The sequence below is a fragment of the Benincasa hispida genome, chromosome 12 (assembly GCF_027475165.1).
Source record: "Benincasa hispida cultivar pf3 chromosome 12, pf3_genome.v1.1, whole genome shotgun sequence".
Classification (NCBI taxonomy): domain Eukaryota; kingdom Viridiplantae; phylum Streptophyta; class Magnoliopsida; order Cucurbitales; family Cucurbitaceae; genus Benincasa; species Benincasa hispida.
In genome coordinates this window covers 57345241-57417329 of record NC_143489.1, presented here as the reverse complement: position 1 = coordinate 57417329, position 72089 = coordinate 57345241, and the positions used below count along the sequence as shown (strand labels likewise).

General features: G+C 33.1%; 3 protein-coding genes, 1 long non-coding RNA gene and 1 pseudogene across 6 annotated transcripts; 3 read left to right on the top strand and 2 right to left on the bottom strand.

The window, feature by feature from the left end:
- Window positions 1–18747: 18747 nt before the first annotated feature.
- On the bottom strand, window positions 18748–20686 carry LOC120067962 (uncharacterized). Its single transcript, XR_005479056.2, has 2 exons — window positions 20225–20686; window positions 18748–19100 (listed from the first exon to the last, which is right to left on the bottom strand). It is a non-coding gene; the product is annotated as an uncharacterized LOC120067962 (long non-coding RNA).
- Window positions 20687–31252: 10566 nt separating this feature from the next.
- On the top strand, window positions 31253–33502 carry LOC120067751 (CASP-like protein 5B3). Of its 2 annotated transcripts, none has more exons than XM_039019314.2 (3): window positions 31253–31856; window positions 32664–32796; window positions 32887–33502. In XM_039019314.2, the coding sequence occupies exons 1-3, from the start codon at window positions 31726–31728 to the stop codon at window positions 33079–33081; spliced, it is 459 nt and encodes a 152-aa protein (XP_038875242.1). In that variant the 5' UTR covers window positions 31253–31725; the 3' UTR covers window positions 33082–33502. The 2 variants fall into 2 exon arrangements, with proteins under 2 accessions (XP_038875242.1, XP_038875243.1); XM_039019315.2 differs by having other exon boundaries at window positions 31266–31452.
- Window positions 33503–34188: 686 nt separating this feature from the next.
- Window positions 34189–38115, top strand: LOC120092791 (WAT1-related protein At5g07050-like). Its single transcript, XM_039050997.2, has 7 exons — window positions 34189–35436; window positions 35630–35692; window positions 35774–35890; window positions 36021–36255; window positions 36479–36637; window positions 36777–36928; window positions 37705–38115. The coding sequence occupies exons 1-7, from the start codon at window positions 35231–35233 to the stop codon at window positions 37790–37792; spliced, it is 1020 nt and encodes a 339-aa protein (XP_038906925.1). The 5' UTR covers window positions 34189–35230; the 3' UTR covers window positions 37793–38115.
- Window positions 38116–38260: 145 nt separating this feature from the next.
- LOC120092792 (uncharacterized) lies at window positions 38261–44714 on the top strand. The gene is made up of 11 exons (XM_090307919.1): window positions 38261–38710; window positions 38869–39004; window positions 39066–39139; window positions 41445–41458; window positions 41565–41639; window positions 41765–41872; window positions 42525–42620; window positions 42724–42919; window positions 43077–43444; window positions 43648–44261; window positions 44343–44714. Exons 1-8 carry the CDS (start codon window positions 38467–38469, stop codon window positions 42790–42792), a joined length of 816 nt encoding a protein of 271 aa, XP_090164045.1. The 5' UTR covers window positions 38261–38466; the 3' UTR covers window positions 42793–42919; window positions 43077–43444; window positions 43648–44261; window positions 44343–44714.
- Window positions 44715–63162: 18448 nt separating this feature from the next.
- Window positions 63163–64406, bottom strand: LOC120068014 (RING-H2 finger protein ATL16 pseudogene; annotated as a pseudogene). The gene has a single exon (XR_016525062.1). The product of XR_016525062.1 is annotated as an RING-H2 finger protein ATL16 pseudogene (transcript).
- Between the last annotated feature and the right edge of the window lie 7683 nt (window positions 64407–72089).

Sequence of the window (72089 nt, the reverse complement as noted above, 5' to 3'; positions counted from 1 at the left end):
GATCTTTCTTCAGAACAAAACTCGCTCTCACACGAACGAACTCCTTGCACTCACGCTAGAATGTCAGGCAATCGTTCAGCACCTTTAGTCGTCTACCACGAATGGCTTCGCATGAACACCAGAAAATAGGAACGACACCACCACTCGGAGCCCTCAGTATTCTTGGAGTGAGAATCCAAAGGGTGGGCCTTATTCTAATTTGGTAGAGGTGCAGAGGAAAGGCAATCGTGTACTAAAGATCAAGCAAGTGGGAGAAGTGAAAGACTATCGTATAATCGGGTGGTTGATCATTTAGGCGAGGTACACGATCATGTAGTAAAAGCTAGGCGATCGTCTATACGATCGTTTAGTTCATCTCAGGCGCTAAGCAATCGTCTAGGAAACGATAAGCGGACGTTTAGGAAAGCGCACACGGGTTTTTGATCGTTTAGTAAACGCGATGCGCTATCGTATAGGCTCTCAAATACTATGCAATCAATTGCAAACACACCTTGAGCGCTTATGCGTCTCTCTTATAAAATGAAAATCATTTTCATTTTATTCTTTACTTATTAAAACTAAATTGAACGTCCCACTAACGCATGAATTCAGAGAAAACGTCGGGCAATTATCTCATAACCGTCTATTTAATAAAATAATAAATATAATCATATTATATGCATAACCTACAGTTTGATATCATATATCAACCATAGTGTTTTCTCCTCTACTTGATTTAAATCATATTTATATCCAATTTCCTCTAAATTAATGTATCTCATAAATTTAGTTAATTATATCATATATAATCGAACTCCCTCTTGCCAATTTGAACATTTCAAACTGATCCAAAAACTGATTCTTAACTTGTATCCAAGCTACCAAGGGGACCTTATGGACCTATGGCTCGAAGCTCCAACGTGAATAGCTGACTAAACTTTTTAGCCACGAAATCCACCATCCGTTAACTGCCAGACATTTCACTAAAGACCGATAGCTGAACACTTCTTACCACATATATATTTCTGTGTTCATCGGATATAATCAATCATGGGTACAATAACCCTTTACAGATACTCGTAAGTACAGTTGGGCCAATTTACCATTTTGCCCTTGTAGTTATATCTCACTCCTTAAGTACCATTGATCCCTCTAATGATCAATACAACATAGTCCAACTATGTGTGAACACCTCTCAAGCCAAGAGAAGGTGTGTGGCACCACATCGTTCAAGCCCTAGAATCAGCCCTTAAGGAAGCTATCTATCTACTTACCCATGCTTCAGGGAAGAAGTGAATTCTATCTTGTGTAGTTGGGTTCCCAGCTCCCAAATCAAACGAATCCCCAAAGTGGTAGATTTGAGTCGGTAGCCTAGCCACTCGTACCCATGCAAATCAAAGGACCACCCTCAATGGCAGGAGTTCCTAACTCACTCAGGATTGAGGCCATGTTACTTATGGTCATCCTAATGAAGTGAAGTCTCTGTCATGAACAGTGTTATATAACGAGATGTTAACACTTCGTGGTCAGGTCTTATACGAACTCTTTGTATAGGACGCCCCCGCTTGCATGTCCCCTACAAGAATGATCAGGATCAGACCATTTGTGACAAGTCACAACACTTGTAACTATTCCACAAAGCGGGCTGCATCTGTAGCGTTACCAGGATAAGGTTTCCCTCATATAACTATATACTACAGACCATTTTAGTTATCACCTAAGACATGATCCACTTGTTGTTGGGGTTGATGGCCTAAAGTCTCGTGTTCTATAGTTTGTTAACAGTATATACGAACACCGATGATTGTTAATATATGATATTTACTTCACATCTTGTTGTTTTGCTCGGTTAATTATTTTATTTGCTTTACCATAAACCAATAAACACAAAATCCCTGGTTATCTGTATATGACTCAATCATGTATGTGGTGACATACAAGTGGATCATGTCTTAAGTGATAACGAAAATGGTCTATAGTAAATGGATAAAGGAGGGAAATCTTACCCTGGTAACGCTACGGATGCAGCTCGCTTTGTGGAATGGTCACAAGTGTTGTGACTTTTCACAGATGGTCTGATCCTGATAATTCGTGTTGGGGACATGCGAGCGGGGGCGTCCTATACAAAGAGTTTGTATAAGAACCTAACCACGAAGTGTTAATGTCTCGTTATATATAACACCGTTCATGACAAAGACTTCACTTCATTAGGATGACCATAGGTAACATGACCTCAATCCTGAGTGAGTTAGGAACTCTTGCTATTGAGGGCAGTCCTTTGATTTGTATGGGTGCGAGTGGCGAGGTCGCCGATTCAAACCTACCATTTTGGGGATTTGTCTGATTTGGGAGCTGGGAACTCAGCTACACAAGATGGAATTCACTCCTTCCCCGAGGAAGGGGTAAGTAGATAGATGGCGCCCTTAAGGGTTGATTCCAGGGCTTGAACAATGTGGCGCCACACACCTTCTCCTGGCCCAAGTGGTGTTCATACATAGTTGAACTATGTTGTATTGTTCATTGGAGGAATCAGTGGTACTTAAGAAGTGAGGTGTAACTACAGGGGCAAAACGGTAAATTGGTCCAGCTGTACTTACGAACATCTGTGAAGAGTCATCGTACTCATGATTGGTTATATCCGATGGACAAAGAAATATATCTGTGGTAAGAAGAGTTCAGTTGTTGGTCTTTAATGGAATCACTGACAGTTAACGGATGGTGGATCTCGTGACTAAAGAGTTTAGTCAACTATTCACGTACCGTTGGAGCTTCGAGCCACAGGTCCATTAGGTCATCTGGGTAGCTTGGATAATATCGAGAACCAATGTTTGGGTTAATTTCAAATGTTCATATTGACAAGAGGAAGTTTAATTATGTATGATGTAATTGGACTAGTTAATTATATATGATATAATTGGCTAAATGTATGAGATACATTAATTTGGAGGAAATTAGATATAAATATGATTTATATCAAGTAGAGGAGAAAATACTATAGTAGATATGTGATATCAAACTATAGGATATAAATATAATATGATTATATTAATTAATTAGTTATATGATAATTAATTAATTGTCCACGTTCGAACGTGGGAAGTGGGTTGCGATGGTTATGGTAACCAGTGGGTTAAAGAAATGAAAGTCGTTTTTTATTCCTCACAATCATGCATTTGTTTTCACCCACGCCCAAAAGAATTTGTGAAAGCAATCGCGAGAGCCTATACGATAGAAGCTCGTTCGTCTAAACAATCGTCTACTTCACATTTTCTCTAAACGATCACATACGTCTTTCTTAAACGATCGTTCAGTTTTTCCTAAACGATCGTGTAACTTTACTGTATGATAAGCATTTTCGCTATACGATAGCAGAGTTCATTTCCCACTTGCTTATCGTCTACACGACGCCTTCTCCTCCATCCTCTACCAAACTCACCAAAGCCCACTCTTTGGGTTTTTTACGCCGAGAATACTCGGGTTTCTCTTGTGGTGGTGTCGTCCCCGCTGCATTGTTCGTGTACATTCTGATCTTGCTGTTGTAGTCGACATACTCGCCAGATGCTGGTAGATCGGTGGGAGGTTTTCCGCTGCTTTGGGTTCAGAAGTGCGAAAAGAGTCTTCAACTAGTATGAACTCTTTTGCCTTGTGTTTTATTGTATTCTGAGCATGCCGATAATGAATTTTATATGCATAACCGTATGTTTGGAATGTATGTTGTTTGTGTTTCGGTCATTATGAAATCGGAGCGATCTAAGCTCACTCATGGAACTCTCGGTATGAGATACTTCACTTGTATGTCACCACATACATGCTTAAGTTACATAAAGACAACAAAGGATTTTAGTTTATTGGTTTCTGGTAAAGCAAATAAAACATCCAAATGTGCAAAGTCAAGAAGTGAAGTAACTATCATATATTATACATCACAAGTGTTCGTACAAACTATTTACAAACTACAGGACACGAGACTTTAGAGCATCATCCCCAACAATCTCCCACTTATCCTAAAGTGACTGAGGAGTGTACAAAAACTAGTACAAAGCAATAAACTAAGGCATAAAAGCCCAATACAAAAAAATCTCCCACTTGCCCTAGTCCAGCTGTGAGCGGTCCTGTAGACCCATGCTCTGAAGGTGACCCTCAAACATTGTAGCCGTGAGAGCCTTCGTAAACGGGTTAGCAACGTTGTGCTCTGAAGCGATCTTCGTGACGATTACTCCCCTTGATGCACTATCTCACAGATCAGGTGATACTTCCGCTCTATGTATTTATTGCACCTTTGACTCCTAGACTCTTTAGAGTTTGCCACAACACCACTATTGTCACAATAGAGGGTGATGGGCCTAGATATCTAGAATAACTTCCAGTTCCATCAAGAACTTCCTGAGCCAGACGGCCTCCTTAGTAGCTTCGCAAGCCGCTACGTACTCCGCCTCTTTAGTGGACTCGGTGATGTATCCCTACTTAGTGCTTCGCCACACTACAGATCCTCCGTTAAGAGTAAAAATTGACCCTGAAGTGGACCTGCGAGAGTCCTTATCAGTATAAGTCAGAATCCGTGTATCCAGTAAGGATCAAATCCCTAGATCCATACACGAGCATGTAGTCCGTCGTTCTCCGAAGATACTTGAGGATGTTCTGTACTGTGGTCCAGTGACCCTGGCTTAGGTTAGACTGATACCTACTGACTATCCTCACAACATAGCAGATGTCTGGTCCTAATGATTGCTATGTACATCAAACTGCCAACAGAATATGCATATGGGACCCGTCTCATTTCCTCAACCTCTTGAGGCGTCTTAGGACACATGTCCTTAGACAAATTGACTCCATGCCTGAACAGCAGTAGGCCCCTTTTGGAGTCCTGTATCGAGTACTTGAGCAACATCTTGTCAATGTACGATGCTTGAGACAGTACAAACTGAGCCTCTCCCAAATCTTTCATTTGGAATTAGGTCACTAGCCAGTTTTTAACTGCAGTCAGTAGACCTACACCATTCCTAATGAGTAGTATATTGTCTACATACAACACTAAGAAAACTACTGAATCGTTGACAATCTTCTTGTATACATAAGGTTCATCAAAATTTTAGTAAAAGCCATACGATTTGATCGCAGTATCAAATTGAATGTTCCAACATTGAGACATCTATTTTAGCCCATAAATTGACCGATTAAGTTTGTAAACTTTTTTCTCTTGACATTGAGCAATGAATCCCTTGGGTTGCACCATGTAAATGGTCTCCTCAAGACTTCCATTCAGAAAGGCCATCTTGATATCCATTTGCCAAATCTTATAATTATAATATGTTGCATCAACAGGAGGATGCGGATGGACTTTAACATGGCAACAGGTGAGAAAGTCTCCTCATAGTCGACTCCTTCTACCTGGGTATAACCCTTTACCACAAGTCAGGCCTTTAAGGTTTACACTTTCCCATCAGCACCCCATTTGCACTTGTAGATCCATTTACAACCTATATGTCTTACCCATCAGGCTAATCTACAATATCCCATACTGAATTGAAGTACATCTACTCCATCTTGAGATCCATGGCTTTGAGCCATTCATCCCAATCTATATCCTCCATTGCCTTCTGATAAGACAACGGATCCTCAACGTCGCCATTTGCTACCATAGCAAGGATTTCTATGAAACCAAGATAGTGAATGGGCGGGTTCGCAACACACCCACTGCGTCGAGGTTCCCTCAACTTTTGAGGTGGAATCGACCTACTAAATGAACTATCATCAACAACTCTTGCTGATGAAGCAGGCCCTTCAACAACTTTTGTTAAAGTTTCAATAGTTTCGTTGGAAAGCTCACGTAACACGACTTTATTACGTGGATTGTGCTCCCTAATATGATCCTCCTCCAGGAAAGTAGCGTTCGTGGAAACAAACACCCGATTTTTTGATGGATCATAAAAATAACCCCCTCGTGTATCTTTGGGGTAGCCTACAAAGAGGAATAACTTCAACCGTGGTTCCAATTTCTTGGGATTTTCCTCAAGCACATATGCTGGGAAACCCCAAATGCGAAAGTGATGTAAACTAGCTTTACGCCCATTCCATAACTTCAGAGTGTTCTTGCTACACTATTCGAAGGAACACAGTTGAGTATGTAAGTTGCAGTCTCCATTGCGAAACCCCAAAACGAGTCTGGTAAGAAAGTGTAACTCATCATCGAACGAACTATGTCTAACAAGGTTTTATTTCTCTTCTCCGCTACACCATTCTGCTGAGGTGTACTTGGTGCTAAGAGTTGGGAAATGATTCCATGTTCTATCAAATAGTCCTAGAATCCATAATAAAAAAACTCTTCACCCTTATCTGATCAAAGTGTTTTAATTCGTCTATCTAAGGCATTTTCAACTTCAGCCTTGAACTCTTTGAACTTTTCAAAGGATTCAGATTTCTGTTGCATTAGATAAATATACCCATACCTAGAGTAATCATTAGTGAAAATTATAAAATACTTATAGCCACATCGAGCTCGCACATTCATAAAATCACAAAGGTCAGAATTTACTAACTCAAGAGGCTCTTTCTCTCAATAACCTTTTCCAGTAAAAAGGTATTTTAGTCATCTTACCCTCAAGGAAAGATTCGCACACCGGTAAAAAATTTTCTTCTAAGTTACTTAGAAGGCCATTCTTCACTAATCTCTCAATCCTATTGAGATTGATGTGCCCTAATCGAAGCTGCCAAAGTTGGGCATTTTCTTTTGGAGAAATTCATTGATGTTTAGATTGAGTTACGACTATGTTATGGAGGGAACTTAAGGCTAACGGACTTAGCACATACAAGTTACTTTCCAGATTAGCTGTACAAATTTCAACACCATCTTTATGAATAAACATTTTATCCACATTAAAAGAAAGCATATATTTACATTGTAACAGATACTTTACAGAAATAAGGTTCCTTTTTAGTTCAGGAACTACATAAACTTCTTTTAAAACTAGAAACCTATTCTATAAAGATAATTAGATGCCTCCCACTCCTACAGTTGAGACGACGTGCCCGGTGCCTACTCGTATCGTCATCTCACCAGCTTCCAGCTGCCGCCAGGATCTAATCCCCTAAAAAGAAGAACAAACGTGATTAGTGGTGCCTGAATCAATTATCCAGGCAGAATCATCATTCTCCACTAAACATGTTTCTAGCACAAGTAAATAATATTTACCTTTGTCTACCTTGGCCTTAGCCTTCCTTTCCTTTAGCCAGTAACGATAATTCCTCTTCTAGTATCCATCCTGATTGTAGTGGAAACATTTTCCTTTTTCAACCGACGGTGGACGCCTCTTTAGGGCGACAAGTGGCAGGTTAGCAAGAGCTTTCCCTTTCCCCTTACCACCCTTCTTCTTCTTCCCCTTTGCAAAGTTAGAAGTAGAAGGTGCAGACTTCATTCTTGAGGTCAAACCTTGATGGAACGTCCTAGAAGATGAAGTAACATTTGCCTCACCCCTTTCCTCTCTTTACCTTTCAGTAAAGATTGGTATGTCTACAACTCATTGAGGAGAGTTGTAAGGGTGTATTCCACTTTGTTAAGAATCGCATTGCTAACAAAGTGGAGGAAGCTCTCCGATAATGAATGCAGGATGATGCTAACCTGACTGCCCTCATCGATTTTATACCCATTCATCTCTGTCACATTGAAGTGGACAATCATGTTAAGCACAGGTTTACGAACAATGCCTTCCTTAATTCTAGAGTTGAAGTTGTATTTTAGAGCCTCATACTTGAGCTGTGGTTGTCTGAACATTTCCCGTAGGGACTCCATGATCTCACGCGCTGAGACCATGGGCTTATGCTTCTTAGCCAACACGTCACTAAGACTGGCCAAGATATAGGCTTGGGCCTTTTCGGTTGCCCGTGTCCATCGCTCGTACGCCTCTCGAACATTTCGAGCGACATTGGAAGCTGGAATAGGATGACAGACCTCGATAAGGGCAAACATCAAATCCTCGATGATGAGTATCGTCGTGATCATATGTTTCCAACTTGAATAGTTGTCGCCAGTAAGTTTTTCGGCACTAAGCAAAGCGATTGTGGCTATAGCCATTTTTAAAACATTGTTGAAAAAACGAACAAACTTTTATAAGAATTTGCTAAACCATATTTTAACCAATTGGTTTTTACAAAATAGTTTCCAAGTACCCTAAGTGATTAAGACTTCTATTGTGCAATGATGCCCCAACGAGGCAGGACAAACATCACCGGTGGGGTGATCAGATGCCCCTTCACTGGAATGAGACATTCTCAACCATCAGGCAGAACCAATTCTTGGAACTGAATCTAATAACCACCATTTATTTGGTCCAGAACTATTAACCCTTAACAATTTCGCGTAAGTGTGACCCTTCATTTTTTGTGCCAGAGTCCCGCCCTAATGAGCCCACCATAAGGAAGAAGCAAATTAGGACAAGAGACTCAGTAACCTTATCCTCTTACAGGAGATCAAATAAAGAAACGCGCAAAACTGCCATCCTATAGGGGGACACTCCTAGAGTGCCTCGAGGCGATGCACAAAAACTTTATTCAATCCAACGAAGGAGACCGTGGGATATGCTGTCACACTTCTCGCTCCCACATACTATGAACATTCTCTCCATCCACCTTGATATCGACCTACCCAAACGCCATCCTTTAGGGAACACTCCCAGGGTGCCATGAGGCCGAAGGTAGATCTCTCAGTCACCCTTTGACGAAAGGAACATAAGATCCGGTTTAAATGAAGCATCATATGGCCCAAGCACCTCCCACTGAATGTTCTACCTTGGGGTTCATTAACCTAGACAATCTGGCTTCTAATTTTAGTTTATGTCTTTTATTAAGTACGCTCATAAACAACTTTTATCTATGAAAAAGAAAAAACAAGTTCAAGTAGTCACATTTAAACACTTTAATAGATTGTCATTAACTTGCATGCATGCATCAAATCTATCTAATTCACCTTTCTAGGTAGGTTCCCAGGTAGGGGTATTACGTTTCCGTCAACTTAAATACCCAAGCCTAGACAGAACCCGCCTTAGACAAAAGGTCCCTTATAGATAGATGTGCTACACTTTAACCTTTTATTAGTCAATTTAATCCTATTAAACTGATTAAAAGGTTAAAGCCTAAGGGTTGCTAATCATATTAGAACTGTGATCTTAGGTCTATGTCATCCAAATTTTAAACATTTTAAAATCATGAATTAAACCTAAGTGAGCATGCATATTTTTCTTATTGCTTTTAGTTCTAATTTCTCTTTAACCTTTAAAAAGAAACAACTAGAACACATTGTCACACAACAAGGTATTTATAACGCTTATGAAATAACCTATATGTCATGCTTGATGCAATGTCCAGTCACTACTATGCATAACTTTTATATACATGTAATAACCAAGCAAACATGCTTTTCATTCACCCTTATACTATAACAATTATAATATAAAGATGATGCATGTCAATGCTTTTAATGCATGCATAAATATAACTCTTATATTATATGATGCATGAGCATGCTCTTATGTAATTTAAATCATGCTTCTCTAAATCATAACATTTATAATAAAGAGCTGATGCATAACCAATGCATAACCTAAGGTGGGATTTTTTATATGTGCATACCATATGACATATAAAATAAACCATACATCTCATGTATTAAATAACACAGATTAATGGACCGGGATGAATCAACACAAAACCAGAATGAAAAATTCTATCACATTTTTCCATCAAGCAAACTGGTTCACAAGCTAATTAGGTCTTGAACGGCCAGGCGAAGCTCCATCATTTAGTAAATGCCTCCAGGTAAACGATCATGTAGCGTACACTAGACGATAGCGCTAAAGATAAACGGTCGCTTAGACGACAATGCGACTATAAAGCCTGATCGTCTAGATGATCGCTTAACTCACGAAAGGTAAACGATTTACCACTCAATTTACTTCGCGATCGTATAATTAGTAACTAAGCGATGAGGCTTGCTAAGCTATACGATCGTCTAGTGCGCGCGCGCATTAAACGACCCCGAGCATTTGATACTCAGCAATCATCTATCTCATCATCTATACAACTCGACCAACGTTTGGTCATCTTCTTCCTCAAAGAAAAACAACCCTTGCTCCAAACTTCTCCACGAACAACTCAAAACTCAAACTAACTTTGAAATTACAGACTCGATAGAAATTAATTATGCCCAAAAACGCAAGGGCCTTTACAATTAACGTGAAATGTAAAAGAATTTAACAAACTGAGGTTTCATCCCAGAAGCTCCATTAATCAACACATTCACAAACGATTTAACAATTAAAACAGAGAGTAAACATGTTTCACCCACCGAGAATGTAAATGCAATTCATTGCATCAATGAATTTGGAATATCAGAAACCTGGCTCTGATACCAATTGAAAGAACTCTTATACAAGAGTACCTATGAGTGGAAACGGATCTTTCCAATTCATTGTGACATAATTTTCACATATAAATTCACACATACAGATATGCATTAACAAGGCTAAATTACTGGCATACTTAAAGGATAAAATACAAGAAAACGAGGACTTACCAGTTGAAGTCTTTCTTTAGAATAAAACTCACTCTCACACGAACAAACTCCTTGCGCTCACGCTAGAATGTCAGGCAATCGTTCAACACCTCTAGTCGTCTACCACGAATGACTTTGCACGGACACCAAGAAACGAGGACGACACCACCACTCGGAGCCCTCAGTATTCTCGGAGTGAGAATCCAAAGGGTGGGCTTTGTTCGAATTTTATAAAGGTGTGAAGGAAAGGAAATCGTGTACTAAAGATCAAGCAGGTGGGAGAAGTGAAAGACTATCATATAGTTGGGTGCTTGATCGTTTAGGCAAGGTACGCGATCGTGTAGTAAAAGCTAGGCGATCGTCTATACAATCATTTACTTCATCTCAGGTGCTAAGCGATCATTTAGGAAATGGTAAGCGATCGTTTAGGAAAGTGCACATGGGTGTTCGATCGTTTAGTAAATGTGATGCGCTATCGTATAGGCTCTCAAATACGATGCGATCGATTGCAAACACACCGTGAGCAATTATGCGTCTCTCTTGCAAAATGAAAACCATTTTAATTTTATTCTTCAATTACTAAAACTGAATTGAACTTCCCACTAACGCATGAACTCGGAGAAAACACCAGGCAATTATCTTATAACCATTCAATTAATAAAATTATAAATATAATCATGTTATATTCATAACTTATAATTTGATATCATATATCAACCATAGTGTTTTCTCCTCTATTTGATATAAATCATATTTATATCCAATTTCTTCCAAATTAATGTATCTCATCCATTTAGTTAATCATATATAATTAACTAGTTCAATTATATCATATATAATCGAACTCCCTCTTGTCAATTTGAATATTTCAAACTAACCCAAAAACTTATTCTCAACTTGTATCCAAGCTACTAAGGGGACCTTATGAACCTATGGCTCGAAGCTCCAACGGTATGTGAAAAGCTGACTAAACTTTTTAGCCTTGAGATCCACCATCCTTAACTGTCAGGCATTTCACTAAAGACCGACAGTTGAACTATTCCTACCACAAATATATTTCTGCTATCGGATATAACCAATCATAAGTACGATAACCCTTCACAAATGCTCGTAAGTACAGCTGGGCCAATTTACCGTTTTGCCTTGTAGTTACATCTCACTCCTTAAGTACCACTGATCCCTCTAACGAACAATACAATATAGTCTAAATATGTATGAACACCTCTCAAGCCAAGAGAAGGTGTGTGGCGTCACATCGTTCAAGCCCTGGAATCAGCCCTTAAGGGAGTTATCTATCTACTTATCCTTGCTTCGGAGAAGAAGTGAATTCCATCTTGAGTAGCTGAGTTCCCAGCTCCTAAATCAAACGAATCCTCAAAGTGATAGGTTTGAGTCAGTGGCCTGGCCACTCACACCCATGCAAATCAAAGGACCGCCCTCAATGGTAGGAGTTCCCACTCACTCAGGATTAAGGTCATGTTACCTATGGTCATCCTAGTGAAGTGAAGTCTCTGTCATGAACGGTGTTATATAACAAGACGTTAACACTTCGTGGTCACGTCTTATACAAACCTTTTGCATAGAACACCCTCGCTCGCACGTCCTCTACACGAATGATAGGATCAGACCATTTGTGACAAGTCACAACACTTGTAACTATTCCACAAAGCGAGCTGCATCTGTAGCGTTACCAGGATAAGGTTTCCCTCCTATATCCATATACTACAAACCATTTTGGTTATCACTTAAGACATGATCCACTTGTATGTCACCACATACATGCTTAAGTCACATAAAGACAACCATAGATTTTAGTTCATTGGTTTATGGTAAAACAAATAAAACATCCAATGTGCAAAGTCAAGAAGTGAAGTAAATATCATATATTATACATCACAAACGTTTGTACAAACTGTTTACAAACTACAGGACCCGAGACTTTAGGGCATCATCCCCAACAAATCGGTCCATTTATGGACTAAAATAGGCATCTCGATCTTGGAACATAAGGTTTGATATGATTAAATTTATTTAATTATATATGATATAATTGACATAATGTACTTAATACATTATAGTTTAATTGGATGAATAAATATTTGAATGTGATTCAAATATATTTTCTATGAATGAGATTCATAGTTGTTAAATTTAATATAAATATGATTTATATTAAATACCATAAAATAGAGAAATGAACTATAGTTTTCATTGTATATGATGCAATATTAAAACTATTGGTTATAAATATAATATGATAAGTCTGTTATCATATTTATTTTATTATTTATTATTTTGAATAATAATCCCTTTTTTCTCTCTAACCATTTTAGTGGGTGGTTAAGTAGTTTTTTTTTATGGAAAATGGGATAAAAGAAATGATTTTCTATTTTTTCCAAGTTAGTCCATTTTCGACAGAGATAGAGTCTATAGGATAGACATTTTTTACTACATGATTGAGAAGCTTTCTATACGATAGTGTCTTCCTTAATCTTCTTCCTCCTCCAAACTCAAAATCTCTCCTTAACAAAATAGTCAGAGCCCACAACTCCTTGACTCTCACCCCGAGTATACCGAAGGTTCCAAGTGGTTGTGTCTCATTTTGGTTCATGTATTTCTTCAAGAGAGTCTTCAAGTTTCTTGTTGTGTTCGAGTTCGTGATAGTTCTAGGGGTTTACGTGAAGAAACATTCTTTAAAGGTATAATCACTTGAACCCTATTTCTTGTTTAAAAGCTGCTGTAATTTTAATTAGAATGCATAAACTATATGTTCAATCCTTCTTCTGTATCTTTGAATTGGGTGTCTTTCTATATTGAAGGGGGTTCTAGTTTGTGGAAATATATGGTGAAGAGAAATATTGTTGATGAAAAGGAACTGTCAGAGCGTACTCAGGAATCTCTTGATCTCATGGAATTGTTGCTTGATGCCGGGTTAGAAAAATAGTGTTGAATTTGGGAGCTTTTTATCCCAACTTGTTCGAGAGTTTATTGTCAATCTGACCTTTAATTGTGATTATCCAGCCAGTTTTGATTTCCAGAAAGTTCATATCAAACGTCATTGATTTGTTATATCTCCTACCCTATCAATCCATTTCTGCATAGGAATGTGCCTGAAAATGTGATAGATTATCATCCATCTCTAAGGAACTTAGCGTTTGAATAACTGAAGGTGCCCGTTCCTTGTGGCTATTTCTCATAAGTTAGGTTTTTCTATATCTCTTTCTACTTTGATCTATTAAGTTGGGATACAGGCTCAGTTCAACTATGGGGATTTGTTCTAAATCAGATAAATCGACACATTGGGTCAAAATCTCTTCGTTTGCCTATTTGTTACCTTCAGTTTATATTTGCCTCTCCTCCTAGTCTTTTCACTATTTCATCCTTAACTCCTGCACCGCCACCATTAATTAAATCTTCATTTGACAGTCATATTCTTCAACTATTCTCAAATGTGTCTTGTGACATTGATAACATGGTACATAAACTTCAGAAACGAAAAGATGGGACTGATAAAGTGCTGCAAGTGATGCAGACTGTTTTGTCCAAATCTGGTGGGGGTTCTTCTTCCCAGAGGAAAGTTTGATTTTATTAAGCTAAAAAGAGGGAGATATGGAGTTGGAGATCTGTTTGTTTTTGGCTCTTGGATTTTATGGTCTTGGTGTTGGTTGTTTGGTTGATTATTTATTTTTTGTTTTGTTTAGCTGAATGAATGACTTAGTTTATTTTCTTTCTGTTGTAAAGACTTCTACACATTCGGTTGTTACTTTTGTTGTCTATACTCTATTTTTATTTTGATGATTGCTTATTAAATATGTTGCCTTAAAAAATTATTAGCCAAATGGGAGGTTTGTTGGAGATTTGCTGATTGTCTCTATATTTTCTAAGGTGGTTTTTTATGGTTTTGTAGTTGTCACAAATGAAGTCTTAACACCTGCCTCAAACATGACTAATTCTTATAGAATATTTTATTTTCCTAGTATGTAATTTATATGTAGAATAATTTTGTTTTCGAATCTAGAAATTTGCAGCATATGTATTATATTTGATATTTTCCTTTTTATGGCGCAATCTTATTCTGACAAAAAGGAATTTTCCCAAAAAATCTCTCCTTAATTAGCCATGTTTTTCAAAGGAGAATAATGATTGTCATTTAAGGCTGTCACATTTGTTCATCGTGAGAGAGTGTTGTTATGCTTGCTGGCAAATTTGTGCAACATGGTGTTTTGGTCTTCACTCACTTTATATCACTATGCGTATCCATTGGTTGAATCATTCAAGAACTTGAAGATATCTTTTGTCCTAGGGGGAGTCAAAGACATCGTTGAAGAGAAGGAATTTTCTATCTTAGGGGAGCCTAAGACTTCATTCTCGACAAGGATTTCTCCATCTTAGGGAGGACCTAAGATCCGTCAGTAAAGGGAGTTCATTAAGTTACAAGAAAGATAATCAAATTGAGAGAACTCTCACACACCGTCAGAAGTTGAAGTGTTCAACACTATTATTATCGCACTTAAAGGGAGCCTAAGTGCAATTGAGAGTGAGTCTCAATCTAGGGGAGCTTAGGTGACTTGTAAGTTGGACGTTACGTGAGTCACTGTAGTAGTCGATGTATTACAAATTAGTACTATGTCGTAACTTCTTAACTCTGTACTATTAGTGGATTATCTTTCCTGGGCACATTGCCCCCCAAATGTAAGTGGTTTATCACCGAACTGGAATACTAACTCTTGTGTACCTTTATTTGTTTTCTTGTTGTTATGGTGCTTGTTAGTGTGTTCTCTTTAACGTTCGTAATTCGAGTGACGAGTGAACCTATCACTTTTTTAATTTGAAACCAAAGTCATAAACTCCTTATATAGTGTTTGAAGCTCATCTTTTTCTTGAAACTTTTGGATGTGGGATATCTATTTTTCTATTATTTTTCCAAAAATTCAACGGAATCTACAATAGATAAATTGAAAGGAAAGAAACCTAAATTTTAAAAATAAAAAATAAAAAATGAAATCATTATCAAAAGGGACTTCAACTATCAATGTTAATGCCAAAATCCGGATAGGAAAAACTGATTGACCAAATGTGTATAAGTGATAAAAATGATAATAGATATGGTCTAAGTGCAAGCATACAATGTCGATAAAGTAATAAATCTTGAAGTATTCCAAGAATCGAATCCCATGAGACTATTGATTCAATTCATTTTTTTCTAAGAAAGAGTTTTTCAATGCAAACCACGAGGTAAAGTATGAATAAGCAATGTTAAGGTTGAATGGTGATAAAAGTAATAAACAAAAGTGTTCAATAGGAATAGAGTTATGTTACAACCAAAAGGCAGTGTGCCTTAGGCAATGTAGCCATCATACCGGGATAGTGACTTAGCATGAAAAAAAAACTTCTCCTATTCGGTCTTGTATCAAGTTCCTTTAGAAGCTCTAAGCAGCTAATATCTATATATCTATGGTTCGCTGGATGTTAGATTAATTTACATGCAATTTCTTTATCCTATGTTGTCCCTTATTTCTAAGGAAATGTGACAGTCTTATTTCTAGACTCTTAGTCTCATATCCCTTTATGACATTAGCCTATATCTTAACCTTCTCAACATTAAGACTCCACTAGATTGCTAAATTAAGTTATCAATTTAACTTAACAATATTTATTCATAAACTTAACAAAGAAAATGCAAAAGTCGAAGAGGTATGAAACATAAGCGTTAGGATATCCACATAACTGAACCACTTAAAGAATTTAGCTCATGATTAATAAAATAATGGACTTCATTAAATCAGAAACCATAGCTACAAGATGGTATTCATCGAGTAGATAAAGAAAAAAAGAAAATTAAAATAAATTAAATTTGGAAATACAACTCAAAGACCCCTTGAGCAAATCCCTACTATTCTAGTCTTTCCCTAGGGTGATTCTCCTTTTTCAAGGACAAATCTTCTCTCACCACATGTTTTCACTGTGTGAGAATGACCTGGAGTGGTCCTCCCTCAGAGGAACTTTCGTTCTTGAGGTTACCGACTTGGAAGATGAGAAATCTTCCATGCACTACAAGAATTTTCACCTTTTCCCACGCAAAAAACATCAGGCAAAGTACTAAAATGTCGGGATAGGTTAAGCCAACGCATTTTTTCGCGTCAACATAATCGTCGTTGTATCCATGTCGGGAGAAGTGCCTCCCAACAAAAACTATTTTTGTCGGCATAAATACCATTTGTGCCAATGCAATATATTGTGTCGGCATATATGTTTTCTCGACGAAATACACTTTGCATCGGCAAAAGCATATTTTTAAACAACAAAAATTTTCAGTTCAATAGAAAAATTTTTGCCAACGTTTATTTGTGTCGGTATAAGTTGTTTAGAATTTTATATATAATTTGTTACAATTAAATAACTACATTTTTATTTCCTTAATTCCTAATTATGCACAAACAAAAATTAATCTTCAAACAAATCAATTGTAGAAAAATATAATAAAAGTAAGCTTATATATTAAAAATAAGACTATTATTCAATACACAAAGTATAAAATTCTACAAACAAAAACTGTGTATATAATTAAATTTGAACATTTCTAACTTATTATAAATCCCCTACACAAAAAAAGTTTAATCTTCCTAAGCCACAATACCCTAAGCCAAAATAAGTGAGATCCCAAACCAAAATAAGTAACCATCTCAAATCTTCTCGCAATCTCCAAAAAATGATCTTTAAGAATTTACATGAACAATCTGAAATAGGAAGAACAAATAAAAATCAATAAAGAAAAATGCACAAAAAGCATACAAATACTTAAACAAAATGTTTAAAATGGTTATGAGGAATGATCCCCCTCCAAAGCTATAAACATGTCGTCAATGTTCATAATTAACACATGGACACCACAAACAACCATTTTACTATCTAAAAAGTGACTAAAATGGTTATAACTAAGACGTGAACCCCCCCCCCCCCCCCCCCCGCTACAAGCGTGTCGTAAATCCACTTAAACAAATACATAAATGCCCTTTAAACTTAAACAACTATCGAGTCCCTACAAATAAGCCAAGAACAAAGTTCCTTTAAAGTGCACAATTAGGCTTCAAGATAACCTAAAAAACAATTAGAACATATACGTCCCTCCTTTCCCCCGCTAGGAACATGTCCTAGTTCCACCTAAATGCCATTTAAACCTACAAAGTAGCAACAATTGCACCCCTCCCCCCTAAATCCACCTAAATTTCTTTCAAGACTAAACCTATTATTCGATAGTCTTAAAAGCATATAACTTAATTCTCGGATCTCTACAAATAAGCGAAGAACAAAGTTTCTTTAAAGTGCACATTTAGGCTTCAAGATAACCTAAAAAACAATTAGAACATATACGTCCCTCCTTTCCCCCGCTAGGAACATGTCCTAGTTCCACCTAAACGCCATTTAAACCTACAAAGTAGCAACAATTACACCCCTCCCCCCTAAATGCACCTAAATTTCTTTCAAGACTAAACCTATTATTCAATAGTCTTAAAAGCATATAACTTAATTCTCGGATCTCTACAAATAAGCCAAGAACAAAGTTTCTTTAAAGTGCACATTTAGGCTTCAAGATAATCTAAAAAACAATTAGAACATATACGTCCCCCCCTCCTCCCCCTATAAACATATCGTAGTTCCACCTAACCGCCATTTAAACCTACAAAGTAGCAACAATTACATAAAAAGCGTTGAACTGAATGCCTCCCCCCTAAATTTCACCTAAATTTCTCTCAAGACTAAACCTGTTATTTGATAGACTTAAAAACATTTAACTCAATTGTCAGATCCCTACAAATAAGCTAAGAAAAAAGTTCATTTAAATTGTCGCTACTTTGTAAGTTTAAATGGCGTTTAAGTGGATCTAGGATACATTCGTAGTAGGGGGAAGGGGGACGTATATGTTCTAATTGTTTTTTAGATTATCTTGAAGCAATTCAAAATTTCTTTCAAAACTAAACCCATCATTTGATAGTCCTAAAAGCATATAACTCAACTCTCGGATCCCTACAAATAAGCCAAGAATAAATTTCCTTTAAACTGCACATTTAGGCTTCAAGATAATCTAAAAAACAATTAGAACGTACGTATACATCTCCCAAGCTACGAATGTGTCCTAGTTCCACCTAAACACCATTTAAACCTACAAAATACCAACAAATACATAGAAAGCATCAAATTGAACCCCTCCCCTCAAGCTACGAACGTAATTCAATAGTCTTAAATGCTCTTTAAACCTACAAAGTGATAATAAATACACTAAAACACACATATTTAAAGTGGCTACCATAATTGCAAGATAGCCACAAAACAAACAAATGAAGTTCCTAAATCCACTAAAACGCTCATATTTGAAGTGGCTACCATAACTGCAGGATAGCCACACAACAACCAAATAAAGTTCCTAAATCCACTAACCATAACTAAAAGTTTTCATAAGTTACATAGTTATTCGAAGGTCCATCTCCTTGCTTTTGTTGCACAACAAACTGTCTTGTGATTTTAGTCATAGTCTCAATGGTGTTGCTAAACTTTGTAGGAAAGACGCTTACTGATTTTCCTGTAACAAGATCAAATATACTACATCAATTAGAGGTTACAACAATATTTAGATGTTCAACCTAAGACATACTACTATCACCTAATGTGATGGTCATGCCTTCCTTTATGGAGGAACTCGTGGGCAAAGTGTTAGCTTCCCTAACTAGTTCATCTACTAGACGATCTTAACATTACCCTACCATAATTCTACAACCACACAAAACATGAATAAGTTCCTAGATGTTTTTAAGTGTTATTTAACACCAAAAAAAAAAAAAAAACTGCAGAAGTTCCTAAAAAGTAACATTTTGACTCTCTCAACACAACCTAAAAAGTTCCTTTAAAGTGTCGAATTGACACTTTTACTCTCGACACAACCTAAAAAGTTCCCAAACCCATACTAAAAAGCTCTTAAAAAGTGTCCAAATAGCCCTTTGACTCTTCAAGTAAAGCTTTTTAGGGAAATATCCTATAAGAACAACGAACACAATAATGTACCTTTCCAAAAAGAATTGCATCAAGGTTTCTCTATATTCATTACTATATGTTTATCTTTAATTAGAAAATATTAGGGAAATATGAAAAGTATTATTAACATACTAGGAGGGAATGTTTGTCATTAGGAGGTACTAGTAAAAATGTTGTATAGTAAAGAATGATGATTTCAAATAACTTGAGCTCCAATAAATAACTATTTTATTAATTTACTACATTCATGTATGTTGGGAGATTCTAATGAAAGGAAAATAGAAAAAAAAAATAAGTTCGATGCAACTTGTCTTGTGGGAAGATTCTAAGTGTCAGTCAAGCAAAACTTGAACAATTCACACAAAACCTATAACTATAATCAAGGGGAAAAGGAACAAAAAATTTGTTTTATGAGGGAAAAAATATTCCCTAACTTCTTTCCCCCAAAAAAAAAGACAAAAATATCACCCAATCTCTGATTCATATTAACACAAAGAACAAATGGATAAACTCATAGTGAAATCAAGGCTTTGAAACACAAATTCACCCCCAAAAAATAATAATAATAAATATATTGTTCCATTTAATTTAACAAAAGAACCAAATGGTGAAAAATATAATGCAAAACCTCTTGAAATCCATGACTGTAGCGAAACATATGAAACTATGGTAAACCTTATGAAGAAGCACAAAGAGTTTACGGAAGAGGAAAGGGGAGGTGACGCCAACAGGGAGGAGTGGGGGTGGGAACTACGATCGTTGGGTGAAGATTCGAATGGTGGGGTGGAACAGAAATGTGGAGAATAGTGTGAATCATTCGGCGGCATCAGAACTAGTGTGTGGCGACGTTGGATCTAGCGTGTAGTGGCGTCAAAGGTAGCATGCAACGGCTCAAAGGTAGCATGCAGCAGCATCGAAGGTAGCATGCGGCGGCGTCGAAGGTAGCATGCAGTGGTCGTTGGAGCTAAAGCAAATGGGGTTGGGCATTAGACATTGGAGCTCGACGCAGCTACCAGTGGTGAAAGGAAAGGGAAAGTGGGGAAGGAAAAGTAAAGGGAGGGGGGAAATTGAAAAAAGGAAAAATGGAAAAAAAGGAAGAAGGGGGGAAAAGGAAAAGTGGGGGAAAAAGGAAAGTGTAGAAAAGGGAGAAAGGTTTTCTTTTTTTAAATGACTTTGGCCTACACGTATTTTCGTTGGGATAAGTCCGAATTTTTGTCGACCTATATCTTTAAAAAAAACGTACGCATTGCTATATTTTGGCCGATGAATTAAAATTTCATGAGGAGAAATACATATATGCCAAGGAAAATGTATTCGTCAGGAAAAAAAAAAGTATCGAAACAGGTAAAAATTCTTGTAGACAGAAAATGAGAGTAAATTGTGATGGAGTTGTGGATGGAGAGTTGTTCCTTGAAAAGAGAATCTTTCCATTGTTTTATAGGCCCAAATTGGTTGATGGATGGCCCAAAATTATGCTTTGGATATTTACCCAACATTTTAGACATTGAATAACAACTGTGACCAAGAAAATAGCAACTAGAATGACTGGGCACAAATCTGCAAAATTTCGGGTTTCCTGATGCAATCGCATCTTCGAGCGCATCAAGACAGATTTATGCAAAAATGGTAAAAAAAAAAATTCAGTAAAAGCTTATAAAATCAGTCTAAATCACTCTAAATCAACTTTAGACACTTTAAAGACATGTATTTGCTCATTTTTATCTAATATAGGGTATTTCAGGGTCAAAATATCACATAAAGTTCTACTTTTACTATAGAAAAGTACCAAAATATATAGTAAAAATATGCACTTTTTGACATCAATTAGAAACAAACTTGACCTTCACGTGAGAGCAAATGTAAATTTGTAATTTATAGAAGAAAATACCTACAAACCGAAGAAAAAAAGGGCTCTAATGGCAGAGTCAGTCTGAGAACCCTATAACGAAGAAAAAGTAAGAAGTTGAAGATCAAGCTTATGATCTATATTATCCCAAATTAAAATACCTCATGTGGAGTTATAATGATGTATTTATATGGAGAATGAGATGGTGTTTAGCTTTTTCTCTTAGGGCAAGGATCATATGAATCTTTCTTTATCCTTTATAAGTTAAGCTTAGATCTAATTAGATCAATGATTAGCTGGCACTTTGACCTATTTGAACCCAAGTCCACTTTATCTTTTATCTTCTCTTATCTTTTTCTAATTTTTGGTCTACTTTGTGAAGTCCAAATTCACCCATAACATTAGCCCTCACTCCCTTGGTGGGATTTTAAGGATAAATTTTCCAGATTTGGGCTTTATAGGTTCTAACTTGGGAGTATTCTCTCCTTTCAAGCACCTCTTTAAAATTTCTCCTAGCTCTCGCTTTTTGCTTGGCAGTTTGCCTAGGTTCTCTAATAGTTTCAGCCCTTCATATTGTGCATCTCAAAGTTTTAGGCGGCAAAATATCAAAAAACAATGATTTTTCATTTTCAATCCATCTAGAAAGTTTTTAAGTTTTCTTGTCGACAGGATTTGTTATTCCAATGGAATAACTCATCAAACTCATTGATCAATTTAGGGCTTTACTTGATTTAAGGGCTCTAGGATTGGTGGTCCTTAGATTATCTGAGGAATGACCCATCATGTCCATCATACTATTTTTTAGCTTTCTTTGGTTCAAAGGCTCTAGTATTTGTAATTCGTAGATTATCTAGGCAATGATCCATCTAGCCCATTAAAGCTGAATTTAGGCCCTCCTTGGTTCAAAAGCTCCAAATTTTGTAATCCCTAGAATATCCGAGGAATGACGTATTAAGCCCATAAGGTTGCTTTTGGACTTTCCTTGATTCTAAGGCTCCAAGGTTTATAATCCCTAGAGATTATCCATGGAGTGACCCACTAATTGGGATGATTTTGGGTTTTCTTTTGTTCAAAGGCTCTGGGGTTTGTAATCCTTGGATTATCCATAGAATGACTCATCAAGTCTATCCGATTGATTTTGGGCTTTCCTTGGTTTTAATTGATTTTTTACTTTCCTATGAAGCAAATTTCATGTAGAAATGGGTTTGTCTCATTCTCAGAGTCATAAGCTAACATAGGTATTAACTTTTGAACATCTTGTTGTCTCAAACAGAGGTTGGAGAATCACAAAGTCGGCTTTATAGGGAAATGTGCCCACCTCGACCACAGAGTCATAGACCAAGAAGATCCTCAGTCTCACGAGGCTTAATTAGTTTTTAGTCTTGTGACATTTTTCTACATAGTTTGCCTTTATCCTAGTCTACAAAGGAAGCGCGCCGTTATCTTGATCAAGATTACTTCTTCCTTCATAAAACTTACATTTATCGTCGTGAAAATCCAGATCATGCTCATCATTCTTTTAATGAATTAACAAGACTAGGAGAGCTTGCATGACCTAATTTTCAGTATGCTTTCTCGTAGTTTCTTTCAATTTTCTTATACTCTATTATCTTTGTAAGTCTTTTAGGACTTTTTATTTTTTCTTTTTTTGCAATGAAATTGTATTATTCATTGTCCTAATTGACAGTTTAACTCATCTTTCACAAATGCTTTAATTGGATCATCTTATGATAAAGTGGGCTTAAATCAAACCGAAAAATAATACGTTGATGAGTTCTAGGTTAAATCACCATAGGGAAAAGCACCATGGCACCATGAGGTTGGCCTCAACCCTAAACTCTAAGGCCGACCCATGTCATTCGAGTGCTAAAGCTTCTTATCGCTTTCTATTTAAACTTTTCCCAAACCTCTATAAAGCATCTATCAATTTTTTTTGTTCAATTCCTTTTTATATGAGAGGCATCTAAACCATTTTGAATTTTAAACAACCTAAAATGAAAGAAGAAAGGAAAAAACTAAACATTCATAGAGAATAAAGTGGCCTCAACTTTGGCCAATGTGGAATGGAAGAAATTTTTTGGGCTATAGACAATCAATACAGGGCCACAGAAAACCCTTTTAAAAAGAAATTAATAATTTCTTCCAATGTTCTCTTAGCCTCACATTTTCAATTTCATTAACCTCAACATTCATCGTTTTCGTTAGGTAATTGTATTATCTTTCTCTTCCCCCACCCAAGATAGGATTTGCTAAAAATTCATACGTGAGTAGACAATAATGAAAAATTTATTTGTTATCAATGAAGGGATCGAATCCTGTGAAAAAGCGTGTGAACGCCAGTGCCACTGAATTTTACCATCAGAAATTCAAGAAAAAATAGAGAAACATGTATATTTATATATAGTATAGGATAAACATACAAATTAACTAGTACTAAGCACGCTTTACAGTAATGTGCAGACAGATAAGAAAAGCTTGCCCTTGAAGATTATCTTCAATGCTTTTCCTCTTCTCGGCAAGAACTCCCTCCACGAACAAAATCAAAGGGACATTACCAATAGTGTCTTCTTTGCTATTCTCCGATAAGGAAAGGATGGTGAGATCCGAGAATTATGAAAGAATTAAGGGGAAGAATACTACAGAGAATATTTCTTCATTCCTCAAAGTTTCTTAAGAGCGTTTGAGAGAATTATTTGTTATATAAAAAACGCGTGATTCTTCTGCTATTGTCTTCATCCAAAGAGTGAGAGATTTAAATTGAAGGAGGAGTTATAACTCCTCTTCACACGTTTGATAACTGCCGAAGAGGAGTTATGTTATTATTTATTTAATTTAATATTAAATCCAATTTAATATAAAATTAAATAAATAATGATTAATTAAATGACAATTAATAAATTAAAATATCACATATTTAATTAAATTTGAATCATATTCAAATATGTTCCTCTCTCTTAACCTATAATTTTAATATGAATCTCATTCATATTAACCTATAGTTTTAATATGAATATGATATATTAAATAATATTTGAATCTTATTCAACATAATTAATATTTGAATCTTATTCAAATAGATATCTCCATTCAAAATCAATCTTATAATGTAATGTATCAATATACATTATATTAATTTGTATCTTATACAATTAATTCTTTTATTTAATTTGAATATTTCAAATCCTTTAAAAAAATATTTCTTGTTTTACCCTTAGTGAGTTAGATCTAATGGACCTACAAATTAGAAGCTCTAATGATTCGAGATAAACTAATTAAACTTTTTAATTATATTAATCAACATTTAATAATTGTTGGTCACTCTATTAAAGACCCATAGAGATATATTTTTGTGTCCATTGATATGACCAATTATCAATAAGTCGACCCTTCACAAATTGTTCGTAATTACAATTGGGTCAAATTATCATTTTACCCTTGTAATTACCTCTTACTCTTTAAGTACCATTGATTCCTCTAATGAACAATTAGTTTATAACCCAACTATAAACTAAATCCCTCTCGAACCAATGAAAGAGTGAAGTCTCATTGTTAAGGACCCAGAATCATCTTTGAGGGAGTAATTCATCTACTTACCCTAAAATGGGAAGAAGTGAACTCCATCTTGTGTAGCTATGTTTCCAATTCCCTACTTGGACAAGTCCTTAAAATGATCGGCTTATTGAGTCGGTGACTCGGGCCACTCTCATCCATACAAATCAAAGGACTCCCCTCATAGACATGAGCCAATAACTCAACCAGGATTGAGATCGAGTTACCTATGGTCATCCTATGAAATGTTAATCTCTTCAATCAGCGATGTTATAAAGAGAGATTAATCATTTCGTGGTCCGATATTATACAAATTATATGTAAGGATATCCCCACTCACATGTCTCCATATGAAGATTTGGATCACATCGTTTGTAATACTTACAACTCTTGTAACTTTTACAAAGTGGGTCATATCATAGTGTCACCAGAATAAGGTACCCAACCTTATCCATATACTACAAACATTTTAGGTTATTACTTGAACATGATTTACCTGTATGTCTATCACATATTGTTTGAGTTACATATAGTGATCTTGGATCTTAATTTATTGGATTGAGTTATGTACAAATAAAATAACTATTTATTTTATTAATTAAACAATTCGCTTATACAAGATTACAAACGATGAGATCCACGAGATTTATGGCACTAATCCGAACAATCAAATATACCTTCATAAAAAATGAGAATTTACTAAAGAAACCTTAAACAATTAAACTCCCTAATTACAAAAATCCCAAAAACATAAAGAAAATTCCAAGTCAGCCTCGATCTCCGAGACGAGCTTGTTCATTTTCAATCAAAGCCTCTTGGTCAATCCCAACTGTTTCATGAACCCTCAGCATCCACCACTTTCTCTAGGAAATTGTATTACCCTTCTTTCCCCCCACCCAAGGTGGGATTTGCTAAAAATTCATACTTGAGTTGACAATAATGATATTTTATTGGTTCAAATATACTTCTTGTTGGCTCTTTTTCTTTGAATCATCTGCGATTTCAATCTACTGTATCCAGATTGGTGATCTTTTGGCTCGGATCCTTTGCTTCATCAACGTCTTCAATAAGAGGACCTTTTTCCTTTTCCTGGTATGGTCTCTCTTTCAATGCTTCTTTTGATGCTTTAGAAGCTTTTCATGCGTCTCCAAAAGTTCCATGATCTGAGCCAGTTTCTAATCCAATGTCTCCACCTTTTTTTAGTGGCAAGTATTTTCTTGTTGGTCCTTAATCTCAAATTAATTCGTTTTAATTTATTAATATTGATTAATTAATTAATTAATATTTTGTTGATAAGAAATTTCCTTCTATTTATTAACAATTTAAGTGTTTTTAAGTATCCATTGTGTGGAGCTTGGAACAACAATTCCAACACAATTTGAATCACTCAAATCGGAGTTCAAACGAATAAAATATGACTGAAACAAGCTTAATGAAAAAATCCTGAGCTGATGACGTGGTAAATTTTTTTACCAAAGTGGACCCATTGAAATGTGTCACTTGGGCTTTTGAGTTTCTATTAGTTTTTACAACAAATGATTTTTTAAAAATATATATTATTATATTATTTTATGTTTGTGTCTAACAGCTCGGCTAGTTGGACACATGGTGTAGCCAAGGCTAAAATGTATATTATTTTATGTTTGTGTGCAACGATTAATTGATTTTTTAAAAAAATTATCATTGATTTTTTTTCAAGATCTAAAGGTTCAAATTAATTTGATTTTTACATTTTCTTTTTCTTTCTAAACTTTCATCTTCTCTAATTTACTAGAACAATTTTCATTGTTTTCAATCCTCTATAAAACACAAAGGCTCCATTATTGCTCTCTCCAAGGTTCAACTTTCTTCTTTTCATTTTATTCTTAAGAGAGATATATTGTATCGTGATGATTGATTTGTTGAGTGCTACAAATTTATAGATATACTCCTTAAGAGAGTTCTTGTCATCATGTACTTCATTTTCAAATTCATTGTAAAGGTTGCTCTTGATCTCGAAAAAAGAGTTGTTGTAATGGTATAATCTTCAACCGTGAAAAAAATCGGGTTTGTTCTTGCACTGAAAAAAAGAACATTATAGCAGTTCAACTCTAAGTCGTGAAAAGAGTCAAGTTTGAGGGACATGCTCAAAAGGAGCTTGGGAAGTAGATGTAGGTCAGTTGTACTGAACCACTAAAATTACGATATCAATTTCTCTATCACTCTCTTAATTTGTTTTGCAATTAATTTGTCATTATATTTTATTACATTAAATTAATTGTAAATTTTGTTTTTTAAATTAATTGCTCATACTGATTTATTTTTATTGGTAATTTTAAAATTTCTATATTCATTACTAATCTTTTTATTATAGTTAAATAGGGTATTTTAAAGTGTGATTCTTAATTTCTTGTTTAACTCAGTGAAATTATTTGCATGAAACTTTTGTTTAATCTACTTGCTGACAAAAAGTATATTAATTTATTTAATTGGACCCACATTAGGAAATTTTTTTATTAATTTAAATAAACCATATTTACCCATTCTCTAGGGTTACCATACTGATCTTATACCAAGATTATATTTGATTGGGTCAATAAATAACTGACATTCAGACTTATTTGAGTCCAAATCCACTTTATTTTGTATTTATCTTTTTTTATCTTTTCCTAATTTTTGACATATCATTAGATCTAAATTTATTCATAACAATCAAGATTAATATCTATATCAATGTGTTCATTCTTTTCGTGAGGCACATGAGTGAGAATTTATCCTAAAATTGAAAGAACAACTAAAGTCGTGCAAAACCCATTGTAAAACATACCTACGTTATATAGGGAAAAAACGTAAGATTTTTAACAAAGATAGATTTTTTAAGGAGAAAAGTAGTTCTTTTAAATTTAAAAAAAAAAATAAAAAGATTAAAATGTCCTCTACTTTTAAATTTATTCAATTTTAGTCTCTATATTTTTAAATATCTAATTTTAGTCTAAATCTTAAATTTACTCATTGAAAGTTTTTTTATAATATTAGTTCAATAATAATAATAATTTTCATGTAGAAAAAGAATATAAGACATGTATATATTTTCAAAATTCTTAGTATAAATGCTAATACATCTATACTATATAATCGAAATATTTATAAATATAGTAAAATTTCATTGTCTATCAATGATAGATATCAATAAACTACTATCATCTATCTTTGATAGACACTAATAGATGTATAATAGTGTCTATCAGTATCTACCACTGATAAACAACTATAATGACAAACTGTTATTTTACTATATTTCTAAATATTTTCAACCGTTTTTCCATTTTCTATATTAAAAGGGATTATAAAGAGAGAGAACTTTTAACTTCCTTTTGATCCTCAAATATTTCAATTATGCCTATTTTACATTCACAATCACATCCGTTCATGCATTGTACATATCTTTCATGCATTATCTTTGTCTGTATTCCCTATTTAATCGAAATATTTATAAATATAGTAAAATTTCATTGTCTATCAATGATAGATATCAATAAACTACTATCATCTATCTTTGATAGACACTAATAGATGTATAATAGTGTCTATCAGTATCTACCACTGATAAACAACTATAATGACAAACTGTTATTTTACTATATTTCTAAATATTTTCAACCGTTTTTCCATTTTCTATATTAAAAGGGATTATAAAGAGAGAGAACTTTTAACTTCCTTTTGATCCTCAAATATTTCAATTATGCCTATTTTACATTCACAATCACATCCGTTCATGCATTGTACATATCTTTCATGCATTATCTTTGTCTGTATTCCCTATTTAATTTTACATTCCTTTTTTACCATTAAACCTTTCATTAATTCCTATTTTGTTCTCATACCATTTCATATTTTATTTGTAGCCCTACTCTTTTTTTGTGTTTTTCTATGAAACCTCTTTTGTTTTTTTGTTTTTTTGTTTTTTTTTTTTTTTGTTTTTTTTTTTTTTTTTTTTTTTTTTTTTTTGCTTTTTTATTATTAGAATATTAGTGAATTAAAGATATACACACGTATATTCTTTAACTAATTCAAATTCCTTCCCACAATAACTATACTCATATTTCTTGCATTCCTTCACATAATAAATACTTTTTTTTTATGTCCTTTCTCCTAAACTTTATTTTAGCATAGAGCTCAAAATCTCCTAAGAGAATGAAAATTAAAAGCCCTAGTTCTTCTTAAGAGAAATGTGATCGAGGAAGATATAATTCCTTTTTGTGTTATTTTTTTAAATTTTAATAAAATATAATTATTTACTAATTACTTATTTGAAATTATGAAATGCATATATAATTGAAAAAACTATTTGTAGTTTTCATCCAAAAACTAGTAGATACTTATTTAATAATATCTTAGTAACATTCAGGAGCCGTTTGTTTCACAGACATCCTAGATTTCCATAAAGTGTGCATCTAGATTACTGTGTTTGTTTTGCAATATTGTAAGATGCCCATAGATCTAAAGATTTTCGGGCATCCTGGAGGACATCTAGAGAGTTTTGGATGTCCTAATGAAATATGAGTTTTCCATACTCCCAAGTTGAGGGCATCCCCATTTTCCCTTTTTGTCCTTCCTTTTTATTTTATTTTATATATATATATATATATAATCTTCATTTCAACTATATAATAAAAATAGATATTATCAACCATATATATCATATATATTCAATTATATTGTAATTCTTATTATTTTTTAATATATTTTAATAAATATTTATTTTATTAAAAAAATAAATTATGATATATTATTTTGTTGAGAAAAATAACATATAAAAATAATATAAATTGTATTAATTTTAAAAGAAATTCAAATTAATAAAAACAAATATGTTATATAAATTCAAATTATAACAAATTAATTATAAATTAATAAATAGTCGTAAGGACATTCTTGAAACATTATGTAAATTTAAGATATTTCTGAAATTCTACTAAACAAACACAGTTATCAAAATATTTCTAGTATATAAAAAATATTCCTACAAAACAAACATGGTAATCTAAAGATTAATTCCGGACATCTAACATTCCGATTATCTACCTCCCTAAAAAAAGTGCCCCTCAATTTTTTTTTAACAAAAACAAGATTTTTATCTAAATAATTATATATTATTTTTATTTAAATTTATATTTAATTCAAAGTATATTTATGTTATAATTTTTGTTTTAAAGATTTTTAACCACATGCAATGCTGGCGGTAAGAAAAACAAGAATTTATATCTAAATAGATATTTTATTCTTATTTAAATCTAAATTTAGTTCAAAGTATATTTTTTAAAAAAAATTAACCACATAACGGTCCTCTAACTAGTAATAAAAAGTTATTGAAAAATTCAACAATAAATTAGGAAAGTAGATTACTAAAATTAGACATAGAGACTAGAGAGTCGCTGCCCCCTATTGGAGATTTCTCCCGATAAAAGTTTACCATCTTAGTTTTTTCTTTTTTTCTTTTTTTCTTTTTTTACCAATTTTTGTTTAATTCCAATCAAATATATTCTTTTTAACAATTTCTTGTTTTTTATTTCTTTAAATAAAGTATTTCAATGACAAACTCGAATTCTATCCAAATTAACACAAAATTCATCAGCCACAAAATAATCTATCTAAATAGTCGAACCTCGAGAGAGCTTTAATACTATTCAAAATGCAATATTGGTCATAAAATCATCTATTTCCAACTAGTCTATATTGCTTTATGTAGAAAATTTAAATTAAATTAATCATAACTAACCACATCACACAACCATTGTATAAAAAAATAATAATAAAAAAAAAAAAAAAGGAGGAACATGGCTACTGCTAATCGAGTTGAAAGGTTTTTGGTGTTTAATATATATATATATATAATTGACCGGGGCAGGAGAATCAGGACAGAGAAAGGGACAAGGATTACCATGGGAAAAAAATGTTCGTCGCTACCTCCTCATTCTCCATGCTTTGTTAAATGTACATTTGAAAGTATATTAACTAAAATCGAACAAGTCTCCAATTATATAGATCAAAATATTTAAAAAGAAAAAGAAAAAGTAATTACTTACAATTGAAAATTAATCAAACATGTTTAATACAGTAAGATTTCATATACATATAAGAAATAGCAAAATTAGACATCATTTAATTATTCTTAACACATCCCAAATGAATCGTGAAGACAAAAATAGTAAAAATGATGAATAAAAAAAGTAAAGTTGAAGTAAGAAAACCCACTGTTTAGTGTTGAGTGCTTCACCCACAAGTGGCTTCAGTTTCACAAGGACCAAAGTTGTCTTCTTTTAACAATTATTTTAAAGAATTCCGTTCAATTTGTTCTTTCACTGCCAATTTTACTACACCCCACCAAAAATACAGGGGATATGGTGGGCCAATCAACGCGTGCCGCCGAAGATGGCCATTTAGAGATTTTCATTTCTCATTTTTACTTTCTTTCTACTTTTGTTTCTTTCCATTTCGACTCTTCAATGATCAATGGCACCCAGGTTTGGTAATTGCTTCAAAACCCACATACCAGAAACCACCACCAACCACATTACTCTGTTTTTTTTGTGTTGATTGAAGGATTTCTAGCCTGTCATTCTGTTGATCCGTTTGGATTTTGCAGATTAGGTTTTCTGGGTTTTGATTTGGGGAATGGTGGGGATTTGAGGGCATTCCGTTGATTGTGGATGGAGAATTGGAGGAGAAGGAAATGGGGTTTGTTGTTGCATTTAGGATCTGTGATTAATGATTGTGTTTTGATTTGGGGTAAAGGGGAAATATGTTGGATTTTCCTGGAACTCCAGGGACATTAACTGGGTTTGTGTTGAGGATTTTGCAATGTGTTTTTGCTGCTGGGTCTATTGCTTCCATGGCTACTTCTGTTGGCTTCTATAACTTCACAGCTTTTTGGTATTTATTCATCCTCACCCTTTTCTTCTTTTAGCATGATTAGTATTGACTGCATTTCAAATCGAATATTCCTCAAGGGTTCTTTTAGTATTGAACGACTGGTGATTCTTTGATTGAATTAGAAATTTTGGGAATGCCGCTGCTCAGTCTAATCATATTTGTGATATGTGCCTCTTAGTGGTGGTTTGGCTGCTTTTGGTTATGGCTTTTCATTGCTGCTTTGCAAGTTTGAAAATAGCTATAATTTGAATAGGGCACTCAATTTGAACTTGGATTTTATGAAACCTTTGAATAATTGTACAGGGTATTTGAGGTTTTGGGTTATTTTCTATTGTAGGAGTTCCAAGAGCTGTTTTTCTGAAAGCGCACTTGCATTCTTGAGCTTAGCATTTGCTTCGTCTGTTATTCATTTTTATTCATTTGATATCGGAAGATTTTGTTGTTACAAGTTCAATTTAGTTTCTTTCTAAATAACCTTTTTCATGTTTTACATTAGATCATATACATTCCTTGAGAACATCAGTGAATATAATTGTGTAGAAGAAACTGCGATGTACCCTCTGATACCATACGAACATACTCGTCTGGCTCGTTCGAAATCAAGATAAAACATACATTTGCCCGTCATACATACAACTCTGTGCCTTTGCTGTATTTTTCTCTCTACTACTACTCTCGGTTGCTTGGAATGTTATCATTGCTTTTTGGATATAATAAAATCTCTATCATACAGTGAACTTATCAAACTTTGAGATGATATACGACAGGAATTGAACTCCTAGTTTATGATTTACTCATGATTTGCAGCTATGTGATCGCATCAATGGGTTTGCAAGTGACTTGGAGTTTTATGCTAGCATTGTTAGATGCATATGCATTGGTAAGAAAGAAGATGCTTCACAATCCTATTCTGGTCAGCCTCTTTGTCGTTGGGGATTGGGTGAGAAATGAGAATTCTGAGTTGCTTAAGATTGTGTCTTGTGATTATTATAAAGGAAGTTCATCCATTTATCAATTTATTGGTTTACAGGTGACAGCAACATTGTCTCTCGCTGCAGCTTCTGCCTCCGGTGGGGTAGCGGTATTGTTCTTCAGCGACTTAGGACACTGCAATTTTGGGGACGAATGCCGAAAATTCCAAATCTCTGTTGTTTTGGCCTTTCTAAGCTGGATAACCATAGCCGTTTCAGCTCTGATTATGCTCTGGATATTGGTTGCAGTTTGAACACATATTCATACCGCGAAAACTTCACGTAATTTTCTTACATCTTTCTAGTCTTCGTTCATTTTTTTGACAAAGAAAGGGAATCAAGATATATGGTAGAATGATGCCAAGGAGCAGTTTGTTGAAAAAGAATTGGTTTTTTCCCCTTCAATCTGATGGAACTTTAGAGAGATGCCAGTATAAATGCAGGGGTTTGGCCTTGTGCAGATTCTTGATAGAATCTCTCTTCCTTTTGGGCAATTTGGTCCTCGTTATTCGTATTCATATATGTTAATTATCGTTAAGCTATATTCACGTTTTTGTTGAGCATTTGATTGATTATTTTCTCCACTCACATCAATCCGAATTGCCAAGTGGCAATTTCTGAGTGGATGCATATTCTATCTACTTTGAGAATAAGAGGTCTTTGTTTTTCACAGCAGCTCGATTCCAAATTATGGTTTAAACTTAGAGGTTGTTTGGTACACGGAAATAGGTAAAGGTACGTAGTATCCTTTTTTGGTATAAGGTTTTACATCATGGTATTCAAAAAACCCAATAACCCGAAAAATCGGATCAATCCAACCTAACTTGTATGGTTCGGGTTGAGTTGGGTTCAAATAAATGAAAACTTTATGGGTTGAGTTGGTTCATGGGTTCACAAAAAATAACCGAGTCAACCCGAACTAACCAAAACTTATTATTTTTATTAAAGAGTGTTTTTTTTTACTTTGGATACAATTATATATACTTAATACTTATGTTAATTTTACTTAATTTCATGATTTTCTTAGATTATTTATATCCACCAATTATTTAAAATAATCTTTTAATACTATGGAAATATAATTAAATTTGATTTGTTGATCTCATTTCAATATGTGAAAATCTTTTAACTAATTATTTTTTTTTATCAATATTTTGAACTGTTTTTTTATCCATCGAATTGGATTGTCTTCTTCAGACTATTCTTTCGATAAAATTGCCAGTGCATGTAAGTTAAATGTTGAGTGGGATCATCATAATATCCATTAAAGTTATATAAAGTTATGATGACAGTACAAGAATAATTTATTTCGGTTTCTATAAAATTATGATAACATCACAACTAAATAATCTCCTTAAGTTCTTGCAATCTATTTTTTCGATATATTTTTTTATGCATATTTTATTCTTAAGTATCTATAAAACTTTAAAGCAAATTTGTACGTTTATTTTCCATTGTTATTTAGCAATTACTTTTTTCTTGTAAATCAATTGGACTTTTGTTCCTTTTTTTATCCGATTATAAATTATCTGGCTTTTGGATATGATTCTGCTTTTACTGATGCTTATGGATTACTTATTTTTGTAGCATACTTTTTATTAATCAAACTTTATTTTTTTTTCAAGAATACTCTTTTTTTTTTTTTCAAAAATCATAATATTAAGCTTGACCTTTCATAAACATTTTAAAATTATTCTTTAAAAAGAAATTTTGTACAATAGCAACTTGAAATAGAAGTTAAAATCTAAACACTATCACTCACATAAGAATTGTCTTTGAAAAATGTAATCGTTTGATCCAACGAATAAAATCGTTGTTGATTTTTTGGTTGAGAGAATCATACACAAAATATTATCAAGAATTGGATTCATTCCCAAATGAGTTAAATTCTATAAACAAATGCAACAAGTTTCTCTTCCTTCATTGTCTTGTAATTAAAAAAAACAACCGAATCTGTCCATTGTTATTTTAATATTAAAAAAAAAAATCTTTATTTTCAAACTTTCCCACTCATATCTCACCTCCATTTTGCTCAAATTTTCCAGTCAAAATTTAATCAAACCTATATACCATTAATTAATTTAATATGTTATCGTACTAAAAGTTAGGTTAATCTTTCCATATATACTCAAATCTAGAGTTGAATCAATCTTTTCATATATTCTAAATAGCCAAAAATAGTTTGATTAGTAAAGTAAAAGGAAGGTATTTGTCCTTTATTAATTTGGAATAAGTAATGCAATAAAAAAGGTATAGGATTGTGACAACTACTAAGAATTAATGCTTCACCAATAACCTTTCTTTATCAACTTGATACTTCCAATGAAGTTCTTCTATATGTACACTCTCAACCTCACCTCAATTAACTTGTTTGGTGTGGAGGGGTAGATATCGTCCATCGCCATGATGGTGAATGCTTGTTTGTTACGAGTATTTTTTAATAGGTTTAAGCCACACATCTTCATAATCTTTACTCAGTTCGGGTACACATTTTTGTATTTTTTTACGGATGCCTCCTTCAAGCATGGCATGAATCCTCATGTTCACATCACTTATCGACAAATCATTGCTATCATCGTCTTGTTTCCCTTTGCTTATTTTCTCGAAAGGTACTCATCTAAAAAATTTCAACCTCTACTTGTTTTGTCTTTTTTTTCATTAATCAAAACTATGGAAAAAAAAAATGGACAATTCTCCTCTAATGTTGAAAGTACCACTATTATCGTCTCAAATTTTGAGGATTATATATTTAAATTTTTATATGCACGAAAATTTCTTTGATATACATGTTGGTTTTTGTAGGAAATCAAGACCAAGGATCACAGTGGCACTATTCTTGGAGATTTTTGTTCTCTCTCTTTTAGGGTAAGTTTTGATTAATGTCACGCATATAATTCATTCCAATATTATAAAGTTTAGAGATTAAAATGATGAAGAAATATGTAGGGTGAGTTTGAGTCTCAACACGTACTTTGCAAGCTTGAGATACACATCTCCCACCTTTATATCATCAATGCTCAACACTATTCCTGGCTTGACGTTCATAATTGCGGTTATACTCAGGTCTGATTATTTCAATTTTCACATACTTAAAGGTTAAAATATATTTGATCGAATTAAGTAAAAAAATTACACAAAACAGAAACGTTATGAAATGAGGTGTATTCTAATGCACTATTTTTTATATGGGCAGAATGGAGGTTGTTGATCTTAAACATCCAAAAGGAATAGCAAAAGTTATGGGGACATTGGTTTCATTAGGTGGTGTGATGATAATGACTTTCTATAAAGGACCTATAATTAGAAATATATGGCATCCTTTCATCCATATCCAACACAGAGCTACTAATTTCCATGAGGATTGGCTTAAGGGTTCACTTCTTACTGTTTCAAGCTGCCTTTCTTGGGCCATTTCCTATGTTATGCAGGTTTCTAACCCTAATGACACATCATAATTTTTTATTATAAAAGTGTCACATCAACATCTCCATTAGTTATTTAACTTAAGGGTTAATTATATTCAATATTTAAATGGAATGATTTTCGAAACTTGAGATAAGGTTACACGTTTTCACAAGAACAAAATCAATCTCTTACTTAAACTTTAAGAACCAAAAGTATAATTTACTAAAAATTCTTACCTTAACACAGGCATTTACGTTAAAACGATACCCAGCACAGCTATCGCTAACGATGTGGATGAACCTGATTGGAGCAGCACAAGCGGGTGTGTACACAGTGTTGACACAACACAAGCCAGGAGTTTGGAGTGTTGGATTCAACATTGATCTCTGGGCCATTATCTATGCTGTAAGGAAACTAACCAAATGATCAAAGAAAGAAACCTTCATATAATTAGGTTTAATGGTTATTAATTAAAAGTAATTAAAATCCCTTAATTAATTGTTTAAAATTTGAAGATGAATATGATATACTATACTTGTTGCAGGGAATTGTGTGCTCAGGTTTGATAATATATATACAATTGTGGTGCACAGAAGAGAAAGGGCCAGTTTTTGTGACAATGTACAATCCGCTTTGTACAATTTTGGTTGCGCTTTTAGCTTACTTTGTTTTTGGACAAAAGCTTTACTTGGGCAGGTAAACAACTTCTAACTACAATTATACAATTACAAACATGAAAACCAAATGACTTGATTTAAGAAAATTTTAACCTGGTTTTGTTAGTGATTTAAGGCCAATTTGGTAACTATTTCGTTTTTTATTTTTCGTTTATTAAAATTAAGTCTATTTCTCAATAATTTGCATCTTACTCAAATATAAGAGTTGTGTTCTTAGCTAAATTAGAAAAACAAAACAAGTTTTGAATTTTTTTTTTTTTTTTTGTGTTTAAAACTTTGGCTTGGTTTTTTAAAACATTGGTAAAAGTTAGATAATAAAGCATTTTAGACATGGAATAATGTGTGTTTATAGGCTTAATTTTTCAAAAATTAAAACCCAAAATCTAAATAAGTCCCATTTGATAACAATTTCCTTTTTTGTTTTTGGTATTTGAAAATTAAGTTTATTTTCTTTTACTTTCTTACAATGATTTGCATCTTTCTTAAGTATGATGGTTGAATTCTTAGTCTAACTCTAAAAAAAATCAAGTTTTAAAAGCGACTTTTTTAATTTTCAAAATTAGCTTGGTTTTTCAAACCATTGGTAAAAAGTAGATAACAATGGAAGAAATTTGGTTTTTCAAACCATTGATAAGTTTAACTTTTTAAAAACAAAAATCGAGAACAAAATAGTTATCAAACGGGACCCAAATGATTACCAAACGAAGTTTTATGATTTATTATACACAAAATTAAAAGTTTAAAAACTTATTAATATTTTGAAATAATATAGTTGTAATTTTGTATTTTGTGCAGCATTGTTGGTGGAGGCATCGTCATCATAGGGCTGTATTTGCTTTTATGGGGCAAACAAGATGAACAGAAGCTTCAAAATAAGTCATAATAGGAATCCGATTCAGTTCATCAAACTTTCAAACATCCTGATTTGCAAATTGGTCCCTAATCAGCTGCCAATAATAATTAAGCATATTTTACAAAATGAACCTTAGTACGTTTAATTATTAATATTATATATTCTCTCTCAAAAAAGAGATATATTCTTAAATTGAAAACTTATCACTAGGAGTACTATACCTAATTTTGTATTATTACACTTAATAATGTGTTACCAAAACGCTTTCATTGTAATCTAGTTTGAAAAAATTATTCAACCGACTGTTCTCTGTTAATTTCAAGGATGTATGATAAAATCATTAATTTTCAAAACGTTATATGTATATATCTAACAATTATGAAAGAATAATATAGTTGCACATTGTGAATGTCAAATGATGTGATTACTCTTGGAGGAATTTATAAAAGGACAGAATAAATTGGAGTAAATATTGAAAAATAGATATATTTTAGGTCTCATTTGATAATTATTTTATTTTTTGTTTTTGTTTTTGTAAATTAAGCCTATAGACACTACTTTTGATATGATCCAAACAATTACTACAAGAATTTTAGACTTTAACGTCGGTTAGAAAAAGTGAAATCAGATGTATAATGTCGGTATTATTTTTTTTTTTAAAAAAAATGGATCTTTAATGCCTACAATGTCGGTTTAAAACCGACATGCAAGATCCGCTTTTTCCAAAAAAAAAAAAAAAAAAAAAAAAAAAAAAAAAACTCCCCCCCCCCCCAACGTTCGAACGCGCTGTGCCATTTCTCCCCAAACCCTCGTCCAAGCTCGTGCAAAACCCTCCATCCTTAAGGCTCTCTCTTACCGTCGTCCAAGCTTGGTCATGCAAATCAGGTGGTTGTCGTCCGTCCGTAGTGCCATCTGTGGTTTCGTCCGTCTCTGATAACTCAAATTTTGGTGAGATTTTGATGTTTTGGATTTGGACAAATCTGGATTTTGGATAAGTTTTGTGATGTTTGCATTTTAAGTCAATGATTGCTAGTTTCAACACTGGACAGATCTGATGAGTTATTGTTTTTCTTTGTAAAAATCAACATGATCTTAAATTATTGCAGGCATTTGTTCCAGAGCTGGTATCATGTATACTTTAGATACCGGTGAGCCAGACCAAAAACTGAATTCCAACATGTTCTCCTTGAGTGGGGATGGTTTTTTGAGTGCTGTTGGTCGCAGCATAAACCTAGGTAAGGAGTATCATTTTGTATGTTTGTTTTTGGCAAAAAAGTTGTCTAAAACTTTCCCATTTTTCAAGAGGCCAAACTACTCTTGCTTTGCGTCTGTTTCTCACAGTTTTTTCATCCAAAATTTCATTAGATGTCAACCATCCTTCACTACAAGAAAAATGAGTTCTCCCGACGCCTAAATCAAGCGTCGAGAGTTTGATCATCGGGAGAAACAGTCTCTCTCGACAACGTAAGAAGGCGTCGAGAGTTCCCGGAGAACTCTCAACGCCGTAAAGGCCCATCAGGAGTTCCCCAGGAACTCCCGTTGACTAAAATAGTCGTCGGAAGTTCCCAGGGAACTCCCAACGCCATACATTAGCCGTCGGGAGTTCCCTTGGAACTCCCGATGGCTCTCTCGACACTCGTCGGGCAGCGTCGTGAGATGGGATCTGGTTTAAACCAGATCCCTTCTTCCCTATTTTTCCCCATTTCTTCCCTCTCTTCTAACCCTAACCCGCCACCCCTTTGCTCGCCCCCATTCCTTTCCCTCCCTCTCCCATTTTTCCCCTCCTTTCCCACCGCCGCCACTCCTTCGACCTCCCCCCACTTCTCTCCCGCCCTCTCCCATTTTTCCCCTTCTTCCCCGCCGTCACTACCCCTTCGCCCTCCCCCCACTCCTCTCCCTCCCTTTCCCATTTTTTCCCTCCTTCCCCCCCCGCCGCTACCCATTCACCCTCCCCCCACTCCTCTCCCTCCCTTTCCCATTTTTTCCCTCCTTCCCCCCCCCCGCCGCTACCCATTCACCCTTCCCCCACTCCTCTCCCTCCCTCTCCCATTTTTTCCCTCCTTCCCCAACGCCGCCTCCTCTCTTCGGTCAGCAGCCATAATCAACTGCCCACCGCCGCTGCCAGTAATCTTCTCATTTTATTTTCTCTTATATATTTATTTAAATCATTATTTTCTCTTGTATATTAATTTAATCATTATTGATTCATTAATTGAAAAATCATGATTTAAATAATTTATGCAAATTATTATTGTGTTATTGTAGATCTTTCAATTAATCATTGTATATGTTTCAATTAATCATTATCGATTGATTCCTATTTGTTGTTGAATGTGAATTAATTTGACTTTCCAAATATCATTTTCAAAAGCTCCAAAATTAAATCAAAACAAGATTCTCATGGATTGTGGATGTTTCAATTTATGGATTGAGTTGTTACACCCGTCTTGTCATTGAACTTGGAGTTCTTGTGTGTTTATGAATGTTTACGAAGTTTAATGTGTTAGGGGCGGGAGGGGGGGTTAAACCATTTTGGGGACAAAGTTTTAGTATTATGTGTGTTGGTTCTTGTTTACTCGTTTTGTGTGTTTTTTATGTTCGGGAGGTTCCATGTTTTTCGCGGCGGGTGGGTAGAGTTTCATTACACCCGTCTTGTCCTTGAACTTGGAGTTCTTATGTGTTTATGAATGTTTACGAAGTTCTAATATGTTGTGGGGGGGGGGGGGGGGGTGAGATTTGCTTAAACCATTTTGGGGACAAAGTTTGAGTTTTATGTGTGTTGGTCCTTGTTTACTCATTTTATGTGTTTTTGATGTTCGGGAGGTTCCATGTTTGTCATGGGGGGTGGGTAGAGTTTCATTACACCCATATTGAAGTTTGAACGTGTTGTGGATGTTTACCGATATGACATTTGAATGTTTTTATTTTATTGTAGAATGCTATTCGAAGATGAGCTGGGACAATTGTTGAAGATGTTGTGTTCCAGACGTGTTCTAGACATTGTTTTCATTTTATTTCTTCTATGTATTTGTGTTATGAATGTTTATGAAGTTCTAGTATCAACTTTATTTGGATATTGTAATTTTTTATTTACTTGTTATAATATGGACTTCATTTTCGCTGTTTAATTATGTGAATCTTTATTTGGTTTATTATGTTTTACAGGTTATTCAGATCAAATTTTAAAAAAATACAAACGATAAATTAAAAATATTCGATAGACAATTTTCAACTAATGAATGAACTCCCCACGCATGTATTACTGCGTCGGGAGTTCTTGTAACTCCCGACGCATTAAATAAAACTGTCGGGAGTTCTGGAACTCCGGATGCATGGAACAACCGTCGGGAGTTCGGAAACTCCCAACGCATTTTAAAACGATGTCGGGAGTTAGTCGGGGAACTCCCAATGCACATATAGGGCATCGAGAGTTCTAGAACTGCCGACGCCATATATCAGGCGTCGGCAGTTACTGGAACTCTCGACGCCCTATATGTGCATCGAGAGTTCCCTGGCTAACTCCCGACACTGTTTTGAAGTGTATCAGAAGTTCCTCTCCCAGCGGGTTTCTCCTGACCAAACTCTCGACAAATCTTTATGCATTGGGAGAGGCTCTCCCAATGCATTTTTCACACTTTTTCAACGAATTGTGACGTCGGGAGAAGTCAGATTTCTTGTAGTGCTTTTGGAGATGAGGTACTTTAATAAACAACTTTTCAAATGACCAAGTAATTTCTAGATGTACCAGTGTATAGGTCTGTATATCTACAACAAGTTCATGAAACTCTCATTAATCATGCAGTTTCAAGCTACTCGTAAAGCATCTGAAGAAGTTGGTGCTCAAATAGTTTTGGGGGACCAGCCAATTGAAATAACTGTATGTATTTTCTCCTGCAAGATGATACTATTCTGTTTTGGCAAGTACAAATGATTGTAGAATTTGGCCCATTCAGATAATTTAATCCATTCGATCGCTCCAATATGATTTATTTATTCATGCAGCTAGAAAGGGCATGGAATGCTCTGAATTGGACTGAGAAGTTGAGTTTAGTAAGCTCCGTTGTTTGTGGAATAACATCGAAATCTGATTTTTCTCATAACAATGATGAGGTTCTTTCCCACTCGAAACCTTGTATTGATTTGTTTGAATTCAAACCGTTGACACCTTTAGTTATCATTCATAGACAACCAATTTTAATGATATTGTTATACTGAATTTAAAGCTTTTTTAGTGTAATTGGTTAGTAACCTCAAATACATCAAGGATCTATATATTAGCAAAATTTTATGAATATCGTCTCAGCTAAAATCTTGTCTATATTAAAGCTTCAATTGTATATGTTTTTAAGTGATTCAGCCTTATTACGGATGCAATATAAAGGAAACTTCCTTACTTTAGGCCATGTTTCCTAAATTTTCAGTAGGTATAGATTAGGCTAGGAACCGAGACAAAGGTGACCATAGAAAATACAGACTAAGAGACATAAATTTGAAAACATTTGTTTAGAATACAGATTGGCTACTTGCAAAACTTTCAAAGAGGTTCAGTCCAATCAAAGTTTAACATTTTTCCTTTGTTTTCTCGAACATTTGTGTTTTCCCCTCAATATGATTGCTTTTGTTACTTATGAACCTTGCTTATTAACATCTGAAAGATCATAATTAAGCATATCAATTTTCGTTGAAGTACGAATCAGTACATGCATTATATACTTCCTAATGTTGCAAAAATCATTCTTTTGCAATGGATGTGTTGCTTTAGGAATCTAGTGGAAATGGTAGTTCTTTGCAACTCTATGAGAAGTTTAGTTTTTCTTATCCATCCATCTTTCAACCTCTCATTCAAGAACGAGATACTGTAAGTACAATCCTACATTGGATTTTCAGTTCTTACTTCAACATTTATTTATAATCACCATTTTTTCATTTCGACATTCACAATTACAAAGTTCTTAATATAGTTGCATTTTCAATACCTTGCATGGTCTCTTAAGCGTAGCAAGGCAGTGAACAAGAGCAAGGGCACATGAAGGTGGAAAGGTTCAAGAAGAACATTTTGAAGAGGGGTTATGCCTGAGACTGCTACAAAGAAGGGAAAGGACTACCCTATTGGCCCTATTCTTCTTGGATTCTTCATTTTTGTCGCCATTGGATCATGTGAGTTCTAGATTTTGAATGCTAATTTCCTCCTTTCCTCTTTCATATTCTTATACTTATGTTTTGGCATACTTTGGATTTTTGTTATGTGATTCGAGCTTGTATGTGGGGAATTCTCTAAACCTTTCTCATTCCACACTTCCATCTCTCCTATCAGTTCCAACTTTGCTTTCCGATAGTTCAACAGCCGCAATTGTTGAAGCCTGTGCATTTCCATACCTGAGTGCCGCTGTCGTGCCTTTTCATTTGTCCATTTTGTGCTCAAATCAAAGTCGTGGTTCTTCTTTTCAGCAACATGGTGAGTTTGTTTGCAACTAGTTTCTGGTTCGATTTTTTTGCTCAATCTCTTGGCTTTAAACATTGGTTTTTTTTGGGAATTATGATAATTCTATTGAAAACAAGTGGTTGTGAAATATTTTTTGGAGTGTGTTTCTTTGAACAGGTTCAAGGTAAATTTTTGGTTTTGTTGTGGTAGCATCGTTATGTTGCCGAAAATTTTCCATCGTCTTCATATCTCATATCTAGGTAACCAAGATTCTCTTCTTCAATATCTTGGAAAAGAAGATTCTCTCATCTATTGATATCAACTCTTGAGATCTATCTGTTTTTCTTGGAAGAATATGTTTAAATTGGCTATTTCCTATTTTTTTTTCTTCTTGTGTATGATCTGAGAAAGAAAGATTACTAAAATAATGTCATCTTTTGTTGTTTCTTCTTCAATATTTAAGACACCTTTGGAAGAGACATGGAAGGCATTGTCGTCGTTCACGTGTCTCCATCGCATGCACCGCCAGGTTCGTTCTACCCTATACTTTTAATGGTGTTGTTTGTGTGTTTTTTAGGTGTTTGGAAGGGGTGGGGAAGAGATGGATTTATTGCAACAGCAAGGGATTCACGTAAAAATTGTTCCTGATAAGTGCATTTTTGAATGCTTGCAGTTTTAAGAACAATTTCTAAGTGTTTTCAAGTGACTCTAATGATATGGAAATTCCTGTTTGAGAAGTTATAGTGTGCTTATTTCTCTTTGAACCATATTGGATTAGACTGCAACACCCGTTTGTGGGTTGCACTATGGTAGTTTGTGGGTTATTCATGCACTATGGTAGTTTTTGTGACAACTTTTGAGATTTGAAGTACATTGTGAGCTAAATTTGCTTATTGATGTATGTGTTCTTGAATATTCATTTTTTAGGAATTCTGATAGTTCTGTTGAGAACAAGTGGTTGTGAAATATTTTTGGGAGTGTGTTTCTTTGAACAGGTTCAAGGTAAACTTTGGTTTTGTTGTTGTAGCATCGTTATGCTGTCAAAAATTTTTCATCGTCTTCGTATCTCATATCTAGGTAACCAAGCTTCTCTTCTTCAAGATCTTGAAAAAGAAGATTCTCTCATTTATTCAACTATTGAGTTTTCTTGTTTTGCAGGTGCAACAAAGGAGTAAAGATTTGGTATCGCAACCTCTTTATGTTTTTTCTTGGGGAACTCTAGATCCAACACATTCACTACAAGAATTTTTCCTTGAATGTACCATTTATGCACATTCCCAATAAACACGATTAGTTGAATATGAATTCTGATCACATTTTCACTTTCAATCCTTTGTCTTAAACCTTTATTGTTTGTGATCCTTTGACAACAGTGGTCAAACAAAGATGCCTATAACCAGACACTGCTTAAGCTAGGGAGGTCTAGTCAAGAAGAATTATGAAGGGAACCATACTTACCAAGTGGAGAGGGACGGTAAACTCATAATATTTGTAAAATCATAATGTTTGTATTACTTGTAATTTGTGTTTTCAAGGCCTGAATTATTGTACGGCCTTTTAAATTATAATTGTATAGTAGAATTTGCGGATTAAATGTAATAGATTTACAATCCATATATGAATAATATGTCATAGCCACAACGTTCGATGATGATGTGTCATGTTATACTTTTTGACCGAAAAAATGGATTTCGCAAACGAATTTTAAAAAACGGACAATAATTGATAAAATGGACAGATTCTGGGCTTCAATGTCGGTTTAAAGGGCTTCATTTGATTCTTGGGCTTCAGTTGCAACCAACATTAAAGGTTTTTAATGTCGGTTGCAAATTTCATTAAAGGGCTTTAATGTCAGTTGCAACCGACATTAAAGGGCTTTAATGTCAACAGACATTAAAGGGCTTTAATGTTGTTTCCAACTGACATTAAAGACAGTGTTATTAAAGTCTTTTAATGTCGGTTTAGACAACCGACATTAAAGGGCTTTAATAACACTATCTTTAATGTTGGTTTAAAACCGACATTAAAGCCTGAAATTCTTCTAGTGAATATAACAACAACCCACTAGGATCTCCTCCAAAACAATCAACCAAATAATTATTCTCTAAAACACCACAAATAAATCACTAAATAATTACCAAGTAATCAACTAACAATGAACAATAATAAATCACAAAATTCTAGAAGATTAAAAGCAAAGAGCACACACGAAGTATACGTGGAAAACTTCTTCGATGTGAAGAGTAAAAACCACGGGACTTGTAAGGAGTCCACTCTTGTCAACGTCTCTTATTATAATAAAATTGAGGGAGAAAAAAACCTAAATTAGTCATACAAAGGTTAACTACTCACCAATACTTTCATACATAAAAGATGAACATTTGAGAGATAAAAAGAATGAAAATCACCCAGTTCTATATATTCTGTTCAGTAACGATTACGGATAAACCAAAGCTCCAAATGATGATCCAACCGTTCAAAACGAGACTCTATGCGTCCTGAACAGACTGACCAGATTTCAGCATAATCCAACTGATCAAACTCTGAAAATCGATAATTTTGTGAAAGTTATCACTAAAAAGTTTAACTGTTGTCTTTCTTTCTGATTTCTGCTTCTTTTTTCACACTCTTTTTCCATAGGTCATCCCCACATCACTTAAAAGAAAACCTAAGGCTTTCAAGATGGGCCAACCTAAAAATTAGTACCAACTGAGTTAAAAAAATACAAGTTTAAAATAAAGTCTTGTTTGTGCAACAAGTGGGTTGGACACCCACAACAATCTCTCCCTCCAGTCGGAACTACCTTAGTTAACATATTTGCACTATTCTTGTCGGTGTGGACTTTCTTCAGATTCAATCTCTTCTCTTTAATTACATCTTGCAACTAATGATATCTAATGTCAATTTGTTTAGTATGAATATGATACATTCAATTCTTACTCAAATCTATAGCACTCTCACTATTGCAAAATATTACATACTCACCTTGCTTCAAACCCAAATCTTGAGGGAACCTTTTAAGCCATAACATCCGTTTGTTACAATATACTCTACCTTAGTTGTAGACAGTGCTATACATTTTTGTAGCTTGGATTGCCTTGAGATGGTTCCTTCTGAAAATGTAAACACATAACCTGAGGTAGACTATCTATTATCAAGATCACCTGCCATGTCTATATCAGTATAGCCTTCAAGCATAGGTTTGCTACCTCCATAACACAAACTCAATTTGGAGGTGTCCCATAAGTATCTGAAGATCCACTTTACTGTTTTCCAGTGAGTCTTACCTGGATTTGATAGAAAACGACTCACTAGACTGACTGCATGTGTAATATCAGGTCTAGTACACACCATAACATACATCAAAGAACCAATAGAAGAAGAATAAGGAACGAATGACATAACTTCTTTCTCTTTCTCTGTTGTAAGGCAAGCTCTCTTACTTGGCTTAAAGTGAGTTGCTCGCGGTGTACTAGCAAGCTTAGCATGCTTTATATTGAACATTTCCAGCACCCGTTCAATATACTTCTCCTGGGATAACCACAATTTCCAAAATCTTTCCTATCACGAGCAATCTTTATACCTAAGATTTGCTTTGTAGGACCCAAAATCATTCATGTCAAATGACTTGGACAAAAAAAATAAACTTTGAATCATATCTATATCTTGTCCAACTATTAACATATCACCTACATATGAAAGAAGAATGATGAAGTTGTCTGTAGGAAACTATCTAAAATACACATAAGAATCAACTATAGTTCGTTTATAATCATTGCTTATCATAAACTAATCAAATTTCTTGTACCACTGCCTTGGTTCCTGTCTAAGCCCATAAAGACTCTTTTTCAACTTGCAAACAACTTTATCTTTCCCTTTTTCTTCAAATCCCTTAGGTTGCTCAATGTAGATTTCTTCATGTAAGTCACCATGTAAAATAGCAATTTTTACATCAACTTGCTCTATCTCAAGATCAAGACTAGCTGCTAATCCCAACATTATTCTAATAGTGAAGGAACTCTAATCAAAGAGGACCTATGAGCGGAAGCAAAATCGTTCCAAATTCATTGTGACAGAAATACCACATTCACAAACATTACAACAAGTTATGCATCTAGTAACAAATTACGGCATGCTTTTCAAACTTAAATACAAAGGAACGAGAGACATACCTCTTAAAAAATCTTCTTCTCTTTAAATCTCGCTCTCATCAAGGAACAGCAACTCTCACTGTCGCTGTGAACGCCAAGCCTATCATACACCAAATCTCCCTGTCGCTCACCACCGAGGGGTCTTCTACACAAACAAGTAGCAAGAAGGACACTACCACTCAATAACCTTAGTATTCTTGAAGTGAGAATCCGTGAGGGGTAGAGAGGAGGAGGAAACTACGATCGTTTACCACGACCAAGCAAGTGGGAGAGATATTGTGTTTATTGTGTAGACGGGTACTTGATCGTTTAGTAAAGGGTGCACGATTGTTTAGAAAAACGGGGTTGATCGTTTAAACGATCGTTTAGGTAAATCGCTCGTGCACGCGATCGTTTAGAAAACGCTATACGATTGTTAGAAAATCTACGCGTGTACATGATCGTTTAGAAAACTTGAGATATCGTGTATGCTCTCGTTAGCTAGATGATGGGCAGTATACTAATCGTAAAGCGATTATCCGATATTTTTGCAATATGAAATCTATTTTCATTTTATTTTTCAGTTATGAAAACTGAATTCAACCTCCCACTATCATGTACAGTTATGGAGAAAAACCACCAACAATTATCTCATAATTGTTTAATTAAAAAAATAAATATAATCATATTATATTTATAACCTATAGTTTTAATATCACATCATATGCAACTTATAAATAATAGTTGTTTTCTCCTCCACTAGATATAAATCATATTTATATCCTCTTCCTCCAATTAATGTATCTCATACATCATGTCAACTATATCATATATAATTGACCAGTTTAATCATATCATATATAAACAAACCCCCCCTTATCAATTTGAATACTTCAAATTGATCCAAAAACTAATTCTCAACTTGAATCCATTGAGCTACCAAGGGGACCTTATGAACCCGTGGCTTGAAGCTCCAACGATACGTGAATAGCTAATTAAACTCTTTAGCCATAAGATCCACCATCCGCTAACTGTCAGGCATTCCACTAAATACCGACAGTTGCACTCTTTTCACCACAGATATTGTAACACCTCAAATTTTGTTCTTAATGTAATTTCAATATTTTCTAGTATTAGAGGGCATTTTTTGAATTTTGAAAATTCAAAATGTAATTATTGTGATTTAATTGCTAAGGGGTGTTTCAATTTAAGGGTTTGATTGGAAGGAAGTTATGGAAATTGGACTTTTAATGTCAAACAAATTAAATTTGAAATTAATGTCAAAAATTAATTTCATTTTGGAAGGAAGGGGTATTTCAATTTAATGGTTTAATTGGAGGGAAGTTATGGAAGTTAGACTTTTTATGTCACATAAATTTAATTTGAAATTAATGTCAAGAATTAATTTCGTTTTGGAAGGGGGTTATATCACACAAATTTAGTTTGAAATTAATATCAAGAATTAATTTAATTTTGGAAGGAGGTTATGTCACAAAAATTTAATTTGAAATTAATGTCAAGAATTAATTTCATTGTGGAAGGGGGTTAGTTAAATTCTTTGTGAATTGAAAATTTTAATGGAGAAATGGATTAAAAGTTGGAAGTAGGGTCTGATTGAAGGAAGATTTTGGAGATTGGAATCTTGAGGGTGGTTGTTGCTCAGGCTTCGTTGGGGAATTGAATGCAAAGATTTATTATTGAAGACTACTGCTTTGATCGATATATGAATCTAGTATCAAGGTAAGTAATCCTACTACTAGAACTGCCCACGGGCCAGACACTAGATATATGCTAGCATAATGGATGAATATCAGAACAGAATGATAGCATGATAAACGGATAGTATAGTATGTCCGATATATGTTCTTGTATGAGAATCTGAAAGATTTATTTGTGCACGTAGATACTTGCATGCTAGTAAGAGATGATACTTGATTCACTGAGGTTGTATTTTATATGAGGATATTGAGGCATATATGCATGTTGTATAGCCATGATATTGAGGTGTATATGTATGTTATAAAACCATATTGTGATAATTGTGATGTTGAGGCTGTGATAGTGTCTTTACTAATTAGTTAGATGCCCACTAAGTATTGTGTTTCCTTCGGGATTCACCATATTGTGTTTCCTTCGGGATTCACCAAATTGTGTTTCCTTCGGGATTCACCAGATATTGTGTTTCCTTCGGGATTCACCAGATATTGTGTTTTCTTCGGAATTCACCAAGGGCTGTGTTTCCTTTGGGATTCACCAAGGGCTGTTTTTCCTTTGGGATTCACCAGGGGCTGTGTTTCCTTCGGGATTCACCAGAGATAGTGGGCATACTTAATTACAGTAGGATAGAAACCAGTTTTTCATGTATGCATGTGTCCCATGAGGACTAGAGCAATTTTTATGTTCCGCCAGAGGTAAGCATCTAGAGGACATAGATGCCTAGCCCAACCCCAATAGTGGGGTTACTTACTAAGTATTTTATACTCATCCTTTCTCATGTTGTTGTTTCGGGTAAAGGTAGAGATGCGTCAGCGATTGACAAGCGAAATTCGTGATCGAGTCACTGGGACCAATTTTATGCTTCTACTCATGATATTTAGATTTCTTTTCATGTTTTTTTTTTCAACTTTCAGTTTTGTTGTTTGAAACTTACTATTCAAAATTGTTTGCAGACTTATTATTATCATTTATGATTTATGGGTACCCCATTATTTGTTTTTAATATTTGAATTTAATGAAGGACTTTTGAACTTACCTTATTTATTTAGCATTTATTTCACCATAAAAGGGTGTCGTTTAAGTTCCATGCATGCATGTATTTAGTAACAACCTAACTTAAGTCCTAGGGGGTGGGGTCGTTATAGATATATTTCGATGTCCATCGGATATAACCAATCAACAGTACGATAACCTTTCACAGATGCTCGTAAGTACATTGGGTCAATACGATAACCTTTCACAGATGCTCGTAAGTATATCTGGGTCAATTTACTCTTTTTCCCTTGTAATAAAGTACCACTAATCTCTCTAATGAATAATACAACATAGTCCCACTATGTGTAGATACCTCTCGGGCCATGAGAATGTGTGTGGCACCACATCGTTTAAGCCCCGGAATCATCCTTTAAGGGAGCAATCTATCTACTTACCCCTGCTTCGGGGAAGGATTGAATTCCATCTTGTGTAACTGAGTTCCCAGCTCCCAAATAAGACGAATCCCCAAAGTGGTAGGTTTGAGTTGGCAATCTGGCCATTCGCACCCATGTAAATCAAAGGACCGCCCTCAAAGGCAGAAGTTCCCAACTCACTCAGGATTGAGGTCATGTTACCCATGGTCATCCTAGTGAAGTGAATTCTCTGTCATAAACGGCGTTATATAACGAGACTATAACACTTTGTGGTCCGGTCTTATATAAACTCCTTTGTATAGGACGCCTCCGCTCGCATGTTTCCACATGAATGATCAGAATCAAACCATCTATAGCAAGTCACAACACTTGTAACTCTTCCACAAAGTGGGCCGCATCCATAGTGTCACTAGGATAAGGTTTCCCTCCTATATCCATATACTACAGACCATTTTGGTTATCACTTAAGGCATGATCCACCTGTATGTCTCCACATACATACTTAAGTTACAACAACCAAGGATCTTAGTTTATTGGTTTTGTGGTAAAGCAATAAATACATCCAATATTTCATAGACAAAAGTGAAGAAAAATATCATATATTATTACATCACAAGCGTTTATTCAATGCATTGTTTACAAACTACAGGACCCAACGAGAGTTTAGGGCATCATCCCCAATAGATAGATGTCATATTGATCACTGGAGAGAAGATCTCATCAAAGTCAATGCCCTTTTTCTGGTTGCATCCTACTAATCTGGTTTTGTACCTTATTATCTTCTCACCATCCTTCTTGTACTTGAAAACCCATCTGTTTTCCAATACTTTATTATCCTTTGGAGGCTTCACTAGCTCACAGGTTCCATTCTTTTCTAGAGAATTTATCTTCTCCTTCATTGCATCGAACCACAGGTCTTTTTTATTATGAGACAAAACCTCTTGATAGTTCTCTAGCTCTCCATCTTCACTAACTAGAATGAACTCTGATCTTGGATATCTTGTCTTTACGCACTATGGTGGACTTTCGAGCTTGAGTATCCTCCACTTAGCGAATAGGTTGCTCGTTCTACTCATGAACTTCTCCATGAATCACTTTCCCATATGTATCTTTCTCATGAATTTCTTCATCAGATGAAGACTCATCAAGATCATCATCATCAACATGATCTAGTACATTACCATCAGGTTGTATCCCACCAATATCATAATGTACGTCATCAACATTTTCATTTGTCGGTTGAACAATAAAAGCAGTAGAAGTAGAATCATTAGTAGTATCAAAACACAACTCTAAAGTAGAAGTGTACCTTGTACTAAGAAGATTTGCACCCTTCTCGTGCTCAAACAATATTACATCTATACTTCTCACAACCTTTTTCTTTTATAAATCGTAGAGCCTATAACCATACTCTCCATCCCCATACCCAACAAAATTGTCTTAGAATCAAGCTTTGACCTGTATTCTTTAGGCACATGCATGTATGCCTTGCTGCCAAAGACTTTGAGATGCAAATGAGTAGGATCGTGTCCCTTCCATGCTCTTTCTAGAATGTATAGACCAAGAGGAATTGATGGAGATTGATTAATCAAATACACAGCACATTGCACTGTTTCACTCCAAAATGTCTTAGGAAGATCAAACATTCTAAGCATATACCTCACCTTCTCCACAATGGTTTTATTCATCCTCTCAGCAACTCCATCGTGTTGTAGTGTGTCAAGCTCTGTCTTCTCATGTCTAATGTCATGTTATGAACAATAATACTTGAACTTATTCAAAGTATACTCACCACCATTGTCAGATCGAAGACACTTCAATTTTCTTAAAGTCTCCCTTTCTACCATGACATGAAACTTCCTAAAAATCTCAAACACTTGACTTTTAGTCTTCAGCATATACATTCAAGTTCTTTAAGTAGCATCATCAATAAAAGTGACAAAATATTTATTACCACCAAGTGACTCCATCTCAATAGGCCCACAAATATCATAATGTATTAACTCCAATCTTCCTTGTCTTCTGGTAGACTTCCTAGAAAAGGAAATTCTATGTTGTTTACCTGCCAAACAATGAACTCAAGGTCAAGAGAAACTATTTTATCAGCAGGTATAAGAGATTTACCTGCCAATAGTTTAATCCCCGTATCACTCATATGTTGTAGCATTTGATGCCACAAATTTGGAGAATTCTTTTCTTCGACTACATTCAATTCAGAAGAACATATGCTCAAGTTTGTTTTATACAAAGAGCAACACAACTCACCTCGAGCAACTATTATTGAACTCTTAGACAATTTTCACTCACCATCATAAAAGGTATGTCGAAATCCTTCTTGATCAAGGACATTTGTAGACAACAAGTTAAACCGTAAATCAGGAATATGACACACATTTTTTAATTTAAGCATGCACCCAACACTTGTCTTCACACAAATATCACCTAACCCAACCATGTTAGTTGAGGTCTCGTTTCCCATCTTCACACTACCAAAATTATAAGATTGATAGTTTGAAATACTCTCTTTTGGGAACATAATGGTATGAAGTACCTGAATCTACCATCGAATCTGTATTTGAACTCTCTACATGATGACATTCACTAGTTGCACAAATTGAGGTGATAACATTATCACTCTAAGAAATAATTGCTGCAGTATTTTTATCGTTTTCCTTTTTTGTGAGTTTTGCTTCTTACTTTGTACTTTCTTCCAACGATAGCAAAAAAAAAAATTATATGGTCGAGCTTGTTACAATAATGACATGTCCTAGTCTCTTTAACTCTAGATTTGGACCTCCCTTTTGACTTACCATGGTCTTTTGGTCCCTTTCTCTTGTTTCTTCCATGATTCTCAGCAACAAAAGCATGTGAATTATCAACTCTCGCCTTCTTTCTTCTTATCTCTTCTTTGAACATGCTTTGTTTGATAACATCCAAAGACAAAACACCTTATGGAGCAGAGTTACTAATAGTCACAATCAAGGTTTCCTAACTGTCCGACAAAGAACTCAACAAGAACAAAGCCTACAATTCATTATCAAAATCAATCTTCATAATAGTTAGTATTAATAATATCCTGAAAGTCACTAAAATTCTTAGAAACAAACTTCCCGCCCTTCAATTTCAAATTAACAAGTTGGTTAATTAAAGAAGTTGTGTTATATGCAGTTTTCCTTTCATAAAGATCTTTCAATTTCTTTCACAACTCATATGAGTTGGACTCCTTAGATACATGGTTGAAAATGCTAATATCAACCCAGTACCTAATAGTCACCAAAGTTTTTCTTTTTAACTTTTCCCAATCTTTTTCTTCCATTTTCTCTGGTTTTGCAGGTTTACAAATTGTGTCATCTGCTTTTGTGGTTGTATCAATTGGATCAAACAAATCTTTGCAATATAACAAATCCTCCATCATCGGTTTCCAGATGGAATGTTTGGTTGATGTTAATTTTTGTTGGAGTTTATGTCCTAAATCTCATGTATCTTGTGGCTTGTAAAGACAAATTACATTTCTAATAAAATACCGTATTTTATTGACGTTTAGACTGCATTAATTCAATCCAATAAACTAAGATCCAATGTTATCTGATGAAACTTAAACATGTATGTGGAGAGATATAGGTGGATCATGTTTAAGTGATAACCTAAATGGTCTATAGTATATGGATAAGATTGGGTACCTTATCCTGGTGACACTACGAATATGGCCCCCTTTGTAGATGTTATAATTGTTGTAGAATGCTACAAATGATTTGATCCTAATCGTTCATGTGAAGACATGTGAGTGGAGGTATTCTATACAAAGAGTTTGTATAAGACCAGATCACGAAATGAATAAACTCTCTATATAATACCGTTACTAGAAGAGACATACATTTCACTAGGATGACCATATGAGACTTGACCTTAATCCTGAGTGAGTTGTGAACTCCTGTTTATGATGGAAGACCTTTGATCTGTATGAGTGAGAATGGCCATGATAGTTGACTCAATCAGCCTACCATTTTGGAGATTTTTCTGATTAGGGAGTTGGGAACACAGCTACACAAAATGAAATTCACTCTTTTCCATTTCTTGGGAAAATAGATAATTTGCTCCTTTAATAGTTGGTTTCAAGCCTTGAATAATGAGGTCTCAACCTCTCACTAGCCCGAGAGGTGTTAGTTTACCGTGGGACTATAAACTATTTGTTCACTAGAGGAATCAGTGGCACTTAAAGAGTTAGATGTAACTATAGGGGTAAAACGGTATTTTGACCCAACTGTAGTTATGAGCATTTGTGAAAGGTCATCACTCTGTTGATTAGTCATCTCTATGCACACAGAAATATATCTACAGTGCGAAGAGTGCAGCTATCGATCTTTAGTGGAATGATCGATAGTTAATGAATATTGATTAATTGGATTAAAGGAGTTTAATCAATTATCTCATATCATTGGAACTTCTAATTTGTAGATCCATAAGGTCCCCTTGCTAGCTCACAAAAGGATAGAAACAAGGAATGATTTGAATTGTTCAAATCAAATGAGATTAATATATAATGGTTATCATAGATATGATCTTTACTCCAAATTATGTAAGAGAGATATATTTGAATAAGATTCAAATATTATAGACATATGAATTAGATTCATAATGAGATGTATACATATAACTATGTGATATTTATATGTTAATTAACTCTATATTAAATATGATTTAATATAGTTAATTAATTAATTAATGGTCACTTAATTGACTAAGAAATAATGGAGATTGAAGGTTAGCATAAATATATGATATTTATGATGATTAATTAAATATATATTAAATAAGATTTAATATATGGTTATTTAATTAATGTGTCAATTAATTAAATAATTAAATAAGGGTTATTTAATTAATTAGCATTAAGTGCATAAAAGAAAATTCTTGGAGAAGGGGTTAACCCTTCTCTATATAAATACATCCATATAGCCATTTTAGGTAAGTTTTTTATATCACACAAAAACCTAGTCTCTACCTTCTCTCTAACTTCTCTCTAGAATTCTCTACCATTTTCCTCAAAGTTCTTGGAGACCACACTTCCAAGTTCTTTGAATCCTAGAGAATAGCAAGGTAACCTCATTGGTGGTGCCCTTCTACGTTGGAAAAGTTCAAGACTATTAACAACGGTGGAAGAAGAGAACTAAAGGAATCAACAAATGCATAATTTGTTTTCTATTTTTTGTTTCTTTAAAAATCAATTATCTAAATGAAAGGCGTTCACACCCTTCTGTAAGGATTCGATCCCTTCAAATTTTATCATTAAACTATCTCCACTATTACTAGTAGACTCTATAACAATGATTAAATTAAAACCTACTCTGATACCAGCTGATAGGACCCAAACAATATAACAAAAATCAATTAGGATCTCCTCCAAAACAATCAACCAAATATTTGTTCTTCAAAGCATCACAAATAAATCACCAAATTGTTGCCCTAAAACTCGTAGATAGTAAATGTAACATTTGATCCATCATTAATAAAATATTATTAATGTTTATTACAATAAATAGTTATTGCTCATCTTGTATTTATCTTACATAAATAACCCTAATCCAATAGACTAACATCTTAGATTGTTGTACGAGTCCTGAACTGTATGTGGAGACATATAAAGATCAGTATTCAAGATACAGACTAAAGGGTCTATAATATGGATAAGGTAAAGGCAAGGTACTTTATGAAGGAACTCTTAACGAAGAACATCCATGACCGCATTCGGATCTTTTCGATTTCATTGTGACTGAAATATAACATATATATTCCAACAGATAGTTATGTTAATTAACACTAATTAACAACATGCTTCGAACAATAAAATACAAGGGAAAAAGTTCTCATACCACTTGAAGACTCTCTTCAAACGTCGAACTCAGAAGCAATGGAAGAATCTCAACGCGAACCCTATCGCTAGCAAACCAGTCGGCTACAGCAGTACGATCGTCTACACGAACGGCAGCAACTCGAACAAGCACGAACAAGTGAACAGTGGGGACGACACCACCAGTTGGAGCCCTTGGTATTCTCGGAGTGAAAATCCAAATTGTGGTCTTAGGTGAATTTGGTAGAGGTAGAAGAAAAGACAGATCATGTAGACGATAAGCAAATGGGAGAGAAAGAGCTATCGCATAGCAAGGATACTTATCGTTTAGAAGAAGTTACACGATCGTGTAGATTTTACTAAGCGATCGTTTTGATAAAAGGTAGACGATTGTTTAGAAAACGAGGCATGTTATGCGATCGTTTAGGAAAGCTAAGTGATCGTTTAGGGACAGGCGTGCGATCGTTTAGGCGCTAGTGTGCGATCGTTTAGACAATGAGCTACTATCGTATAGGCTCTCAAGTTAGGCGATCGTTACGTTTTCACACCGATTGCGAATTTTCGAACCTTTTTACAAAATGAAACAAATTTTCATTTTATTCTTCGGTTACAATAACCGACTTCGGATTCTCCTACTAACGCACGACCGAGGAAAGGTTTTCGGCAAATTATCATATAATTAACCAATTTAATAATTAATGAATATAATCATATTATATTCTTACCCTATAGTTTGATATCACATATCTACTATAGTAATTTCTCCTCCACTTGATATAAATCATATTTATATCTAATTTCCTCCAAAATAATGTATCTCATACATTTAGTCAATTATATCATATATAATTAACCAATCCAATTATATCATATATAATCGAACTCCCTATTGTCAATTTGAACATTTCAAACTGACCCAAACACTAATTCTCGACATTATCCAAGCTGCCTAAGGGACCTAATGGACCTGTGGCTTGAAGCTCCAATAGTACGTGAATAGCTGACTAAACTCTTTAGCCAACAGATTCACCATCCGTTAACTTTCAAGCACTCCAATAAAGACCAACAGTTGAACTCTTATTACCACATATATATTTCTGTGTCCAACGGATATAATCAATCATGAGTACAATGACCCTTCACAGATGCTCGTAAGTACAACTGGGCCACTTTACCATTTTGCCCATGTAGTTACATCTTACTCCTTAAGTACCACTGATTTCTCTAATGAACCATTCAACATAGTCCAACTATGTGTGAACACCTCTCGGGCCAAGAGAAGGTATGTGGCACCACATCGTTCAAGCCTTGGAATCAGCCCTTAAGGGAGCTATCTATCTACTTACCCCTACCTCAGGGAAGGAGAGAATTTCATCCTGTGTAGCTGAGTTCCCAACTCTCAAATCAGATGAATCCCCAAAATGGTAGGTTTGAATCGGCGACCTAGCCACTTGCACCCATACAAATCAAAGGACCGCCTTCAATGGCAGGAGTTCCCAACTCACCCAGGATTGAGGTCATGTTACCGAGGGTCATCCTAGTGAAGTCTCTGTCATGAACGGTGTTATATAACGAGATGTTAACACTTCGTGGTCAAGTCTTATACAAACTCTTTGTATAGGAATGATCAGGATCAGACCATCTATGACAAGTCACAACACTTGTGACCATTCCACAAAGTGGGCCACATCCGTAGCGTTACCAGGATAAGGTTTCCCTCCTATATCCATATACTACAGACCATTTTGGTTATCACTCAAGACATGATCCACTTGTATGTGATCATACATGCTTAAGTTACATACAGATAACCAGAGATTTTATGTTTATTGGTTTATGGTAAAGAAAATAAAACATGCAACTGGGCAAAAACAAGATGAGAAGTAAATATCATATATTATACAACACAAGCATTCATACAAATTGTTTACAAACTACAGGACACGAGACTTTAGGGCATCAACCCCAACACTTTATCCTAGTGACACTATAGATACAACCCACTTTGTATTTGATTCAAATGCAATGTATGGGACATGCGAGTGAGGTATCCTATGCAATAAATTTGCATAAGACCAAACCACGAAAAATTAACCACTAGATGTAACTCCATTGACTAGTCAGATTTCTATTTCACTAGGAAGACATAGGCAACTTAATCTTAATCCTAAGTGAGTTATGCACTCCTGTTCATGAGAGATTGTCCTTTGATTTGTATGGATGAGAGTGGCCAAATCGCCGACTCAATAAACCTGCCATTTTGAGGGCAAGATTGAATGGGAAGCTGGGAACATTATTTCACAAGATGGAATTCACTTCTCCCTGACTTTAGGGAAAATAGATGAGTGTTCCCTTAAGTGATGTCTCTTGGACTTGAATAGAGGGTCTTACGTTCTCACTAGCCTGAGAGGGTTTTTGTTTGATGGTTGGATCACAAATAAGATGTTCATTAAAGGAGCACTGATCCTTAAGGATGTAGAGGTAACCTAGGGATAAAACGATAAAATGACCTAGATAGTGTTACAAACACTCGTGAAGGACTAACTTGCTATTATTGGTCGATATCCATGGATACAAAAATATATCTGCAGTGAGAAGTGTGCAACTATGGGTCTATAGTGGAATGTACCCATAGTTAACGAATATTGATTAACTTGGTTAACAAATTTAACCAATTAATCTCATGTCGTTGGAGCTTCTGATCTAAAAGTCAATTAGGTCTCACAGGTAGCTCATAAAGGGTATTGAGGTAATCAAAGTAATTTGAAATGTTTAAATTTACTAAGGGAAAGAATATGATGTATGATGATACATTATAATATAAAGTTTATATTTTAATTAAACTTTATAATATAAATTTATTTTAAATTTGATTTAAAAATTAATTTAGTGGAGAATTAAATATTTGAAGGAGTTCAAATATTAAATTTAATATGAATAGAAATCATATTAAAACTATAGGTTAAAATTAATGTGCATTAAATGCATATTAAAACTATTAATTGAATGTGATTTAATTATAAGGTTAAATTAAATATGTGATATTTAATTTAATGATTAATTAATTGAAGGATTAACTAATTATTTAATTTAATTTAATTTGATTAAATTAAATTAACTGAATTAAAACTATAGGTTATGAAAGAGGGATGTACTAGAATATGATTCTAATGCACATTTGATTAAATATGAGATATTAAATTTAATTTATTTTTCAAATCAAATAAATTTAGTGTTATTTAATTAAATTAATTTAATTTAATTTAATTTATTAATTAAATAAATAATGATTTTAAATAATTTAGTTATAACTCCCAAAAATGGTGAGTTATATGGGTGTAGAAGAGAGATCTTCTCCCTAATTTCCTCCTCTCTCAGTTGTCCCTAATCACATAATTATTTTTGTGATCTTTCTGGTTTTTGGTGTTTTGAGATTTTTCTTTGAAGAAAATTCAGATAATCTCACCTATTCTATCTCACTAGTGCATAGACAACACTAGTAAAATCTTTTTGGTAGTGTTCACTTGTTTTGCAGAGAAATCAAGATCATAGATCCAAAAAGTTGGTGAATCTCTCAAGGATCGTCAACGAAACTAAAGGTTTCTAGATTTTATTTTCTCTTTTAATTGGCTATTAAAATCTGAAAATGATCTAAAAATTTTTACGCTGCGTTTGGGATTTCAACCCAGCACAAATAATTACCAAGCAATCAACTAACAATGGACAATAATAAACAAAAAAATTATGGAAGACTAAAAGCAAAGAGCACACACGAATTATATGTTGAAAACCCCTTCGATGTAAAGGGTAAAAACCATGAGACTTATAAGAAGTCCACCCTTATCAACTCCTCTTATTATGATAAAATTGAGGAAAAAGAACCCAAATCAGTCATACAAAGATTCACTATCCACCAATACATTCATACATGAAAGATGAACACTTAAGAGATAAAAAGAATGAAAATCACTCAGTTCTGTAGATTTTGTTCGGTAGTAATTACAGACAAACCAGAGCTTCAAACTACGATCCAACCTTTCAAAACGAGATTCTATGTGTCCTAAACAGGCTAACCATATTTTAGCACGATCCAAAGGTTCAAACTTCAATAATCGACAACTTTGTGAAAGATGTCATTGAAAAATTGAGCTGCTGTCTTTCTCTTCGGTTTTTTGCTTCTTTTTTCACTCTCTTTTTCCTTAGGTCATCCCCATATCACATTAAAAAAATCCTAAGGCTTTCAAGATGGGCCAACCTAAAAATTAGCCCCAAATTGGACTCACAGAACACAAGTTATAAAGTCTTGCTTGTGTAATAAGTAGACGGGACACCCACAATAATTTTTACCCCAAATTTCTTTCTTTGTTATCTACTTTTTACCAATAGTTTAAAAAACCAAGCCAAAATTTAAAAACTAAAAAAGTAGCTTTTAAAATTAGTTTTAGTTTTTGGAATTTAACTAAGAATTCAACCATTATATTTAATAAAGATACAAATTGTTGTAAAAAATGGGAAAAAAGTAAATTTAATTTTCAAAAAACAAAAACCAAAAAATGAAATAGTTACCCAAGAGACTTTAATGTTGAAGTAATTAATGGTTTCACATCAATGTCTAGATTACTTTTTTTTTATTTATTTAAATCTCATTTTAGTTCTTGACCTTTCATGTTATTCTTTTATGAAATAAAAAAAATTTGGAGTAATTACATAATTGGATGCATGACTTAGCCTATAAATAGACTTCATTAGATGAAACTAGAGATGCATGAAAAGAAAAACTCATTTATAATGCTGCTGTTAAAAAATCTCGTTTGATTCAATAAAACTTGCTCCTTCTCATATTTGCCGAACCACTTTAACAATCTGTTGTGTATGCTTCTTGCTTTTATTTTCTTTTTAATTACCTTCATTTTCAACTCTTCAATATTCATATAAACGGCTGCAAATTTATTAAAGGTAAAAATAGAACGAAAGTCGTGAGAGATATTGGATTTTGGCAAAATATTAGAAATATAATTTGTTCCACATCGGTTAAATTGAAGAATGAGGATGAACTCCAAGCCTATAAAATGTCCCAATTAAAAACACTTTAAGCTTAGTGTGCTAACTCTAATTAAATGCTTTTTGTATTCTCTAGTTGGAGATAGGGAAAAATGTGAATAATTAAAAACTTTAAGAGGATGCTCTTGTAATTGAGATTAGTGGAGAATTGTTCCGTGTGATTTTCAGATAATGGATTTCTTTTTGGAAGATCGTGATTTTTTCGTGAGAAAGATAAAGAGAAATCTAATTCCACATTCTCTTTGCAATAAACTCTAAATTTGGTAAAGTTTTGTTGCATATATGAGTGAAGGAGAGAGAGGTGTTTTTCGTACTTTTTTTTTCTTTTTTAGTCAACAAATACTACGAGAATGAAGATTGTATCACCAAACTCATAAGAGGTATTACATGTTAATTATTCAGCAAGAGAACAAACCACATCTTAGGTGGCATAGCATAATTGAGACTAGCTGATATATTTTTTATTATTCTAATTAGGAGAGATCAAAACAAAATGGTTGATTTTTTTTTTTTTTTTTTTTTTTGGTTTAAAATTTAATGGTTTTTCTTTAATAATTTTGTTAAGTACACCAAAGATGGAACTTTTTCGTTTTTTTTTTTTTTTGTTTTTTTCCCTTTTGAGGCACAAAGATGGAGTTATAATTTTATTTAGTACGGACCATTTGTTTACATTCTTATTTCCTGTTTTATATTCTCTATTCTTAAGAACTAGGAATAGTAATATATTTGGTCACTATTTTGTTTTCATGTTTCTTGAAAGAAAGAAAAAAAGAAACAAAAACAAAATTTGGTTTGATAACTTTTTTTTTTTTAAATTGTGTGAGATTAAAAATTGAAAAAAAATTATCAAAAGTTTATATCATATAATACAAATAAGTCTTGATATACAACTAAATACAAAAAAAAAAAAAAAAGTTGTAATTATAGTTCAAATTTTGTCCAAATTTGATCGATAGTGTATCTCTTACTTGAGCAATTGTCTAAAATGGTTTCGACATACACCTAACTCAACTATACTATTCTACAAAATTTACAATTGAAAAATTCAAGAAATATTCAAATATATATATATATATATATATATATATATATATATATATATATAAACCCACTTGACCTTCACATGACACAAGTAGTGAATTTGTTTAAAGGGAATAAAAATATGACATGCAAAAGAGAAAACTTGCACACAATGTGGTGGTCGCCACACACACTCGATACTTAAGTCAAAGTGTGAAGAATATGGAAATTAGAGAGTTTGAGAGTATGATTTCAATTACCTCATATGAAGTTATATTGATGTATTTATAGAGGTGATTGACCTAGGTTGTTCCAATAGAGACGTGTTTGAGTTCGCTTTTGGCTAGGGTTCAAAATATCACCCTATGACCAAAATGAGTTTAGAGGAAGATGTTCGATTTTGGTCGAGGTTGAGCACCTTAATTTGAGCCTAAAGGTACGATTTATATTTATGGCCTAAAAATCTTACTATTTTCTTGACTTGTTGCTTCTCTTTATTTCATGTCTAATTATAACTTTTGGTCTAAAATCAATCCTAACACTTATTTCTATTGCATTCACTTAGTTACATATTTTGTATTTTCAACAAATTTCTTTGAAGTTATCAATTTGACGAGTCAAATATTGGGGTAGTTTTTCTAGCCAACCCAACTTCATGGCCCAAACACTCCAAATTCATTCGTTAGGTTGATGTTAATACCCTTCTTTGAATACGGTTCTTGTGATAAAAAAAAACACCAAAACGAAAAATTTTCACGCTCAAAACCCCAACAAATCAGAATCAAAAGGTAAAATTTTCCACCAAAATCAAACAATTATCAACAATATACTATAACCTATATTACCAAATTACAAATTACAATGATGAGAAAGGAAAAAAAAAAAAAAGAAAGAAACAGAGTCTTTTAAGGTTGAAACTGAATGGGCAAAACTGCATTTCTAGATCCTCTGCCACTCCCAAAAGAAAAGAAAGATCTTCGTACTCTGCTACTACAACCCTCAACTTCAACTCCATTCTCACCGTCACCCTTCTCCCGCACCGCCGCTTGCACCGCCATATACAGCTGCCGGTCGCCGGATGAATCCATCGAAAACGACCTTCTAATCGGCTGCACTATGAACTCCTCATCCTTCTCCCTCATGTCAATACACTCATCCCCCATACTCGTAACCTTCTTAAACTTTCTCCCCGATTCCGCCGCTTCGCTGGACCCCAACGCCGGATGTCGGCGGCGATCTAGATTCCGACCCAGTTCAATCACAACGAAATTCTCATCGGCGACGGAAATGTGGCTGCCGGTATTGAGGCCCAAATCTTGAGGGGAAGGGGCTTGATCGGTTGGAATCAGCCAATTTTGAGCGGAGATTGAGGTTCTGCAAAGTGGGCAATTGGAATTATTCTGAAGCCAAATGTCGATGCAATCAATATGAAAGAGATGACTACAAATCGGAATTTTCCTCAATTGCTCCTCCGTTTGAAACTCCGTCAGACAAACGGCGCATTCGCCGCCGCTGGTAGTTTCGTTAATGGGTTTTTTGTAACTAATAAGTGGGATTGATTGGATCGTTGATGGGTCTAACCCACGTGGCTCTGCTGGCTGCCGGAGTATTAAAGTCTCTTCACGGCGACGGGAGAGAGAAAACCGGCGAAGGATTTCTATTCGTTGCCAGTTGAGACAGCATTTTATGACGAAGACGTAATAGGTGACGAGTAAAAACGCAGTGGCGCAGATTCCGATGACAGCGACGGCAATGATCGGAAAACTGGAAACAGGGTTGGAAGAATGAAGGGGACTGGTAGAGGGAGAGATGAGGGTTTGGGCCATTAATGGGAGAATTTTGAGAGGAAAATTTTGGAGTTGCAGAGTGGAAGGGACTCGGTTTGAAAAAAGGGGAAACTTGGAGAAGACGAGCACAGAAATTTGGAAGACCTTTTTATTTTTATTATTTTATTTTCGGGAGGTTAGAAAAAATTGTGCTTGTCTTGAAAGTTGTGTACTTTGATTACGTAATCGAAACTTGGATTAATATGTGGGTTGCACGATGAACATTAATTTACACTTTTTTTTTTTTTCTCTCTTTAAGTTATGATTCAATTATGATTTATCGATATATGATTACACTATGTTTTTGGTTTCCTAACTAAAATGTGATCGTTTTTGGTTTCCTAACTAAAATGTGATCGTTTTTTTTATTTTTTCAATTGAGATATGATATTTTATAATGGTGATATATTAATAAAAGAGCAACCATTTGTGTAATAATTTGTACTTTTTTCACATTAAACTTATATAAGTGGTTCTCAAATTTTATTTTTCTTTTCAAACAATATAATGAATATAATAGACCCAAAATTAAAATTTTAGAATTTTAAAAGATAAAATTTAATTTTTTATATAATAAATTAATTTAATTTGAAAGTTTAAGATCGAAATAGACACAAATCTCAAAGTTATTATCATTATTTAAGTTTAGTTTAACTTTGTATGTGTGTATTTAATGGGTTTGTGCATTTACACTAATGTTAGGAGGGAATTTCTTGATATTTTGCTGTTAAAAATAAAACTTTTATGTCTTAGATTGTTACTCAAATTATATTGATATATTATAAATTTGTAATTAGTGATTTTTTTCGTATATCTTAGCAATCAAAAGGTTTGGGGTTCGTATTCTCCATCTCTATTGGTATGAAAAAAATTAAAAAATTAAAAAAATTTCTTTTTTTAATATTTGCAACCAGAAATAAAATTAATGCTTTAAAGTAATATAATAGTTCCACTTTTTTTAAATTGTCATTGATGTGGACATTAATTATTATTATTTTTTTTTTTTTGGTAAGATTTTGTCCATTTTCATATATACATATATATATATATATGTATGAGGAGATAAAAGAAATTCGAATATATGATTTAATAAAAATATTCTACTACTAAGGGCGTGTTTAGGACAAGAACTAAAACTATAATAATCACTCCTTGCTACAGTAAATACTCTTTTGTATTACTCAATTAGCTACAGTCAACATTATTTCAAAACTCTAACTGTATTTACTATTTTCTACAGTATTTAATATTTTATATTATCATTTTTTTATTCTTTGTTATAATGTTTACTATTTTCTTCTTAAACTAAAATAGTTTGCATCTCAAACACATACTATTATAATCTAAACTAAAATAATCTACTTCCCAAACACAAATTATTATAACCCAATTATAATAATATAAGACTATAATAATCAACTATTTGCTTGCCCCCTAAATCTATGTTTTCAAAATAAGAAAAACTATTTATTCAAAATAGAAAAATTTTATTTATTTATTTTTAATAGAGATTGATAGATGTTAGAAGCCTACCAATGTCTTGATAGAAATTGATAGAAGTCTATCACTGATAGACACTGACAGAAGTTTATCAATGTGTATAAATATTTTTCATATATATATATATAAGTAAATAGTTTGATATTTTTTTCTATCTATAAATTTTGGTGGATTTTATATAACTCAGTTTAAACCCTCAATAATTTTCCATTCTTAAAAGACTAAAAATGGAAGAATCAAAATTGGCGGAAAGTAATTAAAAAATGAAGAAAAGAATCAAACATAATCATTATTATGTTTAGGTATCAAACCAACCTTGGGATAGAAAATAAAAAATGAAATCGATACATTTGTTTGTCCGTTTTAGAAATATATTCTTCCTTCCTTATCAACGCATCAAATAATTCAAATAATTTTTTCCCTCAAATAGTATCTCTTAACACTCCTAATTCTAAAACTAAAGTTAGTTTTTTAGCTAACTATTAGCAATCTTTTTTTGGGACAAGATTATTGTTAGATGAAAATGCAATCAAAGTTCCATATCGGTTAAATAAAAGAATGGTCATAGGTTTATAAGGGATGATAATTATCTCCAATGATACGAGGCGTTTTGGGTGGTTTTAAAAGTAAAACCATGAGGGTTTATATCGAAAGTGGATATATCATACCATTGTGAAGATATCTAGAGTTTCATTGTCCTTAACAAAGAGTGCTCAAGGTGTCATTCATGGACAATATCATACCATGGTGGAGGTCCGTTGTCCCTAACAATTATTCTAAGAGAAATATTTTTTTCTATATTTTTTGGAATGTTTTTTTAACTTAATGTTAACTTCTAATTATCAAGTTTGAGTATTATTTTCATATGCTTGATTTTGTAGCTAGATTCAAATAATGTCATGATTGAGTTTAAATGTCTATATGGTTAGACTATAAACCATAAGCACATTTCAAAACACCTTTTTTTTTCCTTTTTTTTTTTTTTAAAGAAAGGAGGTTACAGATAGTAAAAGAAATTTTTTAAAACCTTAGAGTATTTTGAAAGGAGATACTAAAGATTTTCATTTTTATGAGTACTATCGAAAGTTTTGAAAGTTCAATGATATTTTCTATAATTTAACTTATAAATTTCGCTGGTTGGATATTGTTTGATTTATTGATAAATTTGTAGTGGATTTCCCTACTTAATTTTCTTTTAAAGAAAATTATTAATTTCATTGCACATTCAAATGAAATGTGTTTGAAATAACTTTAGGAAAAGTTCTTTTTAAACAAATTTGATCTTTTTTATAGGTGCGTTTAAAAAAATTATTAAATTAAAGTGTGTTGAGTATAATTTAATGAGTGATTTTAGATTATTAAAAGGGAGTTTTAAAAATATCATAATAAATAAAAAGTAGTTTTAAAAAATGGATTAATTTTTTAAAAAATGTTTTTCTTCATATAGATGTGAACAAAAAAATTATATCACTCTATATTTTTTGCTACTTTGACTTTTTAATTGCTTAAAATTTCTTTAAAATAGTTTTAAAAAGTTGGATTAATTTTTTAAAAAATGTTTTTCTTCATATAGATGTGAACAAAAAATTATATCACTCTATTTTTTGCCACTTCGACTTTTTAATTACTTAAACTTTAAGAAATTTTTTGAACTTACGAAATAATGATCTTTTCCTTCGCTAATTGATAACGACAACTGATTTAAAAAAAAAAAAAAAAAAAAAAGAAGACAAAAAAGAAAAAGAAAAAAAGCAAACAAACAAGGGACTGGTGTAGTATATCAAACAAAAGAAAAATGGGAGAAAAGGCATAGCTGCAAAAATAACAAATAGTAATAAACTACGAAAATAAGAGAAAAAAAAGCCACCTTAAAAAATTGAGAGTATAATTTAATCAATTTATAGATAAAGTTTATATTCAAATTTTAATTAGACTTGACTTTAAATAAAGGGGATGTTCAAAAATAAAAAAAATAAGAAAAACTATTTACACAAAATAACAAAATTTAATCTTCTTTGATAGATGTTTATAGAAGTTTATTAGTGATAAAAATTGATAGAAGTTTATCATTGATACTATGTGATAGACGCTGACAAAAGTCTATCAGTGTTTTTTTTTCTTTTACTATTTCAATAAGTATTTTGACATTTTTTTTATATGTGATAATTTCTCAAAATAAAATCTCGAAAAAAAATCAAAACTAAAATAAATTAACTAATATATCTCTAAAATGGTCCAAAAAGGGAATTAAAAATTTCTTCGCCTAAATCCTTTTTGAATAGTACAATAAAATAGTTATAAATAAGAAATTAGAAACTAAACTTATAATTAATTTAGGACTATTTTCAAATAAAGAAGAATGAATCAATTTATTTACAAATATAGCAAAATATCTCTATCGATCAGTGATAGACCGTGATAGAAATCTATGATGTCTGTCGCAATCTATCATCCCTTGATAGATATCTATCGCGATCTATCATGAATAGACAATGACATTTTGCTATACTTAAAAATTTATTCAGCAATTTTAACATTTATACTCATTATTCATTAATTTAACTATTGAATTATATTTCACGAAGGAAAAAAGAAAAAAAAAAAAAAAAAAGTGAAGGGGCTCCAAAAGGTCAATTCCCTTACTCAAATCCCAATTAGAAAAAGGAGAAAAAAAAGTCGGAAAGAACAAAGATTTCTTACTAATTAGAAAAGGAAAGCAAAAGCAACCCCAAATTAGTTTTAAAAAAATGTTGTAGAAAACAACAAAAATCCAAAATTAGGGTCATGTTTTTGGTAGAAAATCGGAGAAATGGGTCCAAATCCAAATTCAAATCAACTTCGTTTTATTTTTTAATTTTTAAAAATAGAAAAATAAAGAAAATTATTTATATAAAATAATAAAATTTTGATTTTTTTTTTATAGAAATCAATAGAAATATATCAGTGTTGACAAAAATTGATAGAAGTCTAGTACTGATAAAAATTTACTATTGATAGAAGTCTATCAATGTAAATCAATATTTTTTTGCTATTTTTGTAAATAGTTTGATATTTTTTCTATCCGTGAATTTTTCTTTTAAAATTTATGTTTATTTATTTTTATCATTTTTAAAATAATCGTTGTCACATTTTTAAAGAACTCTAGTTATTATTTTTTTTTAAATACAAACTTTTAGAACCTAATTTTTAAAAACTTTAAAACTTGACAGAAAATAGATAGAAAAATATTAAAAGAAAAAATTATAAACAGAGGTAAAATTTAGGGTAATTATTTGAAATGACAAAATTAGTAAAAATAATTTCAAATATAGTAAAATATTATAATATCTATATTTATAAATAAATTAACTCATTTTTTACATTAAAAATAACCTTAAAATCTATAGGTTTAAGTTTTCAAAACTAAAAACGAAATAATTATCGAAAAAAATCTCATCAAATCATATCAAAAGATTTGAAAAGAGTGATGATATGATTTTGGTTTGCACAATACACAAATGACAATTGAAAATGGGTGTAATTTATTGCACACTCTTTGTTTGTGTGATATTCCATTTTCAGTCCTACACCAAAAAAGCAAAATTGATTTTTTTTTTTCAAATTGGGGAAAAACTGAGTGTACAAATAGAACAAAAACAGTGAGTTCATTTTCTGATCTCAGTTTTTGCCTTTGCAAAAAATGTAGTCTGTGGAACTTTGAGTCAAAAAGTTTATCCCTTTTTTGCTCCCCATAAAACAAATATTTTCTTCCATTCCTTTTCTTTCACTTCAAAACCTCTATTTTCTTTTCTTTCTTTCACTTCAGTCCTTTTGGAATTCCCCACACCAAAATTCTTTTCAATTTATTAATAATAATAATAATAAAAATATCCTTCGATATCTTTCTTGACTCTCTCAACTCTCGCTTTTTAACTTTGTGTTAGCATCTTATTAAATGTTCTTCAACATGTCGACATCTTTATCGATATTTTTCATATTTTTATGAATTCGATATTAACATAAAGAGTGAGTCAATATTTTCATTATATGATAAAAAAAATCCATGAAATATAAAAAAAGTAATAAGCAACCAAATGTGATTCGTGTAAATATAATATAAATAATAAATATTTTAAGTTGTTTAAACAACATAAAAATGTTTCTTTATTAATTTAGATTTTTTTTTGTTTTTTTATATATTTTTTTAGAAATATCTATTAACAAGAAGATTTTCATCAACATTTTTACAAAATTCAAAATTCCAAATTTTTATCAACATCGTCATTTTAAACTAACATTAATTTATAGTATAAAAGTGAAACTTAGATAAAATGTTGAGGATAGATAATATTTATAGTTTAGCACCAATTCTTTAACAATAATTTCATTGTAATTGTTTCATCTCACTTCCATCCAACTTGTTGCTACATTGTTGTCATCTTATCTAATCTACGTTTTCAAAAAGTTTATAAAGATGCGGTCCAAAAAGTAATTAATTAAAGATATAAATACTACTTTGGTCCCTATATTTTAGATTTTGATTCATTTTTGTCTCTATATTTTAAAAGTGTTCATTTTGGTCCCTATATTTTAAACTTTTGTTCGTTTTGGTCTCTGTAATTTCAAATTGTTCATTTTGATTCTTATACTTTCAACTTCCATTCATCTTGGAGCTTAAACTTTTCAAAAGGTGACCATTTTAATCCTTAAAAAATGAATTGAAAATGAAAATGTATGGACTAAGATGATCACTTTTTCAAAGTACAAAGACCAAAATGAACCAAAGTTAAAAATATAGAGACCAAAATGAACACTTTTAAAGTATAAGAAACAAAAACTCAAAATATAGAGACTAAAATAGTATTTTAACGTTAATTAAACTTGTAATTTTAACATAAATTTTATTATGAGGCTAACCATTCATCCAAAGGACCATTGAAAACATTTTAAATTAGAAATTAAGTAAAAGATATTTTATTTCCAAAGGATAAAAATGAAAAATTAAAAGAAAAACAATTGTAATTAATATAGTCAATACACTCTCTCACTTTAGCAACATAAATTTCATGAAAGAGAGACTGTCAAACATGGTAGTGGAAAATGAATGTTCTTCTAAACCATCTTACCTAAATATACTTTTTTATATACTCATTTATTAAAAAAAAAAAAAAAACCTTTTTAAAAATATTTAAAAATCTTAACCAAAATTCCAAAAAGAACTTTTTTTTTTTTTTTTAAAAAAAAAACAATTTTATTTGAAAGAAAAGGTTTGAGAAAGTAGGTTGAGGCCAAAACTATAGGTGTATGTTGCAAAGTTGGAGGCAATAATATTCTGTAGTTGAAACTACTACAACATCCATTCCAAGCTGGTGATCTTAATTATAATTGAAATACAAGATTCTTCTTGCTGTCACTTATGTCTTTATTTTTAAAATGTTTTTACATTATCCTATTTTGTCTGCCTTCAAAGCATTTCAATTCTCAAATTTTTCTAACCTTTTTTCCATGCTTTTTTTTTTTTGGACAAAATCAAATTAATTTGTGGTAACAACATTCTTCTTTTAATGTATAAGTTTCTTGGAAGAAAAAAGTTAAATGACTTTTTTTTATCCTCTAATTTAGAGAAAATTAGAATTTAGTTTCTATGATTTATATAATTCGTTAAAACTCTGGTAAATAGTCTCTATGGTATACACTATTTATAAAAACATTTAAGTAATGATATTTGACATTTAAGTAATCTTAATGATATTTACATTTTGATACAAAAAAGTGTCTTTTTCTTTCTGAATTTAAAGTAAATTTATTGCATGTGTGCGCATTCATTAAAAAAAATGAAAAAATGTGTGCTATTTATTAGAAAATGAAAAGTTTTGTCTTGGTTATAAATATTCGAAATATTTATAAAAAAAATTTGTTGTATATATATATATATACACATAAATTACACTGACCCAAATATGTTTAAAAAATTATTTTAAATGAGGGAATGGTTGAAAATATTTATAAATAATAGTAAAATATCACCGTCTATCTGCGATAGATTAGTATTTATGTCTATCATGACACAAATAGATACAATTAATAGTCTATTTGCGATTTGTCATAGATAAACAGTGAACTTTTGCTATGTTTATAAATATTTTAGTTTATTTTTCTATATTTGAAAATAGTCCAATATCTTTTCTATTTATCTTTTCATATATTATAAACTCTACAAATAGTGATCATAGGGATCTTTAAAATATACCATAAATACAGAATATGTATAGTCTCTACTTTCCTTCTTCTCCTACCCTGTTATTTTTCTCCTAATTCTACAACATTATTAAGTGTAAGCAAAAAATTGACTTAAAAAACTAAGAATATGATGATGTTTGGATAGATCATCCGTCCAAGAGCTATTCTTCTTATTT

Excerpts from the sequence above, each read along its gene's own strand:
- LOC120067751 (XM_039019314.2), top strand. The coding sequence starts at position 31,726 with ATGTTGGATTTTCCTGGAACTCCAGGGACATTAACTGGGTTTGTGTTG. Across the intron at positions 31,857-32,663 it reads TATAACTTCACAGCTTTTTG|CTATGTGATCGCATCAATGG; the intron begins GTATTTATTCAT and ends CATGATTTGCAG. Across the intron at positions 32,797-32,886 it reads TCTTTGTCGTTGGGGATTGG|GTGACAGCAACATTGTCTCT; the intron begins GTGAGAAATGAG and ends ATTGGTTTACAG.
- LOC120092791 (XM_039050997.2), top strand. The coding sequence starts at position 35,231 with ATGATGGTGAATGCTTGTTTGTTACGAGTATTTTTTAATAGGTTTAAG. Across the intron at positions 35,437-35,629 it reads TTTGCTTATTTTCTCGAAAG|GAAATCAAGACCAAGGATCA; the intron begins GTACTCATCTAA and ends TGGTTTTTGTAG. Across the intron at positions 36,256-36,478 it reads CCATTTCCTATGTTATGCAG|GCATTTACGTTAAAACGATA; the intron begins GTTTCTAACCCT and ends ACCTTAACACAG.
- LOC120092792 (XM_090307919.1), top strand. The coding sequence starts at position 38,467 with ATGCAAGATCCGCTTTTTCCAAAAAAAAAAAAAAAAAAAAAAAAAAAA. Across the intron at positions 41,640-41,764 it reads ACCAGCCAATTGAAATAACT|CTAGAAAGGGCATGGAATGC; the intron begins GTATGTATTTTC and ends TTATTCATGCAG. Across the intron at positions 41,873-42,524 it reads TTTCTCATAACAATGATGAG|GAATCTAGTGGAAATGGTAG; the intron begins GTTCTTTCCCAC and ends GTGTTGCTTTAG.